This window comes from Corticium candelabrum, chromosome 2, assembly GCF_963422355.1.
Source record: "Corticium candelabrum chromosome 2, ooCorCand1.1, whole genome shotgun sequence".
Classification (NCBI taxonomy): Eukaryota; Metazoa; Porifera; class Homoscleromorpha; order Homosclerophorida; family Plakinidae; genus Corticium; species Corticium candelabrum.
In genome coordinates, this window is record NC_085086.1 from 7,223,631 (window position 1) to 7,295,719 (window position 72,089).

The 72,089-nt window shown below is 38.3% G+C and overlaps 4 protein-coding genes and 1 pseudogene across 4 annotated transcripts in view; 3 read left to right on the plus strand and 2 right to left on the minus strand.

The window, feature by feature from the left end:
• The first annotated feature begins 9,170 nt into the window (after positions 1–9,170).
• On the plus strand, positions 9,171–10,249 carry LOC134176422 (uncharacterized). Its single transcript, XM_062643092.1, has 3 exons — positions 9,171–9,644; positions 9,715–10,125; positions 10,172–10,249. Exons 1-3 carry the CDS (start codon positions 9,171–9,173, stop codon positions 10,247–10,249), a joined length of 963 nt encoding a protein of 320 aa, XP_062499076.1.
• On the plus strand, positions 10,173–11,706 carry LOC134176184 (ATP-dependent DNA helicase PIF1-like; annotated as a pseudogene).
• Positions 11,707–32,851: 21,145 nt separating this feature from the next.
• On the minus strand, positions 32,852–34,016 carry LOC134198456 (uncharacterized). The gene is made up of 2 exons (XM_062667863.1): positions 33,770–34,016; positions 32,852–33,487 (listed from the first exon to the last, which is right to left on the minus strand). The coding sequence occupies exons 1-2, from the start codon at positions 33,861–33,863 to the stop codon at positions 33,024–33,026; spliced, it is 558 nt and encodes a 185-aa protein (XP_062523847.1). The 5' UTR covers positions 33,864–34,016; the 3' UTR covers positions 32,852–33,023.
• Positions 34,017–34,512: 496 nt separating this feature from the next.
• LOC134176197 (uncharacterized) lies at positions 34,513–35,232 on the plus strand. The gene has a single exon (XM_062642881.1). It carries the CDS (start codon positions 34,747–34,749, stop codon positions 35,143–35,145), a length of 399 nt encoding a protein of 132 aa, XP_062498865.1. The 5' UTR covers positions 34,513–34,746; the 3' UTR covers positions 35,146–35,232.
• A 31,347-nt stretch (positions 35,233–66,579) lies between these two features.
• LOC134176423 (chromosome partition protein Smc-like) overlaps positions 66,580–72,089 on the minus strand; it is a 30,665-nt gene continuing 25,155 nt past the window's right edge. The window contains exons 13-16 of the mRNA XM_062643093.1: positions 68,346–68,444; positions 67,266–67,355; positions 67,174–67,207; positions 66,580–66,731 (exon numbers count right to left, since the gene is read on the minus strand). Coding sequence (XP_062499077.1) covers positions 66,580–66,731; positions 67,174–67,207; positions 67,266–67,355; positions 68,346–68,444 — 375 coding nt within the window. The remainder of the gene's footprint in view (positions 66,732–67,173; positions 67,208–67,265; positions 67,356–68,345; positions 68,445–72,089) is intronic.

A 72,089-nucleotide genomic window follows, 5' to 3' on the forward strand; every position in this document is an offset into this window, starting at 1 on the left:
TTTGACCGTAAAATGGAGGTTTACGACATCTCGGCTTTTCTGTCATAGTGCGTGGGATTGTTACGTCACCCATTGTTGGTCTCCCAAAGGACTGCTGATTGGCTCAGCAAATTCCCGAGAGTGATGCACGCTGACAAGCTAGTATTACGTCACCTACGTTTCGCGTTCCAAAGCGATTGCTGTTTGGCTCCACAAACTCCCCGAGCGTGACACGCGCTTACAAACAAACATAGATAGCGACATATCGACAGACAGAGCGAAAGTCAATTCAGCCCGTTTAGAGTGAGCTTCTCGCGAAGCAGTCCACCACTTATTGTGGCGTCCTTCTTTTACGCTCGTAGCTTAATTAATCAAAAAATTAGGATGCAGTGGTTTCCATCTGGTGCCATGGCGCTGCATGGAGCGCCAAGCTAAGATTTTAGTAATGATTTGACTCATCCATTACAAATTATCATGCTCTGTAGGTTCATGTCAATATGTCAAAGAGAAGAATGATAAACTTCTACTGGCAAAACAAAAGTAGATCTTGTGTCCCTGGTTTTTGAGATTCAGACACCGGCTCTCATATATACTTAATGTTACATACCATCTCAGTCATACATACTTAAATGCTTTTCTTACTTTACCGGCCATACATTGATATTTACATGTTTTACTTACTTTACCAGTCATATACGTACATACAAAATCTACTTACTTTACCAGTGATAGGTACATGCGCAACTTTACCAGTGATATCGATATGCGCAACTTTACCATGCGTAGGAGTGTCCGTTGATTCAAAGTATATACAGCACCAAAACTACGTACGTTTGGCAGCTGCATTTGCAGGACTAACCATTTCAACTTAGGAATCTCTGGTGTGTGTATAGCTTGCTATAATTAAATAAAGTTGCAGTCTTTCAGAGCAAATTCAATGTACAGTTGTAGCTATTATGGAATGCTCGAAATGCTTGAATTGGCATTTTGATTATAATTCGGCAGAACATGCTCCAATATTTGACCTCAAGGTGTTGTCTTACTGAATATGGCTACATCGCCCGCCTTCGCCCTAATGCATTCGATTGTGAGGAATTACCATGAAAGTATCTTGTCTAGAGTTTTGGTACGTTACAGTCAGATATTCTAAGGAATTAAAAATGAGTATTCCATTTATATGCAATTAGATTTCATGTGCTACTCGATCGTTAACTTTGGATAGTGACAGCTGGCTCAAATTGACGTTAATTTAATTGTAATTGAAGAGCGAGTAGATTCGCAATCTTTGCCTGTTGCATACCATGACAGACAGACTCTTCGCACCAGAGTCTTTATCTCTACTCTGGTGTGCACCGAGCTGCCCATGAAGATTTCACACGCTTGGAATTAGAGTTAGTGCACTTAACATAACCAATTATTATTGGTAAACCAATCAGAATTTACAACAGACATTCCGGTTCTAAGACGCTGATTGGCTTAGAAGGCTATTTCAGAAATAATTGGCGAGCGAAGCGAGCCTCTCTCTTGTCATGTCAATTGAGCTCGAGATATATTATATTTATATATTTATATATTTATATATTTATATATTTATATATTTATATATTTATATATTTATATATTTATATATTTATATATTTATATATTTATATATTTATATATTTATATATTTATATATTTATATATTTATATATTTATATATTTATATATTTATATATTTATATATTTATATATTTATATATTTATATATTTATATATTTATATATTTATATATTTATATATTTATATATTTATATATTTATATATTTATATATTTATATATTTATATATTTATATATTTATATATTTATATATTTATATATTTATATATTTATATATTTATATATATACGTGCGTCAGCACTTGTCATGCGGATTTATGGCAAAACAGAAAGACGAATCGACAAAACGACGATGCCAGATGAATGCAATTTTGACTGCGTAACATATGCGCTAAAAATTGAAGCAAGGGACTCCTTTCGAGGGGTCGACTCAATTGAAATTTGTTGGCGCGAAGAGTCAAACGACTCTCGATTTTGCTCCCTTACGCGACTAAAGAGCAAAGGAGACTGATTCGTGACAAACGGAATAGAAAGGAAAAGCTAAAAGAAGAGAGAAGTTTGTTTTTTGAGTTTCCGCGCGTTACTTTGATAGAAATTATTGCTACGCAACCATTGTGACGTGACTATGCGATCATTGTTACGCGACTATCTCAGTAAACGAGTGAGACGATTGAAGCGTGAGCGAAGAATTGAAGACAACTAGAGTATTTTGCGTTCAATTATCCGAATCCAGTGTTCAGTTACCCGATTCAGGGAAGCAATTATTACAATTGGGCGTTCAGTCATTCGATTCGGGCATTCAATTATCGGATGTCCTGTCCTAATTAGAAGTACCAAATATAGAAATAATTATTTTAGTCGCACATTTCTTTCATGACGTCTTTCTATGATGCTCACTCACGTTTCAGCTGAACAATAAATGATTGATTCAAGAAAGGTGGGAAGGCCCAGTAGTGAATTCGAGCTCTTGATTAGCTAAAAAAAACCGCTACGACGCATGATGGACTGTTGCATGGTATCACGCAAGACGCGCGATTTACAAAGTATGCGGATTACACCACGATTGACGAAGCAAGGCTAGATATGTAGATTTATTCGCTCACAGCAACTTAGTTAGACCTCCGTGGAAACGTGGGACACCAAGATTGGTGCAAAAGAAATTATCCTACAACACACGCTAAAAATTCACCCAAAATCAAGTTGAATTACAAATTATTGCGTCTATACAGCTGATGAATGATGATATTTGAGCAGCTGCCCAACCGCAGACTATGTAAGTTATTTAGTTGCACAACAGCCGTAAGCAAAGAATAATTGAACGTCTGAATCGAATAATTGAACGCAAAATACTATAGAAGAGCAACTGAAAGTCTGTTTCCTGAGTTCTTGCGTTTGTTTGACAAAAACTATTGCTAGGAATGCAACCATTGTTACGCGAATTGGTAAAGACAGATCACCATCGCTCGCCAAACACAATGCTAACCGAGCATTTACTAGTTTTAGTACCGTTCAGTTCTAGAATAGAGTTTCCTCTCTGCGCGCACTCCATTGGCTGGAAGTTTGAGAATAACAATTAATGTATATTTTAGAAGTTTATCGTTTACAAATTATTTAAATATTATTAAATTACTATTATTCATTAATAATATTCTTATGTAACTAATTGGCGAGCGAAGCGAGCCTCTCTCTTGTCATGTCAATTGAGCTCGAGATATATTATATTTATATATTTATATATTTATATATTTATATATTTATATATTTATATATTTATATATTTATATATTTATATATATACGTGCGTCAGCACTTGTCATGCGGATTTACGGCAAAACAGAAAGACGAATCGACAAAACGACGATGCCAGATGAATGCAATTTTGACTGCGTAACATATGCGCTAAAAATTGAAGCAAGGGACTCCTTTCAAGGGGTCGACTCAATTGTAATTTGTTGGCGAGAAGAGTCAAACGACTCTCGATTTTGCTCACTTACGCGACTAAAGAGCAAAGGAGACTGATTCGTAACAAACGGAATAAAAAGGAAAAGCTAAAAGAAGAGCAAAGTCTGTTTTTTGAGTTTTCGCGCGCTACTTTGATAGAAATTATTGCTACGCAACCATTGTCACGCGACTATGCGATCATTGTTACGCGACTAACTCAATAGAAAGCAGTGAGTGAAACGATAGTGAACGAGTGGGTAAAACGCTGTTGAAGAAATGAAAAGGACTACGTTAGAAGAAGAGCGGCAGAGTCAGAGAAAGAGCGAACAGGAAGGTTATTACGAAATGAGAGCCCGAACGTTAGTTTAATTAAAATAATGCGCACGTCTTCAGTTTTTCTTGTGAGCAGTTTAAGCGAGTAGTGTGACAACTAGCTGTAAATCTGTATACCGTAGTCAGTGTCACTAATTACTGCATGACATCTGCTACTGCGGTTTTGCACACGCAAGATAATTTCTATGTACTGTAGTTATAGTGTACATACCATGTACAGGTACAGTACTCTAGGTTGCACGTACACAGGTCTGCGATTACAAGACCGAGTTCTAAATTGTCTGTTTTAAATATTTTAATATTGTGTAGGTAATAGTAGACAGCGATCGGTATTTGTCTGCTAGCGAAGCGTTTAGTTCCGACAAGTGTGGAAGTGCATGTTGCATGTGTGTAAAGCGGGACACGCGGACTAGAGAATATGCAGCACCCTCCATTACACCGCGAACTTAGACACTAGATGCTGACTTCATTGCGACTAATAAAACTAAACGGTCCGTTTGCTATGCTATGATCAAGAAGCTGCCACAACGATAGGTATAACGTTGAAGATAATGTATTAATTAATTAAAGACAGTGTACAGTATTACAAATTATTGCGTAGAAACAGATGACCGATGTCATTTCACCAGCGGCCAAACCACCGAACGATAATAAGCATGCACGTTAACATGAATTTAGTTGCTCTAATTTGACAACCGTAATTAGTAAGCGCAATTATGTATGATTACTCGCCCGAGTTGATCGCCATGGAGTTTGGATAATAGATGGCCTGAATCAAATACCGTATAATAATAATAATAATATAATAATAATAATATAGTAATATAATAATAATAATAATGTATTAGCAGGTATTGCACGGTGGCTGGACATTATTCCAGGTCATGAGAACCTGCAGCACTTACAGAAAACAGCACTTACAGAAAACAGTACTTCTGAGATCTACTCGGATCCTTCATAACGTCACGTCTTCTTTCTAGACAGCCGTGATGGTCTAAGTACTTCTGAAGCAGAGTTTGCTTCCGGTACTTGTAACAGACTTTACAAACCAGACGGCATAATAGATTTCATTGTACTACAGCTTGCAAGTCTATAGTACAGTGGGTCAGTAAAACACATAGCACATACGCAACACACACACAGAAATTGCACTAACTACAGCCAATAATAAGCCATTCATTACCTCTAACGTAAACACAAGTCTCTAATACAGTGCGTCATCCAAAGAATAAAGTTACAGTCTTCAGTAAAAGCATTCGTCTCACGTAGTACAAGCTTATTACCAGCAGTCAAACGTAATGTATTGGATGGCAATAAATGATAGCTAAATTTCTATTGTTAAGTAAGCACAGTTGAGTTAATTAAACAACATTGAAATTGTGACAAATGCAGTCTCTAATACAGACACTTCTATCAGGCACTTTAAAAAAATAATTAAGGACATTTTATGTTAGAGATAATACGGTAATTTAACGCCGACCCCCGGACAATGAAATGGAAACACTAATATATTAATTAATAATCTGGAACGCTAAATTGTCTCTCGTGTAATATTTCTTAGTAAGTTAAATCGCATGCTTATGAAAATTTCTGCACTTACAGTAAGTAGGCCTAAAAGGAAGCAAAAAGATAGAGCGGGTCATGGGTCGGAAAGTGAAGAAGAGAGGAGAGGTAGACTTCACCAAAGAAATGAGAGAGACAAAGCTAGAAGAAGAGCGGAGTCAGGCAAACAGAGAAAGGCAAGGTTAGCGAAGAGAAATGAGAGAGACAGAGCAAAGAGGCGAGCAGAGACGTCTAAAGAAAGAGCACTAAGATTAGAGCGCATGAGTGCTCTCCAACTTCAGAGGTTGGCCAGGGAGTCACCTCAACAAAGAACTGCTAGGTCAACAGTGTAATAACCCAACTAACCAGACCACTCAAATATTAATGCTCTATCTCTGCAGGCTGGAGCATCTACGTGCTTTACAAACTGCGAGACTAGATAAAGAGTCAGCTCAAGACAGAGATTCCAGGTCAGCTGTGTATAGTGAATCAACTCTAACTTGACCAATGAAACCTTATTGCTATATCTCTGCAGGTTGGAGCATGTCCGCGATCTGCAGAGTAAGAGGTTGGCCAATGAGTTGGCTGAAGAGAGAAGTGCTAGGTCAGCTATGTAGTGAATCAATGGTAACCAGACCACTCAAATATTATTGCACTCCTTCCGCAAGCTGGAGCATCTATGTGCTTTACAAACTGCGAGACTAGATAAAGAGTCAGCTCAAGAAAGAGATTCAAGGTCAGCTGTGTATAGTGAATCAACTCTAACTTGACCAATTAAACCTTATTGCTATATCTCTGCAGGTTGGAGCATGTCCGTGATCTGCAGAGTGAGAGGTTGGCCAATGAGTCAGCTGAAGAGAGAAGTGCTAGGTCAGCTATGTAGTGAATCAATGATAACCAGACCACTCAAATATTAATGCTCGACCTCTGCAGGCTGGAGCATCTACGTGCTTTACAAACTGCGAGACTAGATAAAGAGTCAGCTCAAGAAAGAGATTCCCGGTCAGTTGTGTATAATGAATCAATTCTAACTTGACCAATGAAACCTTTATTGCTATATCTCTGCAGGTTGGAGCATGTCCGTGATCTGCAAAGTGAGAGGTTGGCCAATGAGTCAGCTGAAGAGAGAAGTGCTAATTCAGCTATGTAGTGAATCAATGATAACCAGACCACTCAAATATTATTGCTCTACCTCTGCAGGTTGGAGCATGTACGTGCTTTACAAACTGCGAGACTGGCTAAAGAGTCAGCTCACGAGAGAGGTTCCAGGTCAGCTATGTATAGTGAATCAACTCTAACTTGAACACTCAAACCTTTATTGCTATATCTCTGCAGGTTAGAGCATGCACGTGCTCTGCAGAGTGAGAGGTTGGCCAATGAGTCAGCTGAAGAGAGTGATGCCAGACTGGAGGGCATGAGGAAGAGATTGGCAAATGAGTCATCTGAAACGAGAGCTGCGAGACTAGAGCGCATGAAACTTGCTCAACACCAAAGACTGGCTACCGAGTCTTCTCAAGAGAGAGCTGAAAGACTTGAAAGTTTACACCAAAACAGAGGAGATTGCCAAGAGATAAGCCTCCCCCTCATAGAACAAAGGCATGTTTACGAAAAAATGATAAAATTCCATCACGAAATGTGTTCCATACAGATTTGCACATGTTCTACTTGCCTGGAAAAATTTCCAAGTATGAAGCTGACTTCGCAACACGAGTGCATTAGATGTAGTCGAGACAAGCTTTCTCCAAAACTCTACTCTGCTGCAAACAACATGAGTCCTGGACCAGTTCCACCTGAACTACAGGTCAGTGAGTATTACTACTACACGATAGCTACATGTTTCATGAAAATGACTTTATCACTTTTAATTGCATGAAACAAAGGGTTTATCACAAGCAGAGGAAATGCTGATCTCAGCAGTGATGCCTCTCATGTCAGTCTACCGACTTCGGTATGGACAGTACGGCTACAGGGGTAACGTCATCAACTTGCCACAAAACATCACTACCTTAGCTACCAGTTTGCCGAGACTTCCACGTGATCTAGATGTCCTTGTCGTGAGAAAGGAAGGGTATGACAACTCCCATCGTGACTTCAAAGTAAGAAGATCGGTAGTTTTGCGTGCTCTCCTGTGGCTGAAACAGCACAACAAGTACTACCACAACATTGAAGTAGACCATGCTGCTGTAAGACAGCTGCCTACTGACGGAGACTTGACCGGACTCTGCACAGTTGAACAAACAATATTTGATGACCAACAAGATCTCGAGCAACCTGCAAACGACGAGAACCCCAATGACATTGGCACATTCGTGTCAATTGCAGCCAGAAAGATCACCGAGCAGAAAAGTATTAAAAATTCTATACTAGAGCGCCTGTCATCGACTTGCAAAAAAACTGTGCCCTGGCCTTCAAGAGGTGCATCTCCTGTCAACGAGTTCACCACCGAGGATTACATTTCGTGTGCCTTCCCCACACTACTTCCCACTGGTGCTGGCGATTTTGTGGCCCCGCGAAAACGTGCAGTAACCATTGGTAACTACTTTAAACATCTGATGATGTATGGAGAGGGTCAGTTTGCCAAACACCCACGGTTTCGCTACTTTGCACTGAACACAGAGATGAGGTGGCGTGCACTGCAAAGTGGCAAAATTTTTATCAACCAGCATCCACAAGATGCTCGTCTGTCACTGGAAGAACTGAAAGACATGGTTGGCTGTACAGGAGAACTCTTTAGCAATCGCGTTTTGCACTATGCCAGCAGCCTGCGTGGTACCAGCCAATACTGGTTTAAGCAGAGGACAAGGCTTATTTCTATGGTTGACACTCTAGGACTGCCCACAATTTTCTTTACCCACAGTGCTGCAGATGCACAGTGGCCTGAGCTGGCTCGTCTCATCTGCCCCGACAACTCAGATTGCTCTTCCAGTCGCAGCTCTGCAGTGTCAGAAAACCCGGCCGTTGCTGATTTCTTCTTCTATAATCGCATCAGCAAGTTCATAGATGCATTCTATGTGGATATCGTTGGGACTACTGACTACTGGTTCAGGTTTGAGTGGCAGCATCGCGGAAGTCCACACGTACATGGTGTTGCATGGTTTAAGGACGCACCAAATGTAGAGCAGTTGCTGGCCTGTGAAAACGATTCTGATGTTATTTCAGCAACCGAAGAGATCACCAGTTTTGTTGACAAAATCATCAGCACCATAAACCCAAGCATTGCAGCAGATGGAATCAATGCTGAGGATGCCCCGCCTCCAAGAACTAAGCCTCAACATGTTTGCAACAAACTATACTCGGAAGTGGCAGACCTCAAAGTAGACTTAATAGACCTTATAGCTACATGCCAAAGACATACACGATGCTCACCAGCTTACTGTCTCAAGAAGAGGAATGGCAAGCAAGAATGTCGATTTGGCTACCCAAAACAACTGCAGCCAGCGACAGCTATTGTTACCGAGAATGGAGAGCTGCATGTACAGACTGCACGTAATGACACTCTCCTCAACAGCTACAACCCCGTGCAGCTGTCTACTTGGAGAGCCAATGTCGACATGCAGTATATAGTATCGAGACATAGAGTTATTGAGTATGTAGCTAAATATGCAACCAAAAGTGAACCCCGCTCAAAAGCTATGAGGGAGGTCTACAACCACATCATGAAGAGCCTTAAAGATGATGCCACGCCCCTAAAAATAGTGCAGAAACTTCTGATTAATAGTGTTGAACAGAGAGACTATTCTGCACAAGAAACTGTCACCTACTTTTGCAGCTGCCCATGTTTAGAGCATCGCGTGATTTTGTCACTCTGAGCCTGGATGGATCTCGGGAAGTAGATAGCAAACTAGACAACGACAGAGCTGTAACCATCGACTCCCAAGTAGATCACTATATTGCCCGTCCCACCACTGAACAGTTTGAGGATCTCACTCTCTTGCAGTTCATTCAGAAATACAGAATTCCAAAAAGAGTTGGCGATGGTCTTATACAAAGAAGAAAGAATGTTGTGGTGATCTGTCGTCCTTACTTCTCCCCAGATCCAAGTGGTTCACACTATGAGCAATATTGCAAGCAGAAGCTCATGATGTACCAGCCGTTCCGACAACTGGAGCAACTTCTAGAAGGGGTAGACAACTATGCTGCAGCATATTCCCTCTTTCTTCAATCGGGTGCTTCTCCACCATCCCTTGCAGATGACATCCATCGACTTGAGGCAATGGAAAGAACAGATTGCGCAACAAATCTAGAGGAGGTAAGTTTACGTTCTATAATGAGTCTAAAACAATTAGCATATCAACTGTGGTAATCTTGGCACATTATAGGAACAAGTAGCTGAGGAGAGTAACCAGATTGTATCAAGCACAGTGCAGGATTGGATGCTGCTATGCCAGCACACACCTCAGTTTTTAAATTTAGTCGATGAGAAAAGACATGTTGACTGGTCACTAGCTGCCAAAACTTATGAAAATCTTGACAAAATGCCACACTTTATCGCTCAACACCGCCAGTTTTACGTGCCTCAACATACAAACACGGTCGCTGATCCTGAGCGTCTTCAAGGCAACCAGCTTCATGCTTACAACATTGTCCGTGAGCATTTTGAAAATGGATCATCGTGCAAGCAGCCGCTCAGAATGATTGTCTCTGGTACAGCAGGAACTGGAAAGTCATACCTCATTCAGTGCTTGAAACGTCTTCTGGGAAACGGTCTTCGTGTCGCAGCCCCTACTGGAGTAGCTGCATTCAATGTGGATGGCTACACCCTCCACGCTCTGTTAGGGCTTCCCATCAAAGGAGATTTTAAAGAGCTCGAGAGCAACCGCCTTCGAAACATCCAAGAATCACTGGCAGCTGTAGAATACATCATCATTGATGAGATGTCCATGGTAGGCAGAAAGCTTTTTGGTCAAGTAGACAGACGCTTGCGTCAGGTGTTTCCCCACAGGTGAGCAAAGATATATATATATATATATATATATATATATATATATATATATATATATTATAAATAGATTGAATTACATTTATATTATCAACTTTGTTTTACTTACAGAGCAGCTGAACTTTTCGGTGGATGCTCCTGCTTACTTATTGGTGATTGGGGTCAGTTACCTCCTGTCATGGATCTGCCTCTATACACTACAGAGTCTCGAACAGAACTGTCTGATCTCGGAAGTGCCAACTATCGTATGTTCGATTGTGCCATTGTACTAGATCAAGTGATGAGGCAGGCTGGACTAGATTCCGATCAACAAATTTTCCGCAACCTGCTTCTCCGTTTGAGAAATGCTGAGTCAACCATTGATGATTGGAGACATCTCATGAGACAGACGCCAGCTGAAGTGGAAGACATTGCACCGTTTACTGGTGCCCTGCATCTATACACCACTACCGAAGCTGTTGCCGAGCACAATAACAGCAAGCTGCGTGCGAGTGACTACCCGGTAGCCACAATCAAGGCTCTCAATTCAGGTGCAGATACATGCAAGGCCTCGGCTGATGATGCAGGTGGATTGGAGCCGATTGTCTGCATTGCTCATGCAGCCCGTGTCATGCTTACTGCCAATTTATGGGTTGAAGTTGGCTTGGTAAATGGCGCCATTGGCACAGTAGTTGCAATATGTTATATGGATGGCCAGAATCCGCCGCAATTGCCTGTAGCAGTAACCGTAAAATTTGACAACTACACAGGTCCTACTCTCCCAGACGGCACTGTCCCCATCACTCCACTTCGTCGCAGCTGGTTCTCAACCAGCCAACAGTGTTCTCGCCTTCAGCTGCCTCTTAAGCTAGCCTGGGCTATCACCATTCATAAGGCCTAAGGTATGACAATCAATAAAGTAGTCATCGATGTGGGAAAAAGGGAATTTGCTTCTGGGTTGACATTTGTGGCATGTTCACGTGTTCGTCGCCTCAACGACTTGCTATTTGTTCCTCCCTTTCCATTTCAACGAATAGCCACCTCTAGCAAGAGCAGTCGCCTCAATGACAGGTTGAAGGAAGATGCTAGGCTGCAACAGCTGAGTGCTACTTCAGCAAATCGAGCAATTGTATTGTAATGCTGTAGCAAGGAGAGCACCAAAGGTGGGGCAAAAGGCAATAAAACATTGTGTAACCACACTTAATCGCTCTGGTACTGTATCCTCGCGGTGCACAACCGCTCAGGAAATATAGCGTCGTTGGCTGCGCAGCAATGAAAGATGTTCTTACTGCGCATGATCAGCTACAGTGCGTTTGAAATTTTTGACTTAGCTTACGAAAGAAAGTTTGCACAGAGTCGGCAAAAAATCTCTCGGTCTTTCGGTTATGACCGTCGTGGGTTTAGCTGGGTGTATGTTACTGTACGGCTAGAGGATCGTCACGTCCTAAGATTTTGCGAAGAGCTGGGCGTGGCTACGTGCCATGTCTTAAACGCAAACATATCATGCACTCTAATAAAAACAGAACACCATCGCTCGCCAAACACAATGCTAACCGAGCATTTACTAGTATATTTATTGGCGAGCGAAGCGAGCCTCTCTCTTGTCATGTCAATTGAGCTCGAGATATATTATATTTATATATTTATATATATACGTTCGTCAGCACTTGTCATATGGATTTACGGCAAAACAGAAAGACAAATCGACAAAACGACGATGCTAGATGAATGCAATTTTGACTCCGTAACATATGCGCTAAAAATTGAAGCATGGGACCTCTTTGAGGGGTCGACTCAATTGTAATTTCTTGGCGAGGAGAGTCAAACGACTCTCGATTTTGCTCCCTTACGCGACTAAAGAGAAAAGGAGACTGATTTGTGACAAACGGAATGAAAAAGAAAAGCTAAAAGAACAGAAAAGTCTGTTTTTTGAGTTTCCGCGCGTTACTTTGATAGAAATTATTGCTACGCAACCATTGTCACGTGACTATGCGATCATTGTTACGCGACTATCTCAGTAAACGAGTGAGACGACTGAAGCGTGAACGAAGAATTGAAGACAACTAGAGTGTTTTGCGTTCAATTATCCGAACTCAGCGTTCAGTTACCCGATTCAGGCAAGCAATTATCCGAATTGGGCGTTCAGTTATTCGATTCGGGCATTCAATTATCCGATGTTCTGTCCTAATTAGAAGTAACAAATATAGAAATAATTATTTTAGTTGCCCATTTCTTTCATAATGTCTTTCTAGGATGCTCACTCACGTTTCAGCTGAACAATAAATGATTAATTCAAGAAAGGTGGGAAGGTGAAGTAGTGAAATTCGAGCTCTTGATTAGCTAAAAACCAGCTGCGACGCATGATGGACTGTTGCATGGTATCACGCAAGACGCGCGATTTACAAAGTATGCGGATTACACCACAATTGACGGAGCAAGGCGTTGTTGTAGGCTTCCTAGATATGTAGATTTAGTTCACTCACAACAGCTCAGCTGAACCTTCGTGGAAACGTGGGACACCAAGATTAGTGCAAAGGAAATTATCCTACAACACACGCTAAAAATTCACGCTAAAGTCAAGATTAATTACAAATTATTGAGTCTATACAGCTGATGAATGATGGTATTTGAGCAGCTGCCCAACCGCAGACTATGTAAGTTATTTAGTTGCACAACAGCCGTAAGCAACAGATAATTGAACGCCTGAATCGGTTAATTGAACGCACAATACTTTAGAAGAGCAACTGAAAGTCTGTTTCCTGAGTTCCCGGGTTTGTTTGACAAAAACTATTGCTAAGTAACGCAACCATTGTTACGCGAGTTTGTAAAGACAGAACACCATCGCTCGCCAAACACAATGCTAACCAAGCATTTACTAGTATATTTATATATTTATATATTTATATATTTATATATTTATATATTTATATATTTATATATTTATATATTTATATATTTATATATTTATATATTTATATATATACGTACGTCAGCACATGGATTTACGGCAAAACAGAAAGACAAATCAACAAAACGACGATGCCAGATGAATGCAATTTTGGCTCCGTAACATATGCGCTAAAAATTGAAGCATGGGACCTCTTTTGAGGGGTCGACTCAATTGTAATTTCTTGGCAAGGAGAGTCAAACGACTCGATTTTGCTCCCTTACGCGACTAAAGAGCAAATGAGACTGATACGTGACAAACGGGATGGAAAGGAAAAGCTAAAAGAACAGAAAAGTCTGTTTTTTGAGTTTCCGCGCGTTACTTTGATAGAAATTATTGCTACGCAACCATTGTCACGTGACTATGCGATCATTGTTACGCGACTATCTCAGTAAACGAGTGAGACGACTGAAGCGTGAACGAAGAATTGAAGACAACTAGAGTGTTTTGCGTTCAATTATCTGAACTCAGCGTTCAGTTACCCGATGTAGGCAAGCAATTATCCGAATTGGCCGTTCAGTTATCCGATTCGGGCATTCAATTATCCGATGTTCTGTCCTAATTAGAAGTAACAAATATAGAAATAATTATTTTAGTCGCACATTTTCTTTCATGACGTCTTTCTATGATGCTCACTCACGTTTCAGCTGAACAATAAATGATTGATTCAAGAAAGGTGGGAAGGTAAAGTAGTGAAATTCGAGCTTTTCATTAGCTAAAATCCAGCTGCGACGCATGATGGACTGTTGCATGGTATCACGCAAGACGCGCGATTTCCAAAGTATGCGGATTACACCACGATTGACGGAGCAAGGCGTTGTTGTAAGCTTCCTAGATATGTAGATTTAGTTCGCTCACAACAGCTTAGTTAGACCTCCGCAGAAACGTGGGACACCAAGATTAGTGCAAAAGAAATTATAGTACAACACACACTAAAAATTCACGCTAAAGTCAAGATTAATTACAAATTATTGAGTCTAGACAGACGATGAATGACGATATTTGAGCAGCTGCCCAACCGCAGACTATGTACGTTATTCAGTTTCCATGATATTGCACAACAGCCGTAAGCAACGGATAATTGAACGCCTGAATCGGATAATTGAACACCAAATACTATAGAAGAGCAACTAAAAGTCTGTCTTCTGAGTTCCCGCGTTTGTTTGACAAAAACTATTGCTACGTAACGCAACCATTGTTACACGAATAGGTAAAGACAGAACACCATCGCTCGCCAAACACAATGCTAACCGAGCATTTATTAGTTTAGTTAAATAATTTGTTAGTTACTTACATGATTATAGGAATAGACCATGCGTACGTACTTAATGGGAAACGAATTTGAGGCCCCAATACATGGAGGTGGCCATGGAATTATCTCCAAGTCGGCAAAACCTTTCGTCTAGACTGTTTAGCAAACATCTTCTCACTGCATTGGAGGAGGAAGATTTCAACAGATTATCCAAGTCCAAGTCAGAAGAAGAAGTGGCGAAGGAAATTTTAGGTATGTTGCGCAAGTAAAGCGTCGGATCGTTTGACATTTTTTTAAAGCTCTCAGTGATGATTGAGATCCTATTCTAGATGATGTGGTCAAGCAACTTCGTCAAGACAGCGTTGAGAGTAAGGATTTATTAGAGCAAATGTCTTGCCTGTTAATAATAAGCATGATCAAATTAGCAGGACCACAGAGTAAAAATTTGTATTGGGCCAATCTAAAGCGTTTTAAGGTGTGTGTTTAGTCACGTTATATTACCTTAGAAACTATATAGTATTTCACCTTTATATAAATATTTCAGTATCCCAATGACTAAAGATAAAATTTTAAATCAATTTAGGGATGTTTTCTAGCCAGGGGTTGATTAATCTAATATAACATATTTAATCAGTTATACCTTTCTTAGGTGTTTTAGTAGTTCCACCAAAAGTCTAAAATAATAAACGTTTTCAAATTTTGGCCAGACCAAGCAGACAAACTTTACTGGTTCTGTTTAGTTAGGAGAGGTGACCTAAAGGGAGACTCTTGTATGTGTGAGATACTTCTTCACAATGTTTTGTAGGAAAGGAACTTTATTAAACAAGGTGTACGGTTTTTAGCACTTTTATACACAGTGTTGTAGCACATGATTACTGTTCTGCCCAGGATTTCTGAGTTGTGGTCTGGTATCCACTGCATTAAGGGCGTGATTTGTTTAAGATAGAGAGAGAAGTAGAGCAAAGGGGCAGACAATCATGCGTCATCGCAAAACAGACAAGAAAGCGACAAACAATGTATCGCACTGTTGATGGTCCCTTATCTGAAAGAGAAGACTAAGAGGGTACAACTTCTGTCAACTCTTGGGACTATGTTACCCAGTTTCACGTTATACTAGTACTATCGCATGGTTATACGTCTGCCTTCCATGCACCAACAGCAGATTTCGAACAGCCAGTGCTCCTGTCTAGCAATAGATCTTTGAAGACGACTTTGACTGGTTTTGTTACAGAGCGCCCAGGATATTGCCTTGCTAATCGCTGACATGCAGACTGCTGTGTTGGATCTCACACCACCTTAGTGCCCTGAACGATAGATCATATTATATAGATTGTATGCGGATATGTCGTCATATGTCACCGTATGAACAATGTGCTTACCTGTCAACAAACTGCTCTCCTTCCAATGGTCATTAGCTTTGAGCAAGTGAACTCCAGCTAAATATATGGCGGTGGTTGAAACATGCATAGTGATGGTCAGGGTTTGCCGAGTGATAGTCGGGCCCGACCACCTCCAATCACCACGGGCAGAACCCTGCATGATGGAATCATGAGTTAATTGATCGGCTATGAAACTGTCTGCTACCTCTCACAGATCAGAAAATACAACTTTATGATACAAAGTACTTCTTTATGGTACTTTTAGATAGTGGATCAGATGTATGTCTAATGTGAGAGACTGTTGGTCTTTATGTTGAAGAGTTATTATTGCCTTACATTTTCATTTGCCATTTTCTGACTTAATATCTCAACAGATGCAGAAGAAACATCAAGGGAAAGTAAAGAGCCACCAGTCGTCAGTTCTGATGTAACTAGTGAGACTGCTGTTGTGTGTGCATATGCATCATCATCACTCACATCAGAAGACGAGTCGTGGCCTGCCATTCTAAGAAATTATGATTTCCTTTACCAAAAACCTTCTTTTCAGTCATGAATTTCTTCGTCATCTCTATGAGCAACGTTTCATGTCGAAAGATGAGTTTAGGTCTCTTCGTCGCAGCTCTCTCACTCGGGAAGCAAACAGACACCGCCTTCTCTTTGATATTCTTTCCAGCAAGCCAATGAGTATGTTTCCAGCTTTCAGTAACATTCTTTACAGTGTGAGTCAATCAGATGTTGCTGTAAAGCTGGAGGAAAATGTGGCACATGACAATCATTTGTTACAAGGTTAGTCTGTTAGTCTTTTGTTTGTAATGAGTATAATAGATGAGAGCAAGTGGTTGCATTGGCAGGGAGTAAATGTGAAGAAAATAAAAGCTTAGAAGAGACATTGACAGCTCAAGTGGCACGATTAGAAAGAAAGAAAACAGTAGCAATTAGACAAATTGAAGAAGAAAGGAAACGCACCAATGTTGAAAAATGTACAAATTTGACTCTTCGATGTGACAAAGCTTAACATGATGATGACAGGAAGGTATGTGAGAAATAGAAAAGCTTTCTGTTTAGCATGTGTGTGCACATACGTGCATTCATGCGTGCGTGCTTGCGTGTGCTTGATGTGATATTACATTTATTGCTTGTACAAACTTGGATTTGCTCACACAACTTTTTCTCTTCTTGTCTGCACAGAACAGGAAATTGTTGCATGTGACATATTGCTGACAACAAACAGTTGTTGTAAAGGTTATGACCAGAAACATTATGTGTTTGTATGAAGTTTGACCTTTATATAAAATGGATATTTCAAACTTGATATAGACATGCAAATATAGCTAATGTTTGACTTGTTTGTAGTTTTATTTGAATTTTTATAATTGTTCTTGTTTTCTTCTAGTGTATGTGTTGTGTTGATTCTAGATCAAGGACAGTCTGCCATCGCGGACACATTGGAATGTAAACTTGCTTTATAACATGTGGTTGCAATATAATAGAATGGGAGAGATTGAAGGCAGACTAGTGGTAGGAGGTGATGATGGCAATCTGCATATTTTAACTTATAAACATGATAAGTGAGACAAGTTTGTCAGAAAGAATGATCAAATCTATAATGTATTGTGTCATTTAGGTGTGTGTCTGGTGTGTGTCAAGGATGAATATAGACATCAGTATGTAATTGAACAATTTTATTTGAATGAATACATTAAATGTGGTTTTCTCACAGTTCTACCAAACAAACTGCAGTTGGATGGTGTATCTGTAGCTCTTCATGACAACTCACTGTATGTGGGGGTGTGGTGGTCAGACTAAGTCAAGGGAGATAGTGAACACAGCACGTGTGTGTGACCTTCACAGTGGTCATTGGTCTAAGATGGATGGCATACAAACAAAACGCAGTGAATGTTCTTCTGTTATTATAAACAATACAGTGTTTGTAGGGAGTGGAGGGACTGATGGATTTCATTTTAGCAATCTTGTTGAGTGTGCAGATGTTCGTAATAGAAAATGGAGAGCAGTCCTCTCTACAACCACATATTGGCCTACACTAACGTCAGTCAGTAACAGACTGCTGGGAACAAGAGGAATGACACAACAGAGGTTATATTCTCCTTCTAATATTGTAGAATTATATGATGAAAGATCTACCAAATGGCTTTCTCTTCCACATATGGCGCACAAACGGTGGGCACATGCTGCACTCTCAACTCGGAATGAAAAACTCGTCACGTATAGAAAATGTTGTAGTTTCTCTGTTCAGAAGTTAAATGACCGTTGTCTCGATGGGTGTTAGTAGCCATGGTGAGAATTTCTAAGCGCATTCCCACAACAAATAATTTCCTTCAGAAGAAGTAAAGTCTTGAGAGTCAGTGATCCGATCAAAGAGGTCAAAATTTCTCAGAACATATACATTTTGTGTACTGCCTAGAGAAAATGCAAGATCGTCTGTGAACATTATCTTGTGATCACAAGTTGCCTGTAGCACCACAGTGCAAATATTTTCACTGTTGATATGGGAATCTTGATTCAGTATAGGGGCTTTGATCAGTATGTAAGATCTATCAATAGCACCCAATACCTTTTATAAGCCACGACGACTACAAGATCCTGATGTTATAGAACGCACAGCTTTAGAGGAGGAAGGCCACAGAATGACTTTGCAAGTACAATTTTAAGAATAGCAGTAATATCACGTCGTAAAGTTGTGTACACTGTTGATTCACATATCCAAAACCTGTCTGCTACACTTTCCTTAGTCTTTTGCGTCGCCAACATCCATAACACGTTACCAGTAGCTGTTTATGGACATCCAAAGAAGGTCTTCCTCTTTATGGGAAATCTTCTGTTTTTTAAATTGCATTAAAATGTCCAAGAGCAACGGTTAAAATACGTACCGACTTCTTTGAGACACAAAAATGTCTTTTAAATTTATCAGGATGACATAGGGATACAACAGTTTTGCTAAAGCCAGAAACTCGAACACACCGTAGCCGGTATATCAATGCCCACAAAATGAGAGCCACACAATCCATGCTACGAGTTAGAATAAAACCAACGTCTCCGTGTCGTCCAACAACTCAGCAAACACGGAAGCTGCAACTGCAACTATATTCATGCACGTAGGTAAAGAATGATCCATTTTGCAATTCTATATCTGAATGCGAATGCTCACATCCACCCGCGCTTTTCCTTATTTTAGACTAATCCGAGTCCATCGGAATACATTATCCCAATCCAGTGGAGATAGATCACATCAATCTAGTCCACCAACTCATGCGGGGTTAGCTCGTAGATAACAGAGAAATGTGGCCTTGGTCATGTGCGCATGCCTGTAAGTAATACAAGATAATCTAGACATTGGACTAATGAAGAAAGAAGATGCAATTGGCTTGTATATTTAAACAGAACAGAGAAACTGTACAAAGTTATCTTCAAATGACTCTTGCTGATTCTTGTCCATTCTGCTAATCTACTGAAGTTCAATTATTAAAATGCTCTGCGCTGCACTTGATTGATAGATATCATTATTCCACTACATACCATCATCATTCATTGCAGATCTTAGTTACGCCGCAACTTGTGCTTAAGCATATTAGACAAGGTAAATGCAACTGCAAATACCGTCCAAAGTACAACAACCCTAACGGTATAGGCTATTGCCACCAACTTGAAGCCGCTAAGCAGTGTGCAAAAATGGAGCCAATTAATTAATCGAGCTAGATAATTAAAATGTACAGGATTACGTCGTAATTCTATGAAACGTAATACTTGTTAATTGATGAGTTTGTGTGTAGCTAGGTAAGACCTACCACTTGGGTGATAGACGGAAGTGGTATAAAACCATGATTGTATGAATGCGGTTATACGATACCATAGCAATAAGGAAGAAGTAAAGTCCTAAATCTTTACAAGAAGTAAGCCGGCCCACGCATATGCAATATCTATTTGGCTTGTAACAGGGAAAAGGATAGATGAGACGTTGTACAATATCTTTTGTCTTGTAGATAAGTGGGCAAAACCGAATTGAGGTACTAAAAATTTTGTAATATTTTAATAATTGATTACCGGTATTTCATTTGAAATCAGTTTGTTTACGAAGTCTGGATTGCATAACGAGACTTTCACATTTTTTGATAAGGCATGACCACACAGAAATAATTACAAATTCAAAGTACTCTCTTTTCCAAAAACTGTCGTGGAAATTCCAGAAAACTTATCAGAGCAAAACGTTGTTCTAAAATTTGTGTCACCATTTTAGCTATTAAGAGGAATTCGTAACAATAAAAAGCAAAGTGAGAGACAATTGGTTGAAGGAATGTGAACACTGCCTCTTCGATCTTTGAAGAGGCAACAGTTTATGGCACTGTTTGTATGCATCCTTCAGACTGAACATGTTTAATGTGCATGAACATTAATTAGCAAAATCTTCTATGCTCATTCTCTATCAGTAAGCATCAGTATTCACCCAGAACCTCAATGCAATTCGAAATCCTGGCAATTAGGAATCACAATTTGAGATAAATGCAGTCAAAAACTGTTATCAATACGAATGTTAGTTTGATTCCCTTATCCACAAATACCAAAAAGCAGTGTCTCCAGGACTATGCAATGTTCCAAACAGCATGTCTTATTATGCCTTCTCGCCACTTTTCCCCACACACTACCACAGCATGCCACTATAACATTACATTAGGTACATCTCCCGCCCTAGAACTTAATGTGCCTTAACTTTCAAAAAATATCTCAGAAAAAATTAGGAACTTATCAGCATCGCTAACGACTAATGTGATGGAAATCTAGAAATATAGTAACAAAAAAGGAATTCCTAGAAACTCTATCTTATTGAGGTTTGGTAGCAAACATGGTATTCTACCGTACTGTACTTCATTGCATTGACTACTGCACTCTGAGGGTCACACAAATAATAAAACAAGTTATACGTTTGTACCTCACACTGCTGGTGGCTGTGAAAATACTTCCTTCAACGCCTGCATGGCTGAGAAGATATGCCTTGGCTGGAGAAGTGTGCCAATGACACATCCAGTTCTACTAGTAGATCGTCTTTCTTTCCCTTTCTTTTATGGGCTCTAAAAACAAATTTTATTGTCCTCTCATTTTCCTCTTTCATGTTCCAGAACAAATTTATTCTATTTGCTGAATGAAAGTTGTTTTATTCCAAAATCCAAAAATGTGCTCTAACTTATAAGACAGCCAGTACTGATTTTAGTATGCTCTCAAACATCTCAATGTTGTAAAGTGTACTTGGACGCTCGTCACGTCAAAACTCCCAAGTGAAGGAAACTCTACTGAAAACCTTTGTCTGTGCATGATGCAATTTAATGTTGTCGTATACAGAGATTGGTTATGTTTGTGCTACTTGAGAGTCTGTGATGTCTTGATAGTCCTTCCACAGTCAGAAAATATGAAAAAGTTTAACCATGAATCTTTTGTTCTAAGATTTAAACAGCAACACACCAATTAGATATAATAAATCATGTTTATACATTTGATACAAGTTATTAATTGCACTCATACTAAGTCTTACAAAATTTGTCAAATTAAAACTTTTCCTGGCATCTAGTCTAATAGCTAGGCAAATGCACATTGTTAATAAAATAATTATAAACTAAATTAAATATTTTCTGCAGTATTGTTGGAGGAGTACAAAGTTCTATTTACATTACTGAGTAGTAAAAAATAATTCTACCACACCAAAATTAATACAATAATTAATTAAATAGGAGTAATTCACGCTTGTAGAGGACATGGTATCTGCTTGTTAGCATGTAGTATCTTGTAAATTGCAAAATTTGGAGCTGATCTGTGTCCCACGATGGCCTAGATGAAGCTTAATTACAATTTACCCTTGACAGGATTATTGATTTACACGTTCATCAACCTTCTCCGACTTGCACAAGATGGAGAAGCGAGTTACGTTTCCAAGGCAAAATTTAACAGAAATTGTACAGTAAACACTTCAGTAAGGTACACAGTATAGAGAAGACATCGCGAATGCAGGTAGCGCGTGTAACATACGCAATCGGTACCTCGAGCTTTGGCGCCAAAATACGACAACGCTAGAAGGACGATATTCTAGGGATTCCGGGCAACCTGGAACATGGCTGAGTAATAAATGAGAATTTTACGTTACTTGTAAAAGAAATTGAAGATAATTATTTCAAATTTGGAAATGTAACTTTTGATTCAACATTTTCAGTTCTTCATGCTTCAATCTAGAATTATTGAACTAAAGCACCTAGTTTTAATGACCAACTCTAGTACAATCCTTACTTTAGAATGAAATAACTAAATTTTAGCCTTGAGGCTAATGTACCCGGGAAAAAGATAGTGCCAGTACGTAGGTATGATAAATAGTAATTTAAATAGAGCGCCTATAGTTAGATTCAAAGTTGTCATAACTGTCTCACTTATTCTAACATGTCAGGGAGTAACACATAAACACATAGACACGCAAGACTAGCCTAGCTACTAGCCTACGGACATACAGGCTACAGGCAGGTCGATACATTTCCGGCATGTCTCTACATCTACATACCCAGTCAAAGACCAGACCAGATACTCATTTATACTCCGGAGTAGAGAAAAGCAATTGTGTGTGATTTTCTTGCCTAAGGATATTATGTCATAGCTATAGCTCGCCATCATTGTCACTTGAACTTGCTACACTGGATGAACATCCTCTATAGCGGATGACTCTGTAAAGTAACTCAGTTATAACAGCTAAGAATATGCAACTGCACCAGAAGCGGATGTGTTCATTCACTTGGTGCACTTCAAAGAAGACGTACGTGGTCTGGTGAAAGAGCTTCTGTAATGAAGACGGTCTTTCTCTTCGTCATTCCGTCTATTGCTGGAGTATGTCTGAGATTGTTCAGTCTTACTCTATTACTAAGAGTACACAGTAATCTCGCATTGCTTGCGTAATGAGGTCTATAAACATGCATGTCTGATTGTGGTTGTCTTTTTCTTTTTCTCGTCGCGTTAGGTAGGCATCATTCTTAGTAACCTGCGTAATTTACTTATTCGTTGTCTCTGTTGTAGCTGCTAGCTTTAGTGTTTTTCAAAAACACGGAGGCAGACAACGAAACCTGCCTCATAAGAACGCTCTTCCGTACGGTAAAAGCAAATAAACTGTTGCAAACGTGTAGTAGAAATGCATTTAGAGACTAATAGTGTGTATTTCGTCGAAGGTTGCTGAATTGCAAGCGACTCTGGAGGTATAACTATGCATGAGTACCTGTGTTTAGCATGATTGGCAATGTATTGCAGCCATATGTCTGTTACTGCGTAGCCTGTCATATTGTTGTTTTAGTGAAATGTCGCGTAATTCGACTGCAGAATAGTAGAAACGTTCGAAAGCCTGAGTTAGACAACATGCAGTGCATGCCATTTGCAAACGCTGGATATCTGGTATATGTGAGTGTATAGATGAGTGAAATTTTCTCCATTAGAAACCTCGTAACGGGACGGTTACATATCTATAGATGAAACTGGGATCTTTAACTAACCAATTGAATGAATCAGTAATATTTCTTTTTGCATTTCGCTTTGTTTGCTCATCTGTTTGTTTATACTGACATGCCTGTTTCTATAAGCTGAACGGCACCGCTATTGGCAAGTTATAATTGAGTTTGTCAACTTAGTGAAGTCGGCGGGCAAGACTAGCTTCTTGAAGTTCTAAGACGTTTGTTAATTGTCTTCGTTTACACAACGCAAAATGTACGACTAAACAAATTTTTGTAAACCATGGCAATGGCACTAGAGTTAATTAGATATGTAAAATAAATGTATAGTAGCTATCAATCATCAGGTGTTGGCGTTGGTGGAGGTGGGGATGTTCATTGTCTTGGTGTTGCTGGTGTTGTTGTTGGTGTGATTGTCTTTGTACTTTGTTGCCGTTCTTGTCGATACCAATTTCATGTTGTTGGTGCTGGTGTTGTTGCTTTCTGTGATTTTCGTCTACCAATGTTGTTGATACGTTTGTTGGTGTTGATATTTTTGTTGGTGATGATGCTGTTGAGATGTTGAGAAGTTGAAGTTGTTATTGATGTTGGTGTCTTGATTGGTCTTGGTGTTGGTGTTGGTGTCAATTTCTTTGTTGATGTTGATGTTTGTGTTGATTTTGTCAATTTTTTTGATGTTGTTGATGTGGTCTCTTGTCAAGACAGGCTTAAAAGTTGTACATAATAGCCTGTAGATACAGGGACGTAGCGTGAACTTCAGAAAAGAGCCTAAACATTACGACGCTACGGGACACACCCACTTTATAAACACGGCCACTTTTGTTGCCTCCTAATTAATTGATACGGTAGAATCAGTGGCAGATCCAAAATGGAAAATTGGTGTTTCATACACTATATACAGCTTTAGTCTTCACCCATATTTATAGTCCTCAATCTTTTATGATGACGTCTACAATTGATGAGGTTATATCCCGGTGTAGCCAAAGGCCACGCCCATGGTGAATACGCTTCGCTTTTCTGTTTTATTGTATTACGGATTGCTTGTGTGATATTTTTAATGCCACATGTTCGCACGTAAACGAATGCGGCGGTTTAGATAGTCGTAATCTGGCCAGAAAGATGTCTGATGCCGGAAATTTGCTTGCGATCTTGACAATGTTTAATTGTACACCACACCAATTTCAACGAATGACGTAAAATTGAAATTCTTCATTTTCGGTCGGCCTTTCTGAAGAAAACCGGACGTTGGCAAAGCGCCAGTTACTGTGGCTCGTCGTTGGAGTGGAGGATGCAAATGCATCTCTGTTGAATGGCTTCCGTATTTTAGCTTATTGATGCGTCAGAATGGCTTTCATTTCAGCATAGGTAAATGCTCTCTCCTTAGCCGACTGCGGTACTTCTACAGTGACAACTGCGCTTGTGAGTTGACGAAAACTTTGTGTGCACAGCTACGCGCAATGTTGGAAATTGAAATATTTGTTAAAACATAACACACACACACACACACACACACACACACACACACACACACACACACACACACACACACACACACACACACACACACACACACACCAACAAACATAGACACAGACATACACACACCTTAAACTTTGATGTCTTACGCTCATGCACCACGAAACACTTAAAATTTAATTAATTAATTAATTCTCTTTACACCTTGCGATCTTAAATATTAACCTTAATTAAGCAATCCGTAAATTGTCAATTCGTGACTGTTTATATCGTATATGCGTTGCAGTATTCACTGTATAGACTTACAATTTTCAAACGTATTCGAAGTGTATAATTTAAAGATATTGATGTTATGGCAGGAAATATACACGGATGTCACTGAATTAAAAACTGATGTCGCTGATTTAAAGACTGAAGTCACTGATTTAAAAACGGAGGTTAATGATTTGAAAAGTGAATTAGAGAATGAAAAAGAAGAAAGATTAAAGTTGGAGGTTAGCTATTACACTGAGCAAGAAATATGTAATCCTAAGTTAAAGTGATTTTTGTAGAAGTCACACTCGGAACTAAGGAACATTACTTTTGACCTTCAAACAATGTCTTCTAACCAAATCTCAATGGTTAGTATTCATAATACAATGTGTGTGTGTGTGTGTGTGTGTGTGTGTGTGTGTGTGTGTGTGTGTGTGTGTGTGTGTGTGTGTGTGTGTGTGTGTGTGTGTGTGTGTGTGTGTTTGTGTGTGTGTGTGTGTGTGTGTGTGTTTGTGTGTGTGTGTGTGTGTGTGTGTGTGTGTGTGTGTGTGTGTGTGTTTGTGTGTGTGTGTGTGTGTGTGTGTGTTCATGCGTGTAAGTGTGTACGCACGCATTGGGTTCGTTTTGGTAATTAAGAAGCCTTTTTGGATATTTGGGTTAATACAACACTTCACAAAGGCGCTAACAAACATTTGCTGAAAACGCAATGGCTGCGTTGATGGAAGTGACAAGAACTGCAATGCGAAGTTACAGTTGAGTCCAGTTTATAAGATAGAGCCTTTGCGCTGTGTAGTAAATCAACGTTTCATACGTTTATTGCACATGAGCACTAATAAAATTATAATGATGCGAGCGGTATTAACGTCCGGATCTGTTTCGTCGTCCACCGCTCTTCCTCGGAATCAGTGTCGACGTCACGTGATTTCACTAGGGTATGGCTAGAAACGCTCTTAGTCATCACTCATAAATATGAGTAAGTTGTGCATAAGTGGTTCAGCTACTTTACAAACAGAACGCTATGCAAACGGCAATCTACAGTATCTAATACTAGAAGTTGGAGTCCGCTCGAAAAAGTTACAAACGCTTCCGATTACATTTATCATTTAATCAGTTAAAGGATATGCAAGCATATCTTGTTCTGCAAATGCGTCAAATGCCTCAATTTGATTATTGATAGCAATCAATCACAGAGGAGTATGTGGAGCGCAATTTACTAGCAAATGTGATCGAAATGTATCTTTAAGGGTTCGTCTTTTGAACATCAGTGGCCTAGTTATGGGGCATGCTGGAGGCAAGTGCTCCACAAAATTCGGCTGCTTTTTTAAATTTTGATCCTATAGTTTGCAAATTGCAACTAATTTTTTTAAATTCTCGCACTAGCTAGCCATTAGTAATTTTGAATTAGGTTAATGCCAATAAAAAGGATTATAGGGATGCTGATTACAATAATATTAATTTAATCGCTTAATTTTCCGTAAAGTAAATAGCCTAACAATGTAGTCACGTGCCTTGCATCAGTATCATCGATATACAATCTCCTGCTAGTGAAGGAGGCCTTCGTAGACCTGCCCAAAGTCTTATATCGACATTAGGTATCTCTACTGCGTCACGTGATCGTTCGTTTTCATGCATGAAAAGACCGAATACCTAGCTACCTTAGGGCTGAAATGGAACAAGATAGATTACAAGCCTAGCGTTTGTTGCCATGGAAAGGGATATGTCTATTAAGATAGATTTAGAAGCAGCTGTAGACACTTTTGCCGCAGTAGACAGCAAATGAATAATTAGGCTCAACCAGTGAAAGTGCAAACGGTTAATTAATTAATTTAGAGTAGAAATGCATTTTTGATAAAAAAATTCCAATATGGTTACCTTAATCTTTGACTCTGACTACAGCGCTGTTTTTGAGCTGCATTTGTATTGTTGCAGAAATCCTTAATCAGTAAACGTGTTTTGCAATATGGTTATATACGTCATGTCTGCCTCTTATATATCAGTTGTCTACATTTGCGCCGGTATTAAGTTGATATTCACGTGTATGTAAATGCGCATGCGAGAGCACGTGCGAGTGGCAATGTAAGAGTGCGTGTGTGCGTGCGTGTGCGGATATTTTTTTTACAAAAATGATTCACTATTACAACAGAAATTGAAACAAGAATTGGAAATTGTAAAACACCAACTACAGAAACAAATTGAAAAATCCAATTACTTGACGGTCAGTTCAAACATAGCATTGTAAAGAAAATTTTATGATATGCATCCTTTATGAATGTTCAGAATGATTCGCTGGAATTGAATAAAAACGTGGCACAGATTCAACAAGATAATTCTTTACACAGTTACACTTTAAAAGTAAGTTGAACATGTTTGTACAATACAACAGTTACTATTCATAACTAACATTACAATTTTGCAAAGATATTTTGTTCATGTCAACTTCCAGTAGGTTATGCAAAAGAAAATATATTACAGAAGGAATTGACCAATTCTATGATTATTTGTGCTATCAAATAGCTTAATTTTCTGTTTGTTGACTCTAAATACCTGTTGGCTAAGTTCTGAATAAATTTTATAGACATTTGTATTTAGAAATATTTAACTGTTACGCTAAATTTTTTGTCAGAACCAGTTGACTCGGCTGCTTTAAATGATTTTGAAGAAATCCTCAGACTTTTGATAATTTATTATAATAGCGCCTCTCAACCATAAAATTATTTAAGTAAAATTTAAGTTAATTGTATATGATAAAATGGGGTGAGTCAATGTCAATACAACGGTCATTGCATGGCATATCTAGAAGACAACTAAAATTTACTTTCCAAACTTTTCACAAACGTTCTACACAAAAAACCTAAATATATTTTATTAATAATTTCTGTTAGTACAGGGAATGGTTGTTAAAATTGCTGTCTAAATAATCTGTAGAAAATCTATTATTGGACCACTACACTACACGTAGACAAGCACATTTCACAATGGCCTGAGTAAGCAACCATAGAACGTTGTTGCGGATCAAAACAGTGGTTGTCAAATAAGGCCAGGCTAACTAAGACCAATCAAGATTTTAAAATTAAAATATATTATTAATTTAATTACTTATATTCACAAACAAGAAGTAGGTGCCAATAATCGACTGTTGGAAGTACACTTTGCAAAAAGTGTCAAGCCGTTGCGTAACCAGCCTAACTGATTTCGCCGCAAATGCAACCAAGACATATTAATTAAAGTATTTTAAATGTATCATGTATTGCTATGCTTGAATAATCACATTACAACAGGCATTGCAGGCAGTTACTGAGCGACACAATTCCACTTTCGAAAAACATTCTTCACAAATACAAGTAAGTACATTACGATATTTAAAGCAACTAGTTCAGAAAGAGTTTGTTAGTTAATTCTATTGCCGGTTTATAGGAGCTACAATCAGACGTGACAACATTTAGACATGACGTGAATCAACAACAGTCATATTTACGAGTCAGTAAGCAACACAAAATATACTATGTATAATAGTATTTTTCTACTTTCTAACGCAGGAGTTAACAATCATTGTTAGTGATGTAAATGCCACGGCACATGAGCAAGAAGAAGATATACAGGTATTATCTTGCGAAAAATAATTATTAAACTAACATATTCGTTGACATTAATTATGTATGGGTAAGCAATATGCAATCTAGGTATATGTACATTAGTCATAAATATATAATTTTTTTAAACTGCATGTTGTCCTTGTAAAGAATACTAATATGATTTAATTGTACATAGGAACGTTGCTTAGCGCATTGGAAATGCATTCGATAACTTTTTCAATAAACATTAATAATCTAATTATATAAGTACATTTTAGAACATTCAATTGCAACTGCATTAGCTATCATTTTTGTTATCAGCATATTTGAAATTTTATGGTTCAATCAATCAGTATAATGACATCCTTTTTTGGCACTACGTGTAATTGCGCGTTGTACTGTACAGTTTACAGTATTATTTCAATGCCTCTAAAAGACAAATCTGCTTGTGTTTGTCTGTCCATCTTTCTCGGTCATTATTGAAGCACAAACCGAATATGTTACATCTTTAACTCTTAATGTAAACAAGTTACTAAGTTTATCTCTAATTTTGTGCAATCTACTTTGATATTATTTCTCGCATGTGTTCTCATCAAATTCTCCAAAGAAGACCAGGGTTAGATTATGGAGAATACTTTATTTTCTACATGGTTGTAAGGTTTAATTAATATTCAGATTTTTTCCTTCAAAACCTTCTAGAGTCAGCTTCATTTACATAGCCTTCAATGTCTTGTGATCTTCTGACTAGTTGGTCTGTCTGTATATCTGCATTTCTATCTGCCAGTCTATGTCCGTCTGTTTGTCCATCTGTCTATCTGTCAGTCTGACTGTCCGTCTGTCTTTATGTCTGATCGTGTGTCTGTCTGTTTTTCTGTATGTATGTCTGTCTCTCTGTCTGTAGATCTGTCTGTTTGTCTGTCTTTATATATTTCAACATTGAGTTTAGTAAACCTCAACTGAGTAAACTATACTGCCTCCCACTATCAAACGAGAGCAAGAAACCTACAGTCAGTCTATCTATACGTCAGTTTGTCTGCAAATATTTTTTATGTCTATATGTAACATTAATCACGTCATATCGACTGGGCCAATCACCAAAAAATCAACCAAGACGTGAATAACACTTTACACATCAAATCAAACAGACATTTCGGTTTTAAAGAAAAATCGCTTATAAAAAGGACTCATTCAAAGTTCAGGAACCGACACAAATAGAAAGATGCGGAAAATATCTATTAGATATTTAGAAGCACGGGATCTTACCTTTATTGTAACGTTACTCGAAATTTATGTTTCGTTGGGATGCAAAAGTCTGATTGAAGTTTTTTATCTCTTGTACAGCAGTAAGTTTGCAACTACTGTTGAATAACTTATTACTAAAGATAAATTTTTCTTACACGGTAATATCGTGTTTACTTAATTAAAGTCAATTCAACTTGCAATAATCATTATAAACACTCAAATATTATTAGGTTAAATTATTTTGTGTATTAGATATGTCATTTGTCTACTTGTAAGTGTATTTTATTTTGCCCCTATGAGGAAACTACAGCAGATGTGGTGGGATAAAAATAAAATATTATTATTTATTATTTAATCAACTGGTGCAAAGATTGTTTTGTTACAATGGTCATCTGTAGGGGCTACAGTCAGACGCGACCACATTACGGAAAGACGTGGATCAGCAAAACTCAAATTTACAAGTTAGGAAATATACGCTGTAAGGTAAATCGTTGCATAATCTCCGTCTTTCTCCCACAGGATTTGACAGTCACTGTGAATGTCTTGAATGCCACACAACTTGACCAAGAAACTGACTTAAAGGTATTATCTTGAGAGTCTGTCTGCCTTTCCATCTGCCTGTCTGTCCATTTTTCTGTTTACCTGTCCATCTGTCAGTCTGACTGTCTGCCTGTGTGTCAGTCTGTCTGTATGTCTGTCAATACATATATTTAAAATTTCAAAACTATTACATTCTAAATGGTTTTAGCAAGAAAATGGAAAACATGCTACAACAATGTTCGGCGACCCTAGCGGCCGCTTACTACGTAGGACGATCAATTAACAGTACCCTATAAGCAGTACAACTGTTCTTGGTAAAAGAATGTCTATATAGTATTTTTGAGAGCACATGTGCGTTGCATCTTTGTCTGTCTGTCTGTACAATACATATATATTTTTAATCTACAATCGACGCAAATAAGCAACTCTGCTGTCCCAGTCGCACAAAATTATTACAAAACTAAAACTCTACAGAAACCAGCCCTATATAGGGCTGTACAGTAAAGCACATTAATAATTGTGTATATTGTTCACACTCTTTACTTTCCTTGTATGTTCCAGTAAGCGGGATTTCTTTATGGAAATCACTCTAGCGCTATATTGTTGTAACTGTACTGATAAACGTTTTGTCAAATATGTTGTAAAATTGGATGCATTCTGATGAACGTCCGCATCATAAGACATGAAAGAAAGAGATTTTAAGAACTGTTGAGCCTCATCACCCAATCTGCCATAATGTTCAAATACCAAAGGGATTGCTGTTGGTGCATACCCTCCTGGTAGCAGTTGGAAGTTATACTTCGTATGTTTGATTTTTTGTCTTCTGGATGCGGCAGCCCCATCAATATAAGCAGCTCTAGATAGGATATCTTTGCTGAATGGATGTGATAGAGCAATGCCTAATTCTGCTGCTGGCATGTAGAATGATCCCGCGACATAGATGTCTGGCCTTCCACTAGAAGTGGTGTAGCGATCTTTAGGCTCAGTATAGTACGGTACATGTATCTGGCTGAGACAATCAGCCCACACGAAAACCATACAGTTGTGAGACAACACTGGTTCACCTCCAACTTTATAAGTCAACAAATGATACCCTTTTTTATCGATTGCTTTTGCACATTCAAATTCGTACTCATCTGCCAACAAAGGGCTAGGGCATTGCCATCCCCAACCTCAAAATGCCGCCAAGCGGAAATTTCCAGGTAAGATTACGAGATTCTAGGTTGATGAAATGGCATTTAGCCAAGAGCCTGCACCTATTCCTTGTAAGGAACGTAATCGTGCTGAATCCTTTCCAGATTGTTTATCCAATATAATGTTGAATTGAGCTTTCGTGACCTTATCTATCAGATGATGCTGCAGACGATTAGTATTAGGCAACAGATCATTCTTTGAATGATAAAGATCTAAACATTCATGAAGAATGTGGCCTACAGAATTTTTAGGACTCTTTGAGGATAGCAAAACATCAATCTGGGGTTCTAAAGCTACGAAGCGCTATGGCAGCTTATTCACAGAATGAGCCCACGAGGACACAAAAATCAAGTCTGATATTTCTTGTAATGATGTCAAGCCAAAACCATGATATCTGTTAGGCAAGGCGGCTTGCTTCTACTTTTTATCAGTAAGGACAGAAATTTGTAACAAATTTGATAACGTAGAGCGAGATAGATGATCAAAAAGCACTGCAGCAGCTTGCATGCTTTGGGTTTAACACTTCGAGATAATTAAAACATTCTTGGTATGTGACATAGTCTTAGCAATACCATTCCTTCCTGAGTTCCTATTGTGAGTAGTTGATGGCATAAATTTTCTTCATGTTTTGCAATAGTAACATGCCTGTCACATGTAATCTTTCTTTCCAACAGGAATTCCCAGAATAGACATTCCTTTTGTTGTGATAAGAATATATGTATGTGACTCGATCTCGACAGATAAAGGGTTGTAAAATTCACACTTGGTGTCCTGAATGTCCAAACAAATATAATGAAACATAGGCTTCACGTCTTCAAAGACTGCCAAGACATTATCAGGAAGGCCTACTTGAAACACATCATCTAGATATGCCAAGACCACAACACAAGGATGATCATTCAGCAATTTGGTCAACAATTCCTGAATTGCAGTAGCAAACCAAATTGGACCCAAAGGATCCCCTTGATATATGCATTCTTTAGAAGACAGTATGACAGGGCTGTCTCCTTGCAAGTAGATAAAGGACCAAAGCCTGCGAAAATTGATTGACATGGGGGAAACATCAGAGAAGAGTGTTTTAAGACATGAGTAAGGAGATGAGACTTTTTAACGGAATTAATGGCATTCTTGGCATCAGCCATTATGATAACCCAATCTTCATGAGAATCTGTCTGTCTGTCTGTCTGTCTGTCTGTCTGCCTGTCTGTTAAAGGTATTATATTTTCAAACATGAACTACGATACATAGACTATAGTAGCCACTAAGTTTAAAAGACTCGAGTCCGCAAGCTAAAACCCAAAAGACTACAACTAATACATAGATTAATGATTAAAAGAACACTCCTTACAACCACAAAGTACCAACGTACGCTACACAGTCAAGACAAAGTTAGGCAGATAGGCATGAGAGTGACTCCAGAAAATGTGTACATGTGGACAGAGGAAGTGACGGCAGAATCTGAAGAAGACGCACTAATCCCGTGAGGGCAAGGTAAGGCTGCGATCATCTTAGACTCAGGCGCCACCGTTGGAAGAGACCCAACACGACTGACGTTCATAGAGGAAGACGCAACGAAAGAGGCAACGACAGAAACTGAATGAGGAAGAAGACGAAATGTGTTCGTGTGGACAGATGAGGCGACGGCAGAATCTGAAGAAGACGCACTAATCCCGTGAGGGCAAGGTAAGGCTGCGATTATCCCAGACTCAGGCGCCACCGTTAGAACAGACCCAAGACGACTGACGTCCACGGAAGAAGACGTGACGAAAGAGGCAGCGGCAGAAACTGAATGAGGAAGAAGACGAAATGTGTTCATGTGGACAGATGAGGCGACGGCAGAATCTGAAGAAGACGCACTAATCCCGTGAGGGCAAGGTAAGGCTGCGATCATCCCAGACTCAGGCGCCACCGTTAGAACAGACCCAAGACAACGTACAGGCAGAAAAGCTGACCAAGCGATGAAACAGACGTGTACAGAAAACAGCCTAGCAGGCGAAGATACCAGAGGCACTGACGCCGCCGCCAAGAAAGAGGTTTGAGTGCGAGCGGACGCTAGATTCTCAGATGACATCAGAGCGGAAGGCCAGACGGAACGGAGACTTACAGAAGAAAAAGAAGACACACCTGACGACGATACGTTGGCTGTAGACAAAGGATGAATCTTGGACACGTAAATAATAAGACACAACACAACCCAAACTCGAACAAAAGCGTTCATTCCGGAAAGGGGTCCCAACGACAACAAGATGGAACGACGCGCGCCGCGAGAGTGGCCAAAGCCACTAACGCCTTCTCCAAAAACCGATAGCTTGATTTCTTGAAGTAGAACCAGAAGTAGTCGGAGCTAGAAATCTTCTAGGCACACTGCCATACATCCGGGGCCTGTCTGTCTGTCTGTCTGTCTGTCTGTCTGTCTGTCTATCTGTCTGTCTGTTTGTCTGTCTGTCTGTCTGTCTGTCTGTCTGTCTGCCTGTCTGCCACACTTTGGTCGTTGGGGACCCAAAGCAGAGGAATTTTTAAATGAACTTGCAAAGAAGTCCAAAGACATGCTGGGAAGGAAAAATGAAGCAGCGTTTAGAAGCTATTGGAGAAGAAGATTTTCTGTGATTATTCAGAAATGTAACAGTAGAGTTGTTTTAAGAAAGCTATCTAGGCTTTCATTGAATTGTTTGGATGGACAAGACAAGCTAGAGATGGACAAAGCCATTCATAGTTCTATTCATTAATTAAAACGAAGAACAGTAGGAAAGTAGAACTTTTAGTACTGCAGCAAGTGATGTAAGTAGTGACGTTTGATGACAATAAAACAAACCTGTCTGCCTGTCTGTCTGTCTGTCTGTCTGTCTGTCAGTCAGCTCCTTGTAAAATGTGAGTGTGGAGCAGAGCTGGACAGAGAAGGATATCACTTGATTACATGTAAGTATGGGGGAGGTCCTGTCTGGACGCACAACACCCTAGTTTCTGGATGGAGCGAGTGTCTCAGCGATTTGCTCATATGCCACCAGATTGAGCCAAGACACAGATACATCCACACTGAAGATAGACCAGACATCACATTTTACGACGTAGACTCAGGAACAACAAAAGAGATAGATGTTGCTATGGCTCATCCCTGGAGCAAAGATACCATCAAGGGAGCGTCCACGACATGTGGATATGCAGCAACAAAACGAGAGGCAAGGACGGAAGTAAAGTATCGCAAAGAATCATTACCAGATGGTTCTAAGCCTTTTGTTACTCCTCTGGTGTTCGAACACTTTGGTCGTTGGGGACCCAAAGCAGAGGAATTTTTAAATGAACTTGCAAAGAAGTCCAAAGACATGCTGGGAAGGAAAAATGAAGCAGCGTTTAGAAGCTATTGGAGAAGAAGATTTTCTGTGATTATTCAGAAATGTAACAGTAGAGTTGTTTTAAGAAAGCTATCTAGGCTTTCATTGAATTGTTTGGATGGACAAGACAAGCTAGAGATGGACAAAGCCATTCATAGTTCTATTCATTAATTAAAACGAAGAACAGTAGGAAAGTAGAACTTTTAGTACTGCAGCAAGTGATGTAAGTAGTGACGTTTGATGACAATAAAACAAATCTGTCTGTTTGTCTGTCTGTCAGTCTATCTTTATCTCTATCTACCTGCCTTCCTGTCTGTCTGCCTGTGAGTCTGTCTGTGTGTTTGTCTGTCAATACATATATTTTCAAAAATTGAACTATTGTACATCATCTATGCAAAGCAACTAAATAATACTTAAGTCAATGTCTGTATGTTTGTCTGTCTGACTGACTGACTGTACGACTGTCTTTCTGTTTGTTTGTTAGTCTGCATGCCTACAGGCATGCCTACAGGCATGCCTGCTTGCCTGCCTGCTTTCCTGCTTGCCTGCCTGCCTGCCAGACTGACTGCCTGCCTGCCTGCCTGCCCGCCCGCCCGCCTGCCCGACTGCCCGCCTGCCCGCCTGCCCGCCTGCCCGCCTGCTTGTTTGTCTGTCTGACTGTCTGTCTGCCTGTCGGACTTATCAACATTATATATTTAAAACATGAACTTTCATACAATACCAATAACAGCTAATTATCTCAATCTGTTTCTTGCTTGTTTGCTTGTCTCTCTTTGTATTTGTGAATCTGCTTCTAAATGTGCCCTGTTGGTTTGCCTATCTATCAACACGCTTGTCTGCTTATTTGTCTCTGTGTGTGTCTGACTGTCTGTCTGGTTGTCCGTCTGTCTATCTGTTTGGTGTTTATCTGTTTGTCTGTCTGTCTGTCTGTCTGTCTGTCTGTCTGTCTGTTTGTCTGTCTCTCTGTCATTCTGTTAATACACATATTTTTAAACGTTAAACTAATATTATCCAACAAATAAAAATCTCTAAATTACGTCAACAACATAGCAATTACAATCTTTCAAACTCGTCAAACTACAGCTGCATACACAAGTAAAATATTAGTTAGAAAGCAAAGTCCAAAATTAAGACGAACAGTAAGAAACATGCCTTCCTAAACTTGATGATTTAAAATCTTCACAGAAGACGCACTAACGATATGAACCACGTGAACATTGATATTCTAAGGCTGCGATAAGGTGGAGACAGGTCAGCGCACTTTCCGGCTATTCGATTTTTCAATTTTTAGTTTGGTTAAAAATTACAAAGTACATCGTGCATTTAAATATTTGGACCAATTTTTAGCTAAAAATTAAAAATTAAAAAATTAAAAAGTGAGTTACTAAATATAACAAAATCTCAAATGCAAAATTGAAATGACAGCTGCACTTTGCGGCCAAGTATATTCAATTAGTTTTCAGCAACAGCACCTAGACGTGGTAAAGCAATTTGATTGTTAGCATTGTCTTCTTCAAGATGTACATTCTAGGTGACATTTGAGAGACAAACAGCTCAAATAGCTATCACCTACTGCTGATGAAATAGCAGTTAATAACTATGCAGTAACCATCTATAGGATTCAATAGTTAGGGAAGAAAACTCTTGTTTAGTTGATGTGGCGTAATTCGTCGATTATAGACTTTCGCTGGTGGGGTTGGTTGTAACAGACTTGTGAGTGCATACAAAGCAATTTGATTGTGGCACAAGTGTAAATAGTAGCAAGCTATTCAGGTTTGGCTCTGGTTAAAAGGCGATTATTTCGAAAAGATAATTATTAGTGCATGATAAACATGGAGAGAGTTTCTATTGAATTAATCTAGCGTCTGGTTGTTGTTGATTAATTAATTGTTACGCCTATAGTCAGATCCACCATTTTCTTCAGCAACAATACCTGTACCCCATCCAGCAGATGGTTATCTGAGTGTTGAGTTATACAGTTCAGTTATCACTGTTGTGTACTTATTGTGTTCAATATTTTGTGCTAAAACAATCTAATGACTTAGCGCTTAATTAAGACAAATGCAGGTGAACTGTGCTATGCTTAATTAAGTTAAGTTAACCCTGTGCCACAATTGTAATCTCTTTCGAGCAAGTTTAGTTACACCTTTTCTATACCTGCAAGTGTGTTACAAACTGAATCCCTCTCGTAGCACAAGTGTGTACAATTAACAAATTAGAGACGCCACATCAGCTTATCAAAAAAAATTCGCTTTTCTATAGAATCCTAGATCATTACTGCTAACCCCTATTTATCAGCCTGCTACTTGAGATTGTTATCTAGAGTGTAAACCTTGAAGGAGACAGTGTCGACCATCAAATTGCTTTATCACGTCTAGGTGCTGTCACTGAAGACTAGATAGAATATACTTGGCCAGAAAGTGCACTTGTCACTTCAATTTTGTACCTTGTATTTTCTTATATCTAGTAAATCAATTTTCAATTTAGTAATTTTCAATTTTTGGATAAAAATTGGTCCAGAAATTGAAATGCATCATGTACCTTTCAATTTTTAGCCAAACTAAAAAATTGAAAAATTGAATGGCCGGAAAGTGCAATGACCGAGACACTGAATTCATCAGATAAAAATCTTGAAGACTGATGAAGGTAGATGAAGATGATGAGGATGCATGACAACGTTATCCGTCCGTCTGTCTGTCTTTCTTTCTGTCCTCATGACTCTCTGTCTTAATGGCTCTCTTTCAACATTGAAATCTAGTAGAACTCAACTTGGCAAACTACAGTCCTCCACTATCAAATAGGTCGTGTATAAGAGAAAAATATTGTTGGTTATCAGGGGCAACCTACAACTGCGGGTACGTCTGTTTTAGATCCTTTCGCGAGAATCGTCTTCTTCCAACCAGGGTTGCCGACGGATTTTGAGTGTTCGGCATTGGATATACTCCCATATCTAAATAGGGGTTAATAGTAACCTTTTATTTAACACACAGTCTCACTGTTCCGCCAAAGTGTCTTGTTTAAACCCTTCACTTACTACTATAATTTTAGCACTAGAATGCTGCTTACCGTATCTCACTTGTACTGTTGACTCTCCTTTCACATTGAGGCTTCCACTTCTGTAAGTCTTCAATGTCACGGTACTTGCATGTAGCAGAACATGGGCAGATACTGCTCATATACACTGATGTGTATTACTGTTACTGCGGCTCCTGTGTCCACCTCCATAGATATCTGACTTCCAGATACTTCCAGTGTTATCTTGACTCCGACTTTCCAGATTTTGAGGAAACGCCACACTGACTGCATCTTCATCAATTCGATGAGTGGATTGTGTCTTGCCTTTCGCTGTGGCACGTATGGCTGCGGTGTCCTTTTTGACATCATCTGGTTGCGATTGTTTGCGGCATACTCTAATAATGTGCGCTTGTCCCTTGCAGAAATGACACTTCTGGGACTTGAATTTGCAGGTATTTTGGGTGATGTCCACGCCCACCACATCTAAAGCATTCTCTGCTGTCTAATTGCTTTGTTTTGTAAGCGCCATCTGTTGTTTCACGTTCTAAGCTAAACGCCGTCTCTACTTGCTTTGCCAATAGTCGCCTTTGTTATTCTCATGTCAAGCATGCGTTTCGTCCTTCGCAGTATCGGCGGATTTTCCAATGTGAAATGCCTTCGTCAATGTCAGCTCTGATTCAGCAAGAATCTTTCTCTACACAGACTCGTGACAAAATCCACACACAAGTTTCTTCCTGAGCGCTGTATGCAGGTAGTCTCGAAAATAGCAGTGCTTCGATCACCTGCGTAGTTCAACCATATAATTTTACGCGATAGTCTCGCCTTTTCTCTAAAGACGCTGATAAACACCGAATATCTCCGCGATCACAATGATGCGTGGCAGAAAAAGGCTCTCCCACAGCGCAAACAGCTCATCTAGTGACTTGTCTTGTAATTTCTCTGGTCTCACCATATTCTTCAAGAGAGTGTATGTCACAGTATAGACGCAAGTCAAGAAGACTGCTTTCTCCAACTCATTTGCTACGCAGTACAATAGGAAACGCTCTTTACAATTTTTTACGCTATCAACTTCTGCGTTAAACTCTCCCAGCCTACCATGCCTTTCCGAGGCCATTCTTGTCTCCAATTCTGCTGTATTTGTACTTATACGCACACACTGATTTTACACCCCAGAAGTCTGACGACTTAATTCTAAAGTCACATAGAACTATCGCTGAACACGGAACACAGACCCCAACAATGAAATTGCCCTACGGCTATCTTGTACATGTCATCATAAATCCGCTTCTAACTGGTTAGTACACACAATACACAACAAGCAGAATCATCCAAGTTTGGTAAAAGCGATTCTAATGGGTTATTTTACCGAAGATAAGAAATCGAAAGGCGGAGCTTAAAGGCATGCGAAATTCCCGTTGGTAAACTCGTGTATCACTGTAATTACGTGCATAGATTATGTCTACCCATTACGTTTGCATTGCAACACTTTGCTTTCCAGTTTGCCCGAAATTTCTTGCCAATGGGATTCGAAATTTTCTCCTCTACCGATCTCTTTCCAAATACTTTTTGCAGACTCTAGAAAATAGAAGAAGACAACAGAACAAGCTTAGAGTAGCTGCGATATTTCCTCCCTTTACTACAAAAAGGATCCCCTTTGCAAGAATTTTTTTGCAAACAGAATCTCTTTTGTAGTAAAGCGAAGAAACAACGTAGTGACTCAAAACTTGTTCTGTCGTCTTCTATTATTTCTTAGAATCTGCAAAAGATACATTGAAAGCGATCTGTACGACACATGAACAACAAACCTAGATAGAGGTGTAAATTATCTTGCTAATAAGAAAAATCCGATACGCGATGTACAGTCTACATACTAAAACAACATTAGTGATAAATTATTTAATAATTCTTAGAAATTTCATGTCATTGTAAAGCATAGTAATGAAAATTCAAGTATTGCATAGCATTGAAGCTATCAGATTTAATAGGATTTTTTAATACACTTATCCATAACAATGCAATAACAGTAATTAACTGCAAATTTTGTATTTATAGAACCCAATTTTAATTGCATTAATTAAGTGTTATCTTTATTGTAATGCTACTTGAAATTCTATAGTTTAGTTGGTACACAGACGGCTGATTAATCAAATAACGTTTCTGCTTCATTGTACAACAAAGAGCCGTATTGCTACAGTTAAATACGTATCTATAGAAATTATGGTCTCAATAGAAACATTTTGGGTCAATACGACTAGCATTGAAGAAGGTTTCTAGGCAATATTAATTCATAAACCTTGGCAAAAATTTGTCCTCACAATTAATTATATTTCATTATTTAAATCACTACAGTGCAGAGATTTTTGGCGAATATTATTTTCTGTAGGGTCTAAATTCAAACACGACGACATTAAGGAATGACGTGGATGAGCAAACTTCAGATATACAAGTTAGTAAATAGAAATAGGTAATTTATATCATGGTATAATGATAATTTATATTTTAATCATGTAGGCATTGACTGTCACTGTAAATGCTTTGAATGCTTCAACACTTGAACAAGAAACAGATATACAGGTATCTATAATTTTGCTGATAATAATCAGTATGCTAATAAATTTTTGGCAGTAAGTATTTATGAGTTTTGCATTGAATAGTGTGAAATATTATTGTTTGATTTATATATTTTGGGTAGGGTTGTTCTAAAGACATTCATAAATTTCATGTAGTATACGTCGACTCCGCTTTCTCATATATAATTCATCTGGCTGTCTACATTATTCCTTAGATCAATCGTCTGTTATTTATGTAGTATAGTAAGACAGAATAAAATTTTAATTCTAATTTAAAGCAGAAATGATTTAACTGTTATTTAAATTATTTAGAGTTAATATGTACTACTGAGATTACAACATGCATTACAGACAGTACCTGGGCAACACAAAACAAATTTGAAGGTCTAAGCCACTAAATTTTGTCACTAATGAATATAAAAAATTATATTATCTATATCAAAGATTGCAACATTGATCACTGATAATGGTCATCTATGGAAGATACATTCAGACGTGAATAGTATATGCCGACAAGTTTTGGGCGCTAATTATGTATGTGGACGTTGTACCACTTTAATAGAAACACTCAAATGTCGTTCATATATTTATAAACTAGAGTGTAGAAAGTTTTTATTTAATGCAATGATCATTTGTAGGAGCTACAGTCAGACATTACCACATTAAGGAATTATGTGGATCAGCAAAACTCGCATTTGCAAGTTCGAAAATACACGCTGCCAGCTAAATCGTTATATAGACGTTATCTCATCAATTTTTCACACAGGAATTGAATGCTACAACACTTGAACAAGAAACAGATATACAGGTATTTACTATTTTGATATCAATCAGTATGTTGAAATCTTTCTTTGACACTATTTGTAAGCGCCCGTTGTATGGTATATTTTACAGTATTATTTTAATACCCCTAAAAGGCTAATCTGCTTGCGTTGGTCTGTCTGTTATTCTCCATCATTATTGAAATACAAACCGAATACGTTAAATCTCTAACTCCTAATGTAAACAAGTTACTATGTTCATCATTAGTTAAGTGCAAGCTAATTTGACAGTATTTCTCGCATCTGTTCTCATCAACTTCTCTAGAGAAGACACGGCTCAGATTATGGAAGATATTTTATCGTCTACATTGTTGTGAGGTTTAATATTCAGATATTTTCCTTCAAAACCTTATATAGTCATTTTCATTTATATACCCGTCAGTGTCTTATGATCTTCTGGCTAGTCCGCCTGGCAGTATATCTGCATGTGTATATGTCCGTCTCTGTCTGTAGAATCTGTCTATCTGTCCGTCTGACTGTCCGTCTGTCCTTATGTCTGATTGATATTCTCTCTGTCTGCATGTATGTCTGTCTGTCTGTCTGTAAATCTGTCTGTTCGTCTGTCTTGATCTATTTTCAACATTGAAGTTTAGTACACCTCAACTGAGTAAAACTATACTGTCTTCCACTATCAAACAAGAGCAAGAAACAAACAGTCTGTCTATCTGTCTGTCTGTCTGTAAACCCTTTTATGTCTATTTGTATCATCCATCATGTCAGATCGACTGGGCCAATCACCAAAAATTCAACCATAACGTATATAGCCCTTTACACATCAATGCAAACAGTCCTTTCGATTTAGAGAAAAATCGCGTTTACAAAGGACTCATTCGAAGTTCAGGAAGTGACCCTAAACGAAAGATGCCGAAAATATTTATTAGATCTTTAAATCCTAAATGCCTTACCTTTACTGTAACGTTACTCGAAATTTATGTTTGGTTGCTATACAAAAGGCTGATTGAAGTTTTTGATCGATTGTACAGCAATAACTTTGCAACTACCGTTGATGACTTATTACTAAAGATTAATTTTTATTACATGGTAATATCGTGATTAATTAATTAATGTTAATACAACAGGCAATAGTAATTATAAACATTAAAAATATTGTTGACATACTTAATTAACTAGTGCACAGCTTGTTTGTTACAATGTTCAACTGTAGAGGCTACAGTCAGACGCGACCACATTAAGGAATGACTTGGATCAGCAAAAATCAGATTTACAAGTTAGGAAGTAGACACTATCCGGTGAATTAATCGATGCATAATCTCGTTCTCTCTGGCACAGAATTTAACCGTCACTGTGGATGTCTTGAATACCATACAACTTGACCAAGATACAGACATATCGGTATTCATTATCTTGAGAAACTTTCTGTCTGTCCATCTGCCTGTTTGTTCATCTGTCTTTCTACCTGTCAATCTGTCAATCTGACTGTCTGTCGGTCGGTCTATCTGTCTGACTGTCAATCTCTCCGTCTGCCTGCCTGCCTGTCTGTTTGTCTGTTTGTCTGTCTGTCTGTTTGTCTGTCTTTCTGCCTGTCTGTTTGTCTCTCTGTCTTTATATGCTACAAACAGACAGATAATTGTTCAGACACACAGACCAATAGACAGACAAACTTTAGATTGCTTCCTCTTATACAGGAACTACTTGATAGTGAGCGATCGTAGTTTTGCTCATTTAAGGTGTTAGAATTGGAATAGAAATAGAGGTCCGGTTGTACCATGATCAGAAACAAGTATCAGCTCTCTAGAGCCACGTGCTTGAGATATCCCGTTTCTTTCCCACGTCCTCTTCAATTTTCGAACTGACTCTAATGAGGCTTTACCTGATTCGATGCATCGCTATACGCGCTAGTAAGAGCTCGAACAGAAAACTTTTGTTTTGCTCTAGACTCACGTTGTTAAAAACGCCAAGACATCAAATAGCACCCCAGTGTCCCGTTGAAAGTTATGACGTTGTTAGTGCCACGTCCGAAGAAAATATCTATTCTACCAAACTGTAGATCGAGCCGAGCATGCGCAGTAAAACAGTCGAAAACGCTGTTACTGTGTTTGTCGCATAAAATTAGACAAAAGCATGCGAGTGTTCTTTGCGTATCTTTCTATGAGTACGCTAACCTCCTGGCCTAGATGCTGCTTCCGCTAGGGCACAATTCACGCGCATTGAAGTAGGTAACTAGGTTGGTGGAGCAGTTAGGGACGTAATATCTTCATTCTAATAGCAGCTACAGAGAAAGCAGATTTCCACGGATTAGGGTAAAGATAGACTTATCCATTTCTAGAGTCGTTCTTGCTCAAATCAAAAGATTGCTATTCAAATGCGATGAATGGACATGACGCACGTAATTGCAATGTACCTCGAGTTACAAATGGGGAATGCGCATGTCTTTTAAGCTCCGCCTTTCTACTAGCCTCTATTTCGTCCGTGGAGGCGTCGTGCTTAATACATTTGTAATATTCGTCAGGCAACTCTGTGTTCCCTTAATAAGTAATAGCAATTTTGGGTACTCTAGACCTTGAGCTATAATGCATATTACTTAACTAATGAATACTGAAGTACTTCACAGATCAACGTCGCTTGTTTGTATGTAAGGTATTCATCATTGTTATTATCATTTTTCTTTCCTTAACAAAACAATAGTGTATTTCTTGTATGCAAAAAGATAAATAACTGCATTTAAGGTTTTTGAATTTTAGCCATTTATAAAAAAGGTTTTCTTTCTATTATTATAAGGTTTGCCTTTTGTACTACAAATAATATTTGGAAATACAACAGGCACTGCAGGCAATTTCTGAACAACGCAATTCTAATTTGGATAAACATGCATCGCAAATACAAGTAAATATGTTACGTTATCTAAATCAACTAGTGCAGAGATTATTAATAATTTCTTCTGTTAATAATAGAAGCTACAATCAAACGTGACGACTTTAAGGGATGACGTGAATCAGCAAACATCAGATTTACAAGTTAGTAATAAAAACAAATTTTACTATTCAATTTGTTAAATGTTAACTTTTCATTTTGACAAAGGAGTTGACACTTACTGTTAATGATGTCAATGCTACGACATATGAACAACAAACATATATAGAGGTGTAAATTATCTTGCTAATAAGAAAAATCCGATACGCGATGTACATTCTATATACCAAAACAACATTAGTGATAAATTATTTAATAATTCTTAGAAATTGCATGTCATTGTAAAACATCGTAAAACGTATTCATGTATTGCATAGCAATAATGCTATCAGATTTAAAAGTATTTTCTAATATATTTATTCATAACAATGCAATAATAGCAATTAACTGTAAAGGTTTTATTCTTACAGAACCCAATTACACTTGCATTAATTTATTCATATATTTTATTGTAATGCTACTTGAGCTTCTATAGTTCAGGTGGTACAAAAACGGATGATTAATAAATTAACGTTTCTGCTTTATCGTAGAACAAAGAGTTGTATTGCTACACCTAAATACGTATCGATAGAAACTATGGTCTAAATAGAAACATTTTTGGTCAATACAACAAGCATTGAAGATGGTTTCTGTGCAATGTCAACTCGAAAACCGTCGCAAAAATTTATCTTCACAATCAATTATATTTCATTATTTAAAGCACTACAGTGCAGAGATTTATGGCGAATATGATTTTTTGTAGGGTCTAAATTCAAACACGACGACATTAAGGAATGACGTGGATGAGCAAACTTTAGATATACAAGTTAGTAAATAGAAATAGGTAATTTATATCATTGTATAATAATATTATATATTTTAATCGTATAGGCATTGACTGTCACTGTAAACGCTTTGAATGTTACAACACTTGAACAAGAAACAGATATACAGGTATCTATAAATTTGCTGATAATAATCAGTATGCTAATAAATTTTTAGCAGTAAGTACTTGTGAGTGTTGTATTGAATAGTGTGAAACATTATTGTTTGATTTATATATTTTGGGCACGGTTGCTCTAAAGACATTCATAAATTTCATGTAATATACGTCGACCATGATTTCTCATGCATACTTCATCTAGCTGTCTACATTATTCCTTAGATCAATCTTCTGTTATTTATGTAGTATAGTAAAGGCAGATTAAATTTTAATTCCATTTTAAAGCAGAAATGATTTAACTGTTATTTAAATTATTTAAAGTTAACATGTACTATTGAGATTACAACAGGCATTGCAGACAGTACCTGGGCAACACAATACAAATTTGCAGATCTAATCCACTAAATTGTGTCACTAATACATATTAAAAAATTATATTACCTAAATCAAAGATTGCAACATTGATCACTGATAATGGTCATCTATGGAACATACATTCAGACTTGAATAGTATATACCGACAAGTTTTGGGCGCTAATTATGTATGTGGACGTTGAACTACTTTAATAGAAACACTCAAATGTCGTTCATATATTTAAAAACTAGAGTGTAGAAAGTTTTTATTTAATGCAATGATCATCTGTAGGGGCTACAGTCAGACTTGAAGACATTAAGCAATGAGGTGCACCAACAAAACTCACATTTGGAAGTTCGAAAATACACACTGCCAGGTAAATCGTTATATAAACGTTATCTTATCAATTTTTCACACAGGAATTGAATGCGACAACACTTGAACAAGAAACAAATATACAGGTATTTATTATTTTGATATCAATAAGTATGTTGAAATCTTTCTTTGGCACCATTTGTAAGCGCACGTTGTATGGTATATTTTACAGTATTATTTTAATACCCCTAAAAGGCTAATCTGCTTGCGTTGGTCTGTCTGTCTTTCTCGATCATTATTGAAACACAACCCGAATACGTTAGATCTCTAACTCTTAATGTAAACAAGTCACTATGTTCATCATTAGTTAAGTGCAAGCTAATTTGACAGTATTTCTCGTATCTGTTCTCATCAACTTCTCCAGAGAAGACACGGCTCAGATTATGGAGGATACTTTATCGTCTACATTGTTGTGAGGTTTAATATTCAGATTTTTCCTTCAAAACCTTATAGACTCATTTTCATTTATATATCCGTCGGTGTCTTGTGATCTTCTGGCTAGTCCGCCTGGCAGTATATCTGCATGTCTATCTGTCCGTCTCTGTCTGTAGAATCTGCCTATCTGTCCGTCTGACTGTCCGTCTGTCCTTATGTCTGGTTGATAGTCTCTCTGTCTGCATGTATGTCTATCTGTCTGTCTGTAGATCTGTCTGTTCGTCTGTCTTGATCTATTTTCAACATTGAAGTTTAGTAAACCTCAACCGAGTAAAACTATACTGTCTTCCACTATCAAACAAGTGCAAGAAACCGACAGTCTGTCTATTTGTCTGTCTTGTCTGGAAACCCTTTTATGTCTATCTGTATCATCCATCACGTCAGATCGACTGGGCCAATCACCAAAAATTTAACCATAACGTATATAGCCCTTTACACATCAATGCAAACAGTCCTTTCAATTTTAAAGAGAAATGGCGTTTACCAAGGACTCATTCAAAGTTCAGGAAGTGACCCTAAACGAAAGATGCCGAAAATATTTATTAGATCTTTAAATACTAAATGCCTCACCTTTACTGTAAAGTTACTCGAAATTTATGTTTGGTTGCTATACAAAAGGCTGATTGAAGTTTCTGATCGATTGTACAGCAATAACTTTGCAACTACCGTTGATAACTTATTAGTAAAGATTAATTTTTATTACATGGCAATATTGTGTTTCATTAGTTAATGTCAATACAACAGGCAATAGTAATTATAAACCCTAATGATATTGTTGACATATTTAATTAACTAGTGCACAGATTGTTTGTTACAATGTTCAACTCCAGGGGCTACAGTCAGACGCGACCACATTAAGGAATGACGTGGATCAGCAAAAATCAGATTTACAAGTTAGGAAATAGACACTATCCGGTGAATTAATCGTTGCATAATCTCGTTCTCTCTGGCACAGAATTTAACCGTCACTGTGGATGTCTTGAATACCATACAACTTGACCAAGATACAGACATATCGGTATTCATTATCTTGAGAAACTTTCTGTCTGTCCATTTGCCTGTTTGTTCATCTGTCCTTCCACCTGTCAATCTGCCAACCTGACTGTCTGTCGGTTGGTCTTTCTGTGTGACTGTCAGTCTTTCTGCCTTCCAGCCTGCCGGTCCGTCTGTCTGTCTGTCTGTCTTTCCGCCCGTTCGTCCGTCCGTCTGTCTGTCTGTCTGTCTGTCTGTCTGACTGACTGACTGACTGACTGACTGACTGACTGACTGACTGTCTGTTTGTCTTTCTGTCCATCTGTCTGCCTGCATGATTTTCTGCCTGCATGCTTTTCTGCCCGCCCGCCCCGCCCGCCCCGCCTGCCCGCCCGTCTGCTTGCCTGCTTGTCTCTCGGTCGCTCTATCCGTCTCTCTGTCAATGGTAGTATATTTTTATAAATATAACTAGATGTACTAGGCAAGTAACCGCTAAGTACAGTTCACATTGGCCAACTACTAAAAACACGCAAATTAAGTAAATTAAAAAAGGACATGGATGTCCTTGGTCAGGAAAAACTAGCTGTTTGTCTTCCTGCTTGCCTGACTCCATGCCTTTCTGCCTATTTGTCTGTTTGTCTGTCTGTTTGTCTTTCTGTCGGAATTATCCACATGATGTATTATTTCAAAACATGAACGCTCATTAAATAGCAATAACCGCTAGTTATCTCAGGCTGTCTCTTTTTGTTTGTTTGTCTGTCTGTCTATTTGTATGTCTGCTTCTAAATGTGTCTTGTTAGTTTGTGAGTCTATCTCTTTGTCTGTCTGTTTGTTTGTCTGTCTGTTTCTCTGTCTGTGTCTGTCTATCGGTCTGCCAGTGATTCTGTCTGTCTGTCTGTCTGTCTGTCTGTCTGTCTGTCTGTCTGTCTGTCTGTCTGTCTGTCTGTCTGTCTGTCTGCCTGCCTGCCTGCCTGTCTGTTTGCCTTTTTGTTAGTCTGTTTGTTTGTCTGCCTGTCTGTCTCTTTGTCTCTCTGTCTTTATATGCTGCAAACAGACAGATAATTGTTCAGACACACAGACCAACAGACAGACAGACTTTAGATTGCTTCCTCTTATACAGGAACTACTTGATAGTGAGCGATCGTAGTTTTGCTCATTTCAGGTGTTAGAATTGGAATAGAAATAGAAGTCCGGTTGTACCATGATCAGAAACAAGTATCAGCTCTCTGGAGTCACGTGCTTGAGATATCTCGTTTCTTTCCCACGTCCTCTTCAATTTTCGAACTGACTCTAATGAGGCTTTACCTGATTCGATGCATCGCTATACGCGCTAGTAAGAGCTCGAAAAGAAAACTTTTCGTTTTGGCTCTAGACTCACGTTGTTAAAAACGCCAAGACATCAAATAGCACCCCAGTGTCCCGTTGAAAGTTATGACGTATTTAGTGCCACGTCCGAAGAAAAGATCTATTCTACCAAACTGTAGATCGAGCCGAGCATGCGCAGTAAAACAGTCGAAAACGCTGTTACTGTGTTTGTCGCATAAAATTAGACAAAAGCATGCGAGTGTTCTTTGCGTATCTTTCTATGAGTACGCTAACCTCCTGGCCTAGATGCTGCTTCCGCTAGGGCACAATTCACGCGCATTGAAGTAGGTAACTAGGTTGGTGGAGCAGTTAGGGACGTAATATCTTCATTCTAATAGCAGCTACAGAGAAAGCAGATTTCCACGGATTAGGGTAAAGATAGACTTATCCATTTCTAGAGTCGTTCTTGCTCAAATCAAAAGATTGCTATTCAAATGCGATGAATAGACATGACGCACGCAATTGCAATGTACCACGAGTTACAAATGGGGAATGCGCATGCCTTTTAAGCTCCACCTTTCTACTGGCCTCAATTTCGTCCGTGGAGGCGTCGTGCTTAATACATTTGTAATATTCGTCAGGCAACTCTGTGTTCCCTTAATAAGTAATAGCAATTTTGGGTACTCTAGACCTTGAGCTATAATGCATATTACTTAACTAATGAATACTGAAGTAGTTCACAGATCAACGTCGCTTGTTTGTATGTAAGGTATTCATCATTGTTATTATCATTTTTCTTGGCTTAACAAAACAATAGTGTATTTCTTGTATGCAGAAAGATAAATAATTGCATTTAAGGTTTTTGAATTTTAGCAATATATAAAAAAGTTTTTATTATATTATTATAAGGTTTGCCTTTTGTACTACAAATAATATTTGGAAATACAACAGGCACTGCAGGCAATTTCTGAACAACGCAATTCTACTTTGGATAAACATGCATCACAAATACAAGTAAATATGTTACGTTATCTAAATCAACTAGTGCAGAGATTATTAATAATTTCTTCTGTTAATAGAAGCTACAATCAAACGTGACGACTTTAAGGGATGACGTGAATCAGCAAACATTAGATTTACAAGTTAGTAATAAAAACAAATTTTACTATTCAATTTGTTAAATGTTAACTTTTCATTTTGACAAAGGAGTTGACACTTACTGTTAATGATGTCAATGCTACGACATATGAACAACAAACATATATAGAGGTGTAAATTATCTTGCTAATAAGAAAAATCCGATACGCGATGTACAGTCTATATACCAAAACAACATTAGTGATAAATTATTTAATAATTCTTAGAAATTGCATGTCATTGTAAAACATTGTAAAACGTATTCATGTATTGCATAGCAATGATGCTATCAGATTTAGAATTATTTTCTAATATATTTATTCATAACAATGCAATAATAGCAATTAACTGTAAAGGTTTTATTCTTACAGAACCCAATTACACTTGCATTAATTTATTCATAATTTTATTGTAATGCTACTTGAGCTTCTATAGTTCAGGTGGTACAAAAACGGATGATTAATAAATTAACGTTTCTGCTTTATCGTAAAACAAAGAGTTGTATTGGTACAGCTAAATACGTATCGATAGAAACTATGGCCTAAATAAAAACATTTTTGGTCAATACAACTAGCATTGATAATGGTTTCTGGCCAATGTCAACTCGAAAACCGTCTTAAAAATTTATCTTCACAATCAATTATATTTTATTATTTAAAGCACTACAGTGCAGAGATTTATGGCGAATATGATTTTTTGTAGGGTCTAAATTCAAACACGACGACATTAAGGAATGACGTGGATGAGCAGACTTTAGATATACAAGTTAGTAAATAGAAATAGGTAATTTACATCATTGTATAATAATATTATATATTTTAATCGTATAGGCATTGACTGTCACTGTAAACGCTTTGAATGTTACAACACTTGACCAAGAAACAGATATACAGGTATCTATAAATTTGCTGATAATAATCAGTATGCTAATAAATTTTTAGCAGTAAGTATTTGTAAGTGTTGTATTGAATAGTGTGAAACATTATTGTTTGATTTATATATTTTGGGCACGGTTGCTCTAAAGACATTCATAAATTTCATGTAGTATACGTCGACCTTGCTTTCTCATGCATACTTCATCTAGCTGTCTACATTATTCCTTAGATCAATCTTCTGTTATTTATGTAGTATAGTAAAAGCAGATTAAAAGTTTAATTCCATTTTAAAGCAGAAATGATTTAACTGTTATTTAAATTATTTAAAGTTAACATGTACTATTGAGATTACAACAGGCATTGCAGACAGTACCTGGGCAACACAACACAAATTTGCAGGTCTAATCCACTAAATTTTGTCACTAATAAATATTATATTACCTAAATCAAAGATTGCATCATTGATCACTGATAATGATCATCTATAGAAGATACATTCAGACTTGAATAGTATATACCGACAAGTTTTGGGCGCTAATTATGTATGTGGACGTTGAACTACTTTAATTGAAACACTCAAATGTTGTTCATATATTTAAAAACTAGAGTGTAGAAAGTTTTTATTTAATGCAATGATCATCTTTAGGGGCTACAGTCAGACTTGAAAACATTAAGCAATGAGGTGCACCAACAAAACTCACATTTGGAAGTTCGAAAATACACACTGCCAAGTAAATCGTTATATAAACGTTATGTCATCAATTTTTTCACACAGGAATTGAATGCGACAACACTGGAACAAGAAACAAATATACAGGTATTTACTATTTTTCTGATATCAATCATTTTTGTTGAAATCTTTCTTTGCCACTATTTGTAAGCGGACGTTGTATGGTATAGTTTACAGCATTATTTTAATACTGCTGGAAGGCTAATCTGCTTGCGTTGGTCTGTCTGTCTTTCTCTATTATTATTGAAACACAAACCGAATACGTTCAATCTCAGCTAATTATCTCAGGCTATCTCTTTTGTTTGTTTGTTTGCCTGTCTGTTTATCTGTGAATCTGCTTCTAAATGTGACCTCTTGTTCTGTCGGTCTATCAGCACGGTTGTCTGTCTATCGGTCCGTCTGTGTGTCTGGCTGTTTTTGGGTCTATCGGTCTGTTTGTCTCTTAATACATATATTTTCAAACATGGAAATAGTATTATCCAACAATTAATAATCTGTAAAATACCATCAACAACAAAGCAATTACAAGCTTCTAAAGTCTTCAAACTACAGTTGCGCACACCGGAAAAAATACTAGTAAGAAAAGCAGATTACAAGAGGCCATCAGTGAGAAACAGGCGGAAGATACTTGACGATTTTCAATATTCAGTGAAGAGGAACGAACTATATAAACCACGTGAACGTGGATATGCAAAGACTGCGATAAGGTAGAGACACTCAAGCCATCAGAAAACTTCTTGAAGACTGATGAAAGGAGATGAAGATGATGACGATGTATGACAACGGTAACCGTTTGTCTGTCTCTCTTCCTACCTGTCTTTATGACTGTCGGTCTTAATGTCTCTCTATCAACTTTGAAATCTAGTACAACTTAACTGAGAAAACTACTGTCCCCAATATCATATATGTCCTATATAGGAGCAAGAAATCTACTGCTTCTCTGTTTGTCCGACTGTCTGTTTGTCTGTGTGTCTCTCTGTCTGTGTCTATCTATCTGTCCGTTTGTCTGTCTAACCATCTCTTGGTTTGTCTGTCTGTGTCTGTCTGTCTGTCAGTCAGTCAGTTTCTCTCTCTCTCTCTCTCTCTCTCTCTCTCTCTCTCTCTCTCTCTCTTTCTCTGTATGCTACAAACCGACAGATAATTGTACAAACACACAGACCAACAGAAAGACAAACCTTAGATTTCTTGTTCTGTTACAGTACCTATATGATAGTGAGCGACCGTAGTTTTGCTCAGTTGAGGTGTATAATACTATTAGAATTCAATGTTGATAATTATTGAAGACATACAGATAAATCAAGTCTAAACTGCTGGGCAACCGCAACGAAACCAACTATGATGTAAACCATGCTTGCAACAAATCATGCGACGCAAAGAGGAATTTTGATTATTACGACTAATCGTACCTAGGAAAACCTCATTAATATATCAGGCTATAGCTACTACAGTTCCATCGAGATTCAATAAAATAATGTTTGTAGTTAATTAATTATTACTGCTACATATTCAATAGCTACACAATTATATATGACTGACATTTTCAATAGACCATGTAAAACGAACGGACCGTCTGATTCTAGTAGAAGAGTTTGATTACACTGTCTATTCTTAACGACGCATGTATTGCTACATCTTGAAACCACATAGGAGAATATTTTCCGGACTTCGCTGCCTGATGATTAATTAATTCTAATTATTTGCGGTGTACTATTGCTTCTCTTGTGAGTAATTTTTATGAAGGCAAGTAATATAAACGGTATCGGCGCATTTACTTACACAAATAGCGACGTTTTCGAAACGCCCGCTCAACAGAAACGCACACTAACAAAACAAACTCATGAATTTTGCTTTGATGGTCTTTTCCTTAGTATTAATAGCAATTTACAATGAAATGTTATGAAATCCAGTTTACACGTTACATTTATTAATAGAGCCCCATACTAAAAAGAAGTTTCCTTTGATCGGCTAATTTCAGCCTGAATTATGTTCTGCAATAAGCACGAGCAGTAATAATCGTGTGTCTATCTTTGCAAAGTATGAAGTCACCCAACAACTTGCTAGCTAGAAAGTTAGACAGTTTTTTCTACAAACTGATGCTCAAATTTGAATGTATACACGAGCTAGAAGATTTTCTGGCTCACAAGCAATTATATTTTGCCGTTACCTAGAGCGCAGAAAGACAAGCTATTCAGCGAGTTTTCACAAGTTCCGTTTCGTCTTACTATCAAGAAATGAGAAATAATTGAATTCAAAAGTGTGCGCAATTGCCATATGTGAGAAATACACCGGATTACCCTACACTCTTTTTGGAAACTGCGAACGTGTCTAAACGTAAATGAGCAATGCTTTCGCTACGATTTGCGCTTGTCTGAGGCCGTTCAAAGACGTTTCGAGCTGTTTTAATCAAGGTGTGTCGCGTTTCATGGATACGCGACCTCTTTGTGGATCCGCTGCTGTTGGTGCGTTTTTGGCACTAAAACAAAGAGATACTGGACTATCACCTCAGGAAATACAATTCTAGGTAACGATCGACTTTTTCCTTTGACGCTCGACTTTCTCAGCGCCGCAATAACGACACAACAAGCCAAACAGGATGCGGATGGTGTGATCTACGTATACACTGGAATGTACCCGATGACGCCGCCAAATAATGTTTGACGAGATTTAAAGCCACGTCTACGGGACACTATGCAACCGCATAGCGTCGCTAATAATTAATTTTCTGTAATTATTTTGGTCACTGGCGTGACTAACTTTGAGACATGCACAATAGAAAATCGTACTCGTACATCTTCTCGCATGCAACGCGTCGATAGCACATATTCCTCGTATCTTCGTAATGGTATCCTCGCAGTGCACAACCGCAAGAGAAATATGACGTTGGCTGAGCAGCAACAATCCACTTTTTCTATTGCGTTTGAACAGTTTTCTGTTTTTTTAATTATATGCACGCACTTATTTTGCACCATGGAAGACTGGCGATCTATTGCTATAGACACACATAGAGCTATCGCTAAACACGGAACACAGATTCCAACAATGCAATTGCCCTACGGCTATCTTATACATGTTATTATAACTCCACCTCTAACTAATTAAGACACACAATACGTATACACATCAGCTGCCCCCATTAGTCTTGTCGGTTTCTAGCAGAAGGTCAGCTGTTGGATATCGTAAGATATCTACTTTCTGCTCCAGGAGATAACTTGGCTGTTGCTGTCGTTGGTATCTTCTAGATTGATGCATCTGGTTCAACTGTTGTTTTCTTTCAAAGAATGCTTTATCTCGCTGTGTATTTTGATTCCGAGCTACTGAAATTGGTGTACTTCTGTATCTGCCACTTGTGGCATACTCCTCTCACCTCTGGATCTTGGTTGGTCCACATTTACTTATCTAGCACTACTTTCAACACTGACCATGTTGTTCGTGGGAACCAGTTTCTGAATTATGGTAATACCTAAACACTTTCCTCTAAAGTCTTGTCTCGGGTTCCAGACACTCACAGTTGATCCTTGTTCGAGGTTTCTTGCTCGAAGGTAGCATCTTCATATTGATCACACTGCAGATCAAGAATGTTTTTCTCTGTTTTGGGTGGTAAAGGAGTTATTCTAGTTCTCAATTCTTTTTTCGAGTTCATTTCAGCCAGGGCCTTCCATGTTGTTGTGTTTGGTGTCGTTCGCTACCACAGTAAAATTGATGATATCTGATGACTGATGGATCTCCCGGTTAAACGACTCTTAGAACTCTTCTTGAGTTCTTGGACAAGTAATTCAGCCTTTCCATTAGATGATGAATGATAGGGAGGTGTCAAATGACGTCGAATTCCATTGGCCTTATGATTATCTGAAATTCATGTGACCTAAATGGGGGCCGTTATCCGTCGGATAGTTTAGCCAAGTCAGCATGCACCCTCTCCCAAGGCTTCGCTTAGCAGATCCATGGGTTAGATGGTAAGAATCGCGCTGGTCTTCCTTTTTACTCTGACATGTTTAACATTTTCTAGATAAGTTTTTCAATTCTCTTTTAAGATTGGGCCACAAATGAAGCTCCTCGCTAAATCCTTCATCTTGACTACTCTAAAATGTTCATCAAAAATAATTACTCTACTTCACCAAAGTAGGCATCTGTTATCGATTGACAACTCTCCTGATCGTCTTCCGTAAGGCTCTCAACACTGATTCCTTAACGTTCTCTATTCACTTCGGGTATAATCATAAGCCTTTATAGAAAATGGACCTATCTAGATTTCTCTGGCTATTTCGTTTGAGGTCACTGGCAACTGATTGCAGTAGTCCATGTGGTAAATCTCCTAATTTGGGTCAATCACTTGCATAGGTATTGCCAATTCAAACAACAAATCTGATTCCTTGTTGTCTACTCTTGACTTGAACTTCAGTTTGTAGTTGTGTGAACTGAGAAACACTGCCTATCGTTGTAACTGGGCTGCTGCCAAAGTTAGAACGCCTTCATATGGTCCCAAGATCTTCAGAAGATTTCGATGGTGTGTATCCAACGCCATTTCTCTCACCAATAAATACTTGTATAATTTCTTGACAGCGTATACTAACGCTAATGCCTCTTTTTCTAGTTTGGCATACTTTTTCTCTACCGTCTTCAGTGTTCTGGATGCCAAGGCTATCGCTCTCTTCTCTCCATTTAGCATTATGTGTGTAAGACAGGCACTGCCACCATAAGGTGATGCATCACAATTCAGACTCATTAGCTATTACAGGTCGTAATGTGTCAGAAATTGGGATTCCTGAAGCTTCGGTTTTTCTTTTTGACTGCCTCTCTTACCTTAGGTTCCCACTCCCACAGTTGATTCTTGCCTAATAACGCATTTAAGGGATGCAAAGTCGCTGACAGAATTTATCAAAAACTGCCCGTAGTAATTAAGTAAGCCCAGGAAAACCTAAATCTATGCCGCGTTCGTCTGTTCCTGCTCATCTCTAATCGCCTGGACCTTAGTCTCCGAGGGCGAATTGTCTTGCTCACTGATAATATGGCTCAAGTATTCTACTCGAAGCTGACTGAATTCGCATTTTTCTGTTTCAGTCTCATACCAACGTTATCCAATGGTATCAGCACTGTTAGCAACCTCTACTCATATTGTTCTTCATTCTCGCAAAATACTAATATGTAGCAGATGACACCAGAAATTCCTAAAAAGAGCTTGTCCATGGTTCGCTGCCAAATGGTAGGCTCTAAACATATTTTGAAAGGCGTCCGAGTAAACGTGAATAAGCTTAAGTCGGCATTAATTGTCAAATAATGTTGGTTATCAGGGTCACCTACAACTGCGTGTACTCCTGTTTTAGATCTTTTCGCGAGAATTGTCTTCCTCCAGCCAGGGTTTCCGACAAATTTTGAGTGTTCAGCATTGGATAACCCACATATCTAAATAGGAGTTAATCGTAACGTATTATTTACCACACAGTCTCACTGTCCTTGTTTAAACCCTTCTCCTAATACTACAACTTTAACATTAGAATGCTGCTTACCGTATCTCACTGTACTGGTGAGTCAGTGGTGACTCTCCTTTCACATTGAAGCTTCCACTGCTGTAAATCTTCAATGTCACGCTACTTGCATGTAGCAGGACATGGGACAGATACTACTCATATACACTGATGTGTATTACCGTTACTGCGGCTCCTGTGTCCACCTCCACAGATATCTGACGGCCAGATAATTCCAATGTTATCTTGATTCCGCTCTTTCCAGATTTTGAGGAAACACCACACTGACTGTATCTTCATCAAATGGATGAGTGGATTGTGTCTTGCCTTTCGCTGTGGCACGTATGGTTGCTATGCCGTTCTTGAACTCATCTTGCTCAGATTGTTTGCGGTATACTCTATTGGTGTGCCCTTGTCCCTTGCAAAAATTACACTTCTGAGACTTGAATTTGCATGCAATTGGGTGATGTCCACGCCCACCACATCTATAGCATTCTTTGTTGTCTAATAGCTTTGTTGTGTAAGCGCCATCTGCTGTGACACGTTCTACGCTAAACGACGTGTCGAGTTGATTTTCAGGTAGTCGCCTTGTGGTATTTTCATATAAAGCATACATTTCGTCTCTCGCGGTTTCGGCGTTTTGTTCAATGTGGACTGATTTTGTCAATGTCAGCTCTGATTCGGCAAGGATCTTTCTCTACACAGCCTCATGACAAAATCCACAAACCAGTTGATTCCTGAGCGCTGTATGCCGGTATTCATTAAAATAGCAGTGCTTCGATCACCTACTTAATTCAGCCTATAATTTGCTATAGTTTCGCCTTCTCTCTAAAGACGCTGATAAAACAGAATCTCTCCGCAATCACAATGATGCGTGGATGAAAAGGGCTCTTCAACAGCGCAAACATGTCATCTAGTGACTTGTCCTGTGGCTTTTCTGGTCTCACCATATTCTTCAAGTGAGTGTATTTCACAGTATAGACGCAATTCAAGAAGACTGTTTTCTGCTTGTCGTGCGTTCTCCAACTCATTCGCTGCGTATTACAGAAGAAAACGCTGTTTGTAATCTCCTACGTTATCAACTTCTGCGTTAAATTCTATAGTCTACCATGTCTTTCCGTGGCCATCCTCGTCTTCAATTCTGCTGTATTTGCACGCAATGATTTTGCACCACAGAAGACTGAAGATCTATTGCTTTAGACACACAGAACTATCGCTGAACACGGAACACAGACTCCAACAATTCAATTGCCTTGCGGCGATCTTGTACATGTCATCATAGCTCCGCCTCTAACTAATTAGTACCCACAATACAAAACAAGCAGAATCATCCAGTTTTGGTAAAGCCAATTGTAATGGGATCTTTTACCGAATAGAAGAAATTGGAACCGCGGAGCTTAAAGGCATGCAAAATTCCCGTAGGTAACTCGTGCATCACTTTAATTACGTGCGTCGATTATGTCTACCCATTACGTTTGCATTGCCATCCTTTGCTTTGAGTACAGTCGACTCAAGACGCGGATAAGTCTATATTTACCATAATCGGTGGTCGTCAATTTTCGTTCTAGCTGTTTTTTAGAATGAAGATATTTCGTGCATAACTGCTCCACTCACGAAATTACTTACTACCGTACGCGTCAATTGCGGCCCAGCAGAAGCAGCAGCTATAGACTACAAGATTAACGTACACATAGAAAGGGACCCAAGGAACACGCGCGTACTATTTTAAAATTCTATGCGACGGACAATAGCAGAGTTTTTGACTGTTTTTACTGCGCATCCTTGGCACAATTTAGTGTCTCGTCAAAACAGCATGTTGTCGACAAGATTGCGCTGTGCGTGTTTATGCCACAATGGCAAAAGAAGAGGTCCGGTTGTACCATGATCAGAAACAAGTATCAGCTCTCTAGAGCCACGTGCTAAGGATATCCCGTTTATTTCTCACGTCCTCTAAAATTTCGAACAGACTTTAATGAGAATTTATCTGATTCGATGCATCGCAATACGCTCTAACTAAAATTCAATAAGAAAACTTTTCGCTTCCCTTTAGACACACATGGATGAAAAAACCCCAAAGTAGCACTCCAGTGTCCCGTGAGACGTGATGACTTTGTTAGTGCCACTTTCGAAGAAAAAGGTCTATTCTAACAGACTGTAGATCGAGCCAGGCATGAGAAGTAAAAGCATTCGAAAGCGCTGTTATTGCGTATGTCGCATAAAATTGGACAAAACCATGAGAGTGTTGTTTGGGTATCTTTCTATGGAAGCGTTCACCTTCTGGCCTAAAATGCTGCTTATGCTAAGGCGCAATTGAGGCGTATTAAAGTAGGTAACTATTTGGGTGGAGCAGTTAGGAGACGTAATATCTTCATTCTAAAAGCAGCTACAGAGAAAAGATATTACCACCGATTATAGAAAAGACAGACTTATCCATTTCTAGAGTCACTCGTGCTCAAACCAAAATATTGGGATTTAAAGGCGATGAATGGACATGACGCACGTAATTACAGTGTGAGTCGAGTTACAAACGGGGAATGAGCATGTCTTTTTATCTCCGCCTTTCTACTATCCTCTATTTCGTCCGTGGAGACGTGGTGCATAATAACTTTGTAATATTCTTCAGGCAACTCTGTGTTCCCTTATTAGGTAATAGTAATTTTGGGTACTATAGACCTTGTGTAGTAATGCATATGAGCTAACTAATAAATATTGAAGTAGTTCACAGATCAACGACGCTTGTTTGTACTTAAGGTCTCCATCATCGTTAATTTTATTCTTTCTTTTAACAAAATAATAACATGTTTCTTGTATTCAAAGACATAAATAATTACATTTAATGTTTATTTTTAAATTTTATTGATTTATTAAAATGTTTTAATTATATAATTTGGCCTTTTGTATTACAAATAATATTTGGAAATCCAACAGGCACTGCAGGTAATTTCTGGACAACGCAATTCTACTTTGGATAAACATTTATCACAATTACAAGTAAACATATTACGTTATTCAAAGCAACTAGTGTAGAAATTATTAATTATTTCTTCTGTTAATAGAAGCTACAATCAAACGTGACGACTTTAAGGGATGACTTGAATCAGCAAAATTCAGATTTACAAGTTAGTAAATTAAACTCTAATTTTAACTATGCATATTATTAAATGGCATTTTTTTGTGACACAGGAGTTGACAGCTAATGTTAATGGCGTCAATGCTACAACACATGAACAACAAACAGATATACAGGTATTAATTATCTTGCTAATAATAGAGATAAGGTAATCGATGTACAGTCTATATACTGAAACAACATTGGTAATAAATTATTTAATAATTCTTAGAAATTGCATGTTACTGTAAATCATAGTAAAGAAAATTCAAGTATTACCTAGCACTGATGCTATCATATTTTAAATAGGTTTGCTAATATATTTTTAAAAACAACGCAAAAAATATCTATTATCTGTAAAGGTTTCATTAATTAAACCAATTCCACCTGCATTAAATAAGACATATCTTTTACGTTAATGCTACTTAAAATTGTAAAGGTATATTTATACACTAAATGCTGATTAATTAATTAACGTTTCTGGTTTATTCTACAAGAGAGAGTTGTATTGCTACCATTAAGTACGTATGTATAGAAATTATGGTCTAAACAGAAATATTACGTGTCACTAAAACAATCATTAAAGATATTCTCTGGCAACACTGAATCGCGAACATTGGCAAAAATTTATTATCACACTCAATTTTATTTAATTATATAAACCAATACAGTGCAGAGATTGTTTGATGCGATGGTTATCTGTAGGGGCTACAGTCAGACACGACGACATTAAGGAATGACGTGGATCAGCAAACTTTAACTTTACAAGTTAGAAAATGAACACACAAAATTTCTAGCATTTTATAATAATGTCTTTTATTTTAATGGCATAGATTTTCAGTCTCACTGTAAACGGCATAAATGCTAGAACAGTTCAACAAGAAACGGACATACAGGTATCTATAATTTTGCTGATAATAATCAGCATGCTAATAAATTTGTGGACGTAAGTATTTGTGAGTGTTGTATTGTATAGTAAAAACTATTATTGCTTGATATATAATTTTTTTGGCACGGTTGCTTTAAAGTACAATCATAAAAATTCATGTAGTATACTTCTACGCTGCTTTCTCATATATAATGCATCTAGATGACAACAGTCTTTCTTAGAGCAACCTTTTGTTTGGTTTAAGTAGTACATACTAAAAGCAAATTAAAAAACTAATTGCATTTTACACCAGAAATTTTTAAATATTATTTAAAGCATTTTAAGATAATATGTGCTATTGAGATTAAAACAGCCATTGCACACAGGCTATGGGCAACATAATTTAACTTTGGAGCGCCAAGCTATTCATCACTAATAGATATAAAATTATTATATCTACATCAAATAGTGCAAGAATGATCTGTGATAATGGTCATCTATAGAACATACAATCAGACGTAAACACTTTGCAAAGTAGCGAAACTCGACCAGACATACAAATTGCGAGTTTCTAAAACATACAATTTGTGGTTAGTACATTAAATAATGCAAATTTTACAATTGCCTATTTAGGAATTAACAACGACTGTTGATAATATCTAGAGACAAGCGGCAAACCTAGAGATAAAAATATAATCAATAATCCTACACAAGATTAGTAGTAACTTTAGTACTTTTATGGATATAATATAAAACTTTTTTGCAAATTAGTTATTGCATGACAAAAATTCCAAAATTTTGGTTAGTGATTCAACGAATTATTTTATAACTAATTGCTATTTTTTACTTTGATAAACATATAAAATTAAAATCTAAAAATTTTATTTAAATATATATCGATAATTTTACATTTTTCAGAATAGAAATTATTTGAAAGTTTGGTTATTAAATTTTAAATATTTAATAAACAGTTAGCACATGCCTTTTTAGTCAACAAGACAAGATTGTCAAGAATGACTTTGCCTTAATAATGCATTTTTACATTAAAATTATAATTGAATTTAATTATATGAAATTAATTCTTATAAAAAAAAACAAATATAGAATTCCCAAATTGAAAAGCAAGGCTATAAAGATGTGTTAGATCTGAAAAGCAATATTGACATATTCTATTCAGTAGTTTCTCTCTTGTTTCTATCTTTTAATCTTTTCGTAATTCTTCTCTTTTAATTTTAATTTTAATTTAATTAAATTTCAAAAATTTAAATAAAATAGTTTATTATAAAACCTAATGAAATGTGCGAAATGATTATGTACATACTAATTCTGCATTTTCTAGAAATTGAAAGACGATGTCAGTAACCTTGTTCCTGAGGTACAAGAACTAGCTGATGCACAGGTTTCTGATTAATAACTAACACATAATTAAATTTTAATACAAATCTAAAACCAGCAAACGTATAAAAATAATGCACTAACCCATCATTAAATGCGTTGACAAAAACTTGGTCATCTTTCATTATTGTACTCGTAAACGTTTTTAGCAAAAATTAAGTAAACTATGATTGATGACAACACTGTTACTGTCGACAATAATGGATTCGGCGTAGGAGAGAAAATATTAGTTGCCCTGTATTACACACACACACACACACACACACACACACACACACACACACACACACACACACACACACACACACACACACACACACACACACACACACACACACACACACACACACACACACACACACACACACACACACACACACACACACACACACACACACACACTGTCAAATGGATAAGAATCTGCCGTTCGCTACGGTTACGCCCCCAGCTAGTTTCCTGATTTCCTGTGTACAATACAGGAGATAAGGGCCGTGCTGAGCAATCAAATAGAGCCTGGCCAGATAAGGTCAAGAAGACCAATAGCCTCGAACTTCCAGACCAGAGAGCTCGCAAAGCGCGTAAACTCTAGTCTGGACCAAGTCAATACTAGAAGGATTTCGGAAGCATTTATCAAAGGCGATGCTAAATGATAGTATAACAGCGTAAGGTAGCTTTACCTAGATCAACAAATCATTTGTAAATGCCATGAGATCTCACAAACAAAGTAGGGACGTCTGTTGTGTTTGCGGCGATATTTTGGTGCACCATAAAACCACGACTCTTTCATTCTTCGGGAGACAGCTAGCTAGTCTAACCGCTCGACTGGCGGAACTAGCGCTCGACCAGTTGTCAAATTTGATGGTCTAGCGACGCTGCTGTGCATGTCCTCTCGCCGCAGGCTTGAAAATATCAAAGAGCTGAAGCTGAAACTAAAAGTAAGATCTGTGCGTGCACCAGAGTCTTCATCACGGCTCTGGCGTGCACTTAGCCGCCCATGAGGATTTCACACGCGCGCAATAGGAGATTTTCCAAAATCAGTCGCAAATATAGCGAATACATCTTGTCCATTGAGAAGGTACTCCACCGTTGTTCACTGTGTCAGGATGCAGTGAAGCAATTCCCAGTGTCGCAATTCCCAGTGTCGCAATTCCCAGTGTCGCAATTCCCAGTGTCGCAATTCCCAGTGTCGCAATTCTCAGTGTCGCAGACGCCAGTATGTCACCCGGAACGCGTATTTAGACATGTGTATGACGCGTGCTTGCACTTAGGCGCAACAAGGATTTCACACGCTCGTAATCAGTGCTAGTGCACTTAGTACAACCAATTATTGCTAAGTCAATCAAAATTTACAACCGAGATTTGGGTTGTAGGAACTGATTGGCTTAGAAGACTATTTCCGATATCATTTTAGTATCGACTTGATCCAGACTAGAGTTCGCGCGCTTCGCGCGCTCACTGGTCAGAAAGTTCGAGGCTAGACCACAAACTGCGATAACAACTGTGGTGTGGACACATGAAGTCCCACCGGGACTGCAGTGGCTGATAGACTTTGTTGCAGTCGGGTCCTTGCTACCCCTGTCAATTAAGAGATACCCATTATACTTCTGAGTCGAGAGAGGCAGTCGTGTTTGAGTTTATTGCCAAAGGAAATTATGTCATATCTCGCCATCGCTGTGAGTTAAACCTGCAACCTTGCCAGTTGCCGAATGTGCACACTCCATAGAAGACTCTCTAACCAACTAAGCCATCGCGCGCGCCCGCTCGCTAGCACACACACACAAACTAACAAACAGAAACATACACACACACAAACAAACAAACAACCAAACAAACACATACACACGCAGACACTGCAGATCCTCTTTATAGATATACATATTTCCAATCGCATCAATGAACAGTTAATGAAAACAAATAAATAGGCGAAAAGAGAAGGCTGGTTAACAAAATAATAAAAAAAATTAAAATTTTTACGGAATAGGAAGACGTAACGACAAAAATCATAGAGACAAGCAAAAACCCTCATATCGATATATGCACTCAGGCAAGCGCACGCAAACAAAAAACCTGCAAAGCTAGCAAACAAACAAACGTAGCAGGGAGGCAAAACAAATGTTGTATATTCTAACCTTTATGATGCTTACAAAAGAAATTAATAAAGTCCAATTAGAGGAACACACCATCCTTTAGCGCTACGAAATAGCAAACTTGATTGCTTAGCTACGCAATCAAGATAAAAGAATGGTCTGAACTGTGTGATGTACAGGTGTGATCTACAGGCAAAGCTGGATAGGAGAGAGCTAAATATTAGCAGCAAATAGCGTGAAAACAGAGCGCATACGATGGTCACATTAGAAACATTCCTTCAACGCTCGCTAAGCTGCAGGAGCCTCGCTACTATCGAAATGCTAGTAGAAAAGAAAATGTGCTCGTGTGTTATAGAACCGGCGCATGCAACATTGCTGCACTACATTTATGCGCTCAAACTTCGTGTCATGTGACTTACTTATTGCTTACCATAAGATAATAGTGTGCGCTCTGTTTTCACGCGGACATGTCGCGCTAGCAAATTCAAACCTGCTTTTGCGTAAAACGTAACTTATTCGGTGCCTTCGACTGAAAAAAGATGACGAGTTGGTTTCCGCGCGACCCCAAATTTGCTTCAAGAATGAGATTGCAAGATTTCTCCCGTACGTTTCCTTTATTGGTACGCTCTGATACTCACCTTTGCCGGTAGTTCAACACAACATTCCAACTTGATAGTTTGTAGTATGCTATCAAGTTTGTGGGGCGTAGCGTTAAACGACGGATTTTACTTTTGTTGTTATACGTTGACTACAAAGTAAGTACTATATACAATTAATTGCGTTATCTATTTTGCAGAATGCACCTGCTGTTTTCGGTCAAGCTTACGGAGTCGGTGGCACAATGACCAAAGATGGACGTGCGTTTAATATTTGCGTAAATAATAATTGTACTAGCTATAACAATTGCTAAGAAAGAAATGCTTGTACATACAGAGGTCAGTGAATGGCAAATTGATCCAACGCCTGCGGCTTCTGCTCCAATTAAAAGCGGGGGAATGAAATTCGATGGCACAGCCTTTACTGTGCCGGGAGATGGATTATACTACGTTTATGGTCAACTCGTAATAAATGAAACTGTAACAAGAGAGTGCGGGTTTATTATCGACAAATCCAATTTTGTGCCTCCGCTTATATTTCTGAGTGTTACCCATCCAGCATCCGCTGACAAGAATATTACCATATTTGGGAGTCAAGTTCGCCAGCTAGACCAAGGAGACGTTGTGGCAATGTCAACCTTAAATTGTTCATACTCGTTCGATGCCGATAAAGCTCATTTTGGCTTGTTTCAGTTGAGCGGTTAATATTGACCTGGCATGACAGAGACACTCCTGGACAAGAAATAGCAAGAAGAATTTAGAACTGCTTTGCGTAAAGAGCTTTGAAAAAAAGCAATATAAATGTTATTTAGACGTCTAGGGAATTTCGCTGAGTGTTTTGTTTGTTGAGATAGCTATATAGAGAATGCTTTAATCTGTAGTTTGCTGCTAGCCTAGATGTGACTGCATCATTTTTCAAATCTAAATGATATATAATAGAACACAACTGCACCTCTCCATTTATTACCCCGTGAAAAAAATATATGCGGGTTCACCTGGGATTCGGCTCGGATTTCAGCACTGAAACAATCTTGATCCCGCGTACAATCGACGCGAATCCGACGCGAATCCGACGCGAATCCGATGTCGGCCCGAGATATTTTGTCGGGATAAGCTCGAGGAATTGCAGGAATTTCAGGATTTTACCAATCTCGGAATCTACGTAAGAGCACGAATACGACTCTGGATCGTCGCGGGCTGGACTAGGACAACTTTGACCTCGGGATGAGCTCGGGATAGACGCGAGAAGTGCTAAACTGATATTTGCACATACCACAGATGTCTTTAATTAAATAAAGAAAAATATACGTACTATACCGTTAATATAATTACTAGATTCTAATAGAATATCTAGAGTATATAGTATCCTGTCTATATATTTCTCTTCTCTCTCAATGCCCGTGTGGATGTTTTGCCTATTTGATCTTCTGCCTTGGTCCTTACATTTGTCCGTTAGGACCTTAATAATTCTAGTCCACTTGCATCTTTCATCTTTTGACGGGTACTTCAAAAAGCAGTGACCTGCAACAGGAGAATTCATGTTCTGCTTTCCCCTATATGTATTATACCTGTGATATAGATTCAGCATAAAGGTACTACGTATAGCCTTCAAAAAACCGCTGCGGATTGGCTGCTTCTATTTGCTTCAGTAGTCGCTGGATAACGCTTGTATAGACTTGGGAAGGAGCGCATTCCAAAGATTGCGAGCTAACGCCTGCCTATTGGATGCTCTTTTTTCTGCCTCTGCCAAACTTACTCTTTCAATCTTGACGCCAAATGCCAGGTCACCTACAAATGCTGCACAAACAAATATGGTCAGTCAATGTCAACGCACAGAGAATCACACACACACACACACACACACACACACACACACACACACACACACACACACACACACACACACACACACACACACACACACACACACACACACACACACACACACACACACACACAAGCACGCGCGCATTAGTATCTTCTCTAATAAGTGCAATAGCCATACTAATGCACTCACCAATTCTGCAATTATTTATACATACTGCACACACACATGCACACACAGTGACACACACACACACACACACACACACACACACACACACACACACACACACACACACACACACACACACACAACAAGAGCAACAACAACCACAACAACCACAATAACCACAACCACAACAATAACCACCACCACAACAAAAAACACAACTAGGAGGCATCAATAGACTCATACCTTTGTTGCAGTGGGCATTTTGTGCTGTTGCTACCTAACAATAGCATCATGCTACTGTTATATCAGCTTTCACAAAACATACTACATTATACCTTTTTTCGACCTTCTGTAAGAAGGTACAAAATCTGTCTTACGTCTGCCTTTACAGCACTGAGTTGCTCTGCCAGGTAGTCCATTGTAATCTATAAATTGACAAATCAAATGCAACTGTAAACAGGCTCAATACTCACTGATACATTCCCACAGTGCATACAATGAAAGAGAAAAATAATCAGACCGGATGAAAAACAATCACAAACCCAACATTAGTAACACAAAAACTATCAACATACTTTGACTATGCACACACATACACACACACGCGCGCTCGCACACGCACACACACACACACGCACACACACACACACACACACACACACACACACACACACATAAATTAAATAAACAGACAACCATGTGAACACCTCTCAAAAATTTTACACTTACTTGTTGGATTCATCTTGCAATACCTAGATTAGATATTGTTCAAGTCAGCAATAACAACCTAGCCAGTAGAAAGAACGATGAGCTTTAAGTTTAATAAAACACAGAAATTTAGATGTGCAAAGACAAAAGTGCAACTTTGTCTGCATATACATTGTACGTACATATGAATACATACATACATATATAAATACTGAAAATACCTCTTTATCCTGTTTCTTATTGCAGAGTATGAAACTCAGTATAAAATGCATAGTTACATGACAACTGTACTTAGTTACATGACAATTAACAATGTAAATAAATGGTTAATGACTACAGACAACTTGAAATAAGTAAAAAAGATAGTAAGACAACATGAAGTAAGTACAAAGGAGTTATGGAGCAGCAGCAATCACACCTACACCAAAAGTCCGTCAACAGAACCACTAAAATAAAGTCCAGCAGGTGTTTGTATATCTAGGACAACAAACAACATGTACATAAGTAGTAGTATAATGGAAATATAAATTGTACAAAACCATAATATTTAATTCAGCAGTGAAGCCATTTGGATAGTTTTCTTCAATTTCCTTCCTCGCAAGTTTATGTAGAAATAGACGGAGCTGGCTACCCATACATGTAGTCGTTAAAATTACATGTAGACATATGTTTAGGTAGTTTCTTGAAGATAACTAAACATTGCACACCTGACTTGCAGACAGTTGCTTCCTAGAGTCATTACGAAAATCAGCTTCACTAGTCTTCTGATTGAGTTCCTTTGATTTCTTAGATAAAATACCCGAAAACTAATTGGCCACAGAACCTAAAAACAAAACGTTTAAAGAATATAAAGGTATAGACGAGATATGACTGCCAGACTTGAACACCTGTTGAATATACTTCTTCTCTTATAGGAAACTATACAGGCAATTGGAGAGACAACAGCAGAGAGGCATACATATATGTATATACAGACAGATGACCAAAAACAGACAGAAAGACAGACACCAGACAGACAGACAGACAGACAGACAGACAGACAGGCAGACAGACAGACAGACAGACAGACTGACAGACTGACAGACAGACAGACAGACAGACAGACACACAGACAGACACACAGACAGACAGACAGACAGATTGACAGACAGACAGGCAGACAGAAAAACCAGCTCACACACACATGACAGTGGTTGTTCCGTAAATTGCTCTGCCCAGTTATTTCAGCCACTAAGCTTTGGGTAGTCTGCATTGTTCTCTTTTAAGTGTAATGTGTTTTGTTTTTAAATGTTTAAATAAACAATATTTGAAAGAGAGACAGACAGACAGATAATTTATTCTCATACTGATTCTACTTGTACATATGCTAGGATTTTTAAGTACACATCAGTCCTTGGCTATTTGACAGACAGACATACAGACAGACAGACACTGTAGCTCTCCAAAGGTGCAACGCAAAGTTTCTCATTTAGAAGATGAAGCGCTCACGAAGCAAGAAAATGACATTAGTGACATATATAGTGTCTAATTGCGTGCAACCTAATTTGATAATTTTTAGAGACCTGTGTGGGTCTAATTGCTATATAACGGACTTTATTATCTATAGCTTGTAATAGCTCATATGTATGAAATATAAAGATTTGACAGACAGACAGACACGCAAACTTTCTCAGGTCAAAGTTCTTAGACAACAACATGTAAGAGCTTGCAATTATATAAAAAATTTATGTTTTTTTTACAAGAGATTTGTTGAATTTACGTGCTAGAGATGTGAGTAGATTATGTGTTTCAATGCAATCAGACAGACAGACAGACAGACAGACAGACAGACAGACAGACAGACAGACAGACAGACAAACAGACAGACACAACTTTGTGAAGTCACCGTCATCTCTCCTCACCGAATACGGCTGAAATTGAAGCATCTCTAACTGATTTCTTTAAATTTAGGATTCTTAATTAATTAACGTTTGATTGATAATCATTGGGTTTTACTGATTTTAGTCACCTATAGCTTGGACGTTTTAGTTAGGAGCTAAACGATTGTTAATTAAAGTAGACTTTAATGTTCCAAATGTGTTATTGTTTAACAGACAAACAAAAAAAAGACAGACACATTGAGAAACAGAATTAAGAATTAAAGTAGTATGTATACCATTGAGTGCTCCCTAAGCGAAGAAGCATTCCAGGTACTTCAATTTAATGAATACAAATTGGTGCGTTCCAAACAAAATCCACGTATAAAAACTCACGGATTTGAAAATTACAATCGATGCAGCTACAGATGCTATTGGACACGCTAAATACAACTGAAATTTTAGATGACCTCATAATGCCTGAAACATCTCCAGACTCACCTGAAAACGAAGAATATCAATCGATCCAAAAAGAGGATCGAGCGTACGCGGTATACGTATAGCGCCTCGATGGATCCATAACTGAATTCTGCATGAATAGACGATCGAGCATCCACCTCGAGATCGTTTCTTCTGTTATTTTACCAACAGTGGAAACCAACATAATTGCCACTCGGGTAAAAACGCCGTGCTCATTTTGAACGTCAAAGATCGAAAGACATATATAGAAACGACGATGTCGATTGATCAAGAGCGTTTAACCTCGGAGTACAGCAGGGCCAACCTCGGGCTGCGTCATTCCTGAGTGACATCCCTACGTTATTTTCTGGTTGAAGCGGGAAAGATCTCGGAACCCGAATATTCACTTCAAATCCTGCCCAATTTGCTGTTCATGCCCTAGATTTCCGCCTTAGATCCGGAGTGAGTCCGAGCGACATTTTCTCTCGGGAAGGCGTTGTTGTACGCTTTCTAGATATGTAGATTTAGTTTGCTTACAACAGCTTAGTTAGACCTCCGCGAAAACGTGGGGGAGCAAGATTATTGCAAAGGAAATTATCGTACAAGTTACACATGCTAAAAACTCACGATAAAATCAAGATTAATTACAAATTATTGCGTCTAGACAGCTGATGAATGATGATATTTCAGCAGCTGCCCAACCGCAGACTATCTAAGTTATTTAGTTTTTCATATTGCACAACAGCCGTAAGCAACGGATAATCGAGCGCCTGAATCGGATAATTGAACGCCCAGTTCGGATAATCATGTGCCTGAATCGGATAATTGAACGCTTAGTTCGGGTATTGAACGCCGGAGTTTGGATATTGAACGCAAACTACTATAGAAGAGCAACTGAGAGTCCGTTTTCTGAGATCCCGCGTTTGTATTACAGAAACTATTGCTACGTAATGCAACCATTGTTACGCGATTAGCTAAAGACAGAACACCATCGCTCGCCAAACACAATGATATCCGAGCATTTACTAGTATATTTATTGGTGAGCGAAGCGAGCCTTTCTCTTGTCATGTCAATTGTGGTCGAAATCTATTATATTTATATATTTACATCTAGATGCGTACGTCGCACGTTTCATATAGATTTACGGCTAAAAAGAATAACGGATCGACAAAAATACAATGCCAAATGAATGCTATTTTAACTTCGTAACACAAGCGCTAAATTGAAGCACAGGTCCCCTTTTGAGGGTTCGACACAATTACAATTTCTTGGCGAGTTAAGTAAAATTACTCTTTATTTTGCTTCTGTACGCTATTAAATGAGCAAAGAAGACTGAATTCTGACAAAAGGAATTGAAATAAAATGCTAGAAGAAGTCGAAGTCTGTCGTTTGAGTTTCCGCACGCTACTTTGACAGAAATTATTGCTACGCAACCATTGTCAAGCGACTATCTCAGAAAACAATCGAAGCGTGAACGAGGAATGAAAGACAAATTAATCCAGGAGAAGAGCAACTAACAGTCAGTTTCTGAGTTCCTGCGTTTTGTTTGACAGAAATTATTGCTACCTAGAGATGGAACCATTGTTATGCGAATAGGTAAGGCAAAACACTATCGCCCGCCTATGCACAATGCTAACCGAGCATTTGCTAGTCTTATATATATATATATATATATATATATATATATATATAGATTTATTCATTTATGAGCCTCTAAGAAAGGGACTTTGTAAAAGTCAAGAGATTTGGCAAGTAGGGTACTCTAAACGTACATGGCTAAACCGACTTCCGGTCTGTAAACTATGCGTCTGGTTGGCTATGTCTGAAACGCTATAGAAATGTTCCACACCTTCTTAGTGTGGCTCAATCACGAAGCATTAATTCCTTTATGTCGTACCTGCTAACCGAAGACAATGGACGAACAGACAACCGTGGACGCGAAACTTCCTTGAGAGAGTTTTCTCACAAGAACAGTGTAATTCGTGTTTGCTATTGCTAGGACCTGTTGGAAATAGACAAGACAACTCACCTGTCTGCAAATACTCACGCAAAATAAATCGCTTTCTTGGTTTTACGATATTTATACGGAAATCTAATAACGTAAGAAGAGATTTATGTCCCGTACATTATGACTC

Excerpts from the sequence above, each read along its gene's own strand:
- LOC134176422 (XM_062643092.1), top strand. The coding sequence starts at position 9,171 with ATGTTTAGAGCATCGCGTGATTTTGTCACTCTGAGCCTGGATGGATCT. Across the intron at positions 9,645-9,714 it reads GCGCAACAAATCTAGAGGAG|GAACAAGTAGCTGAGGAGAG; the intron begins GTAAGTTTACGT and ends GGCACATTATAG. Across the intron at positions 10,126-10,171 it reads GTGTCGCAGCCCCTACTGGA|GGCTTCCCATCAAAGGAGAT; the intron begins GTAGCTGCATTC and ends ACGCTCTGTTAG.
- LOC134198456 (XM_062667863.1), bottom strand. The coding sequence starts at position 33,863 with ATGAACGCTTTTGTTCGAGTTTGGGTTGTGTTGTGTCTTATTATTTAC. Across the intron at positions 33,488-33,769 it reads AGCCAACGTATCGTCGTCAG|ATTCTGCCGTCGCCTCATCT; the intron begins GTGTGTCTTCTT and ends CGTCTTCTTCAG.
- LOC134176197 (XM_062642881.1), top strand. The coding sequence starts at position 34,747 with ATGGCTCATCCCTGGAGCAAAGATACCATCAAGGGAGCGTCCACGACA.